Source organism: Henckelia pumila, chromosome 4 (assembly GCF_033568475.1).
Source record: "Henckelia pumila isolate YLH828 chromosome 4, ASM3356847v2, whole genome shotgun sequence".
Lineage (NCBI taxonomy): Eukaryota > Viridiplantae > Streptophyta > Magnoliopsida > Lamiales > Gesneriaceae > Henckelia > Henckelia pumila.
The window spans coordinates 231,824,470-231,896,558 of NC_133123.1; the positions used below are offsets into that span (position 1 = coordinate 231,824,470).

The following is a 72,089-nucleotide window of genomic DNA, read 5'->3' on the forward strand; positions in this document are numbered from 1 at the left end:
CTCAAACTAACGTGTAAAACTTGTAAAAGGGAAAAAAATAAAGTCTAAAATTAAAAACCAAAAGATAAAGACTAACTAAAAGATAATGTGGAGATTTGAATAAAAAATCTCCAACTATCTTTATTTATCTAAAAATCTTTTCTTCAAAAAATCTTCCATAACTTAAATATCATATTTATAATTCCTCAAATATGGTATTTTCTTTTTAAATTCTGAAATATTCTAATCCCCAGAAGACAGTAACATAGTAGTCTCACAACGCGCCCACGCTTTGTTTCAGGACCTCTTTTAGTTTGCTCAATTTCTCAAACTTTCGTTTTGGCAACTCCAAATGTGAGATAATTCAACTTTTTAGCCCAATTTTTGTCCAAGATCATCAAACTTCCTCCAACTACAAAACATGACAAAAACACACCAATTAACATATGCAAAAGATAAAAGCTCAAGAAATATGATACTAAAAATATAAATTATTAACCTATCAACAACCGACGGACAATTATTCGAAAATCCCATGTCTGACATGCAGATAAAATAAATCCTCCTTGCTAATCGCAGGATCAGTTTTTCTCAAACATGATCTAACACGTCTCATGACTAATAATAAACCTTGACACCTTTCAGGCGATGAGAACGTCACTGGCTGTGTGGTCATTGAAATCCTAAATCGTTTGACCAACTTCGCATGATCATCTGAACTCTTATCGGATCATACGGGAGTTTACCTCAAACTCAATGTTCAACTAAATTATGTGATTTCAATCGTTTTCTATGTCATAATAGCTGCTACCTGGCTATTAACACAATCCCTTTGATATCTAATCTGATTCTCACGAGTTTCCTGTAGTATTCTGACTACTAAATCTAACTGATACAACAATGTTGTCTGTGAATGTTAGCGATGACGCATCTTGTTAAGGCCTAATTCTTCCACTATCATCCATCTGCATCAAACTAGAAGGCAAGATAAATATATATATTGTATCTCTAACTTTCCTGACAGTGACATCGCATCCCCAATGTTACCACAAGGCGTTAACCAATTGTCCACAATTCTAGTCTCAGTGTCAAATTCTAGAGACCCTTATCAGAATACACACCCGAGCTATTTCTTCTTACTGAGTACAAAGTCCTATCTCTCAAATAGAACTGCATTTGCAAAAAGAAATGGCCAAAACCTTGCCACTTTCTTGCATAACGGCAACATGGCTGCACACCATTCTTTCTATCTAAAAATCTCATATTACATCTCTAATGGTATGATTACAAACTTGTGGAATACTCAAACTGATTATGACCTGTCCTGATCCTAATGTCGGAATCTCGCTACTGGAGATAGCATCCACCCGATTCTATTGGTCATCCTGCCCATTGCTGGATAACATCCCCGAAAATACCAACTAAGGATGGCCAACTCCTCGCCAACCAAAAACCAATTGCGACAACGTCGTTGTCCACAATCCTCTACTGTACTGGATTTCTCAGGTATTCACCTTGGAAGTACACTACCATCACGCCAAACACTTAGATGGGCTAACACCATCCTTGACTTTAACGATTTGTGCGGACTGACCTACATCTATCTTGTTACTCGAGATAATATCCAGAAAACAATGCTGGTTATCTTGCCATGGATAACAACAAATTCTTGTCCAACTTGAATCACTAATTGAGATGAACAAAACTGGTTCACCTCGATCCTATATGAAGTCCTCAATACTTGCGGCTAACCGACTAACTACTGGATCGATCCTATTGATTATAACATCTCAATAGCATAGCGCATCAGAAACACACAAGGAGATCAACAAAAACAATCCTGTAAAACCCTGAAAACCATAGGTCTCAGTTGTAAACAGCTGATGTTAATCATGCTAATGATCACCGAAATCCACATCACTAGTCGGATCCCAACTCAAAGACAAACTCCCAAGAATACTACTGGAAACCTCTGAGCACAGTACTCGGCATAGTCCCCAAAAAACTGTCGTTTACTAACAACCTAGAACAACTACTCAATCCCCTTTATGAAATTGGGTCAACCATTGCTAATACTGAGAAATTCTCAATTCAAATCTGCCTCTTCCTAACAAGGAAGTACTATATTGAACCGTTGCTAAATCCTGACGTCTGTATTTATCACTGATAACTTTAGCAATACTATCAGACTAAGCCATGACCACAAGAGTCAAACTGCAACCACTCCATGTGATCAAGAGAAACTCAAAAGTTCAGTCTCCTGCATTCTTGGAGATTCCAAAACAACTAGAGAATCCTGAGTATACCTGCATCGCCTTTCTACCTCGAGGTATCACCAAAGACCAAACTCTTAAGCATACCAGCTTATAGTATCATTTCAAGTACCTCTGATTCACTATATCCCAAATCAACACTGATTGGAGTAAACTTATCGATCACGTTGATCCGATGCGGCTCACGCTTAGCCTGACATGGTCAATCAAATTAGGCAATCACTCGCCAACTCTTGATCACTGAAAACTTACATGGCTCGATTAACAATTCTGATCTTGCTGTCATAAATCCGCTAATCCCTAACACTTGGAATCACAAGGTTCTACCGAATCCATCACTCTTATCTTTGACGGAGTCAGACGATAGGTAAGGGCAATCATTGACACCAATCTTGCACCAGTCTGGATCTACAACCAACTACCTTGTTCACCCGAAACTAACACCAAGATGAATTAAGCCCAAAACAGTTTACGATCCGATAACTTGGCTCTGATACCATAAATGTAGCGACACAACCCGGATCCACTACTAATCAAATTTTAAAGCTTAAATAAGCAAGCAATTAACAATAAACAGATAAAATCCGTGGAAACAAAATAAATTCTAGACCGGCAGAATACAACCAGCTGAATAAGTCTAATAATACAACCAAATCGAATAAATATTAATAAACATTAAGACCCAACGGCAACCCTTGATGTCTCTCTCTGGTCACCGACTACTCCAAGTCCCTGGGTGCAATATATGCACCTGCACTTGCAACTGCCCCGTCAAATGGGGTGTCCAGACAACACAGAAAATACTGGATATGAGCGTTAAAGCTCAGCACTCTAGTACGGATAAACATACAAACATGATGCATGAAACATGAATATGTCTGCGTATCCGTATCTAGGATATACTGTATCATCATGCTCAGACTGGCGCCTATGATATGAGCTATAGCCTCGGGGAATCAAACCGCCGGACCCAACCACTCACTCCTAACTAGACGTGGATCTAGGATGTCCCCCGGAACACTAGAGCATGCATGACCCGTTGGTCAAAGTTACTCTCAGTGCCCCAAACCGTCCAACAGGACCGAGCGACCCTACTCAATTGTCTCATCTCAAAAGATGTACATGCACAATATGATATGCAAATGCCGCATAATAAATCCATGCAATAACATGCAATCATGGCACATAAATTCAACATATAAACATGCATACCCGCTGGCAATCTCAATCAGTACTATGTACCTCAACACAATCCTAGATGTCTCCGCATCTATAGTCCAGCACTACAATGTAAAATACTCATGCATCATCTATAATACTCTAAAAGGCTAAACTAAGCTATTACATACTTTCTAATATTTTTAGGAATTCGAAGGTATACCTTCGTCCGTCGTCAGCCCGCAACTTGGGCATAGCTCCACTATGACCCTGGGACGCCTCCCTATCGCCCGACCTTCGGGTACTGTGGCTAAAAGCCCCTAAAAACACTTAAGAACGAGAGAGAAATAAATCGAAATGAGCACCAAATGAGAACCCTCGACTCCATATTTATAGAGCACGATCGGAAGCTCTGTTCCTCTGTTCGGAAGCTCAGAACACCCTGATCGGAAGCTCCGATCTTGCATGAGTGTCACATATCATGTATTTCGACATATGTCCCTGCCAGTAGATCGGAAGCTCCGATCGCACGCACGCACCCCCCCACCCCCCCACCCAACGTCATCTTGCTGACCTCATCTCCGAACAACTGGCCTGAGGAGTTCGGAAGATCCGAACATAGATCGGAAGTTCCAAACTTCCCTAGTTCCAAACAGTAACTATGCTTCTGAACATGCGCACACTTCAGAGGCTCCGATCCCAATTTGGAGGTTCCGATCCTCTCGAAGATTCGGGACCTTCCTAGCTATTTTTGAGCATTTCGAATCCATTTTTGAATTCCTTGGACCCATCTGAAAATTCTTAAATCATGTTTTACCCATTCTAAACATGATTACTTGATTAATTATCGCTTAATCCTTAATTCTGGATATGGGTGACTAAACTACTTTTGATATTACTATGTGAAAATCCAGATAACCTTTCAAATAATGAAAGAAGAGAAAATTAATAAATTATACTGAAATTTCACTCATTTTTTCACTTTATTTATCGAGGCAATTTTCAACCCATTCTTTTAACAACCATTTTCTTCAATCCACTTTTTTTGATGGTAGGGGTAAACTTTTGTGTTCAATTTAATTTAATTTTTTAGTTTTAGAAATGTAACAAATATTATATTCGAAAATATGGGAAAGATGTTGATATTCCAAAAGCTAACTAATTATACTGTAATTTCATGACATTACTATATAATATTAATTTATCATCTTGCACACATGTACATTGTGTGTGCATGTTACCTAGTAACTATTAAAATAATAATGATTTACTTAAAAAAATTCAACAAATAGTTTTTTTAAAAATAGATGATAGAAATATTTTTTATATCTATAATTTTCTTTTCATGTTTTCTTTAGATTGACTTTAGTAATATGATGAAAATAAATTAAAATATTGTAATATTAAATGAGTCAAAAAATAAATACACAAATTAAATGATTTATAAAAAAAATAAATGGTAGAAATATTTTATATCTATAATTTTATTCTCATGTTTTCTTTAGATAACTTTAGGAATATGATGAAAATAAATTATAATTTTGCATTCGATAAGTAAAAATATAAATGTAAAAATTATGATTTATATAAATAAAAATAGATGATAGAAATATTTTGTATCTATAAATTTTTCTCATGTTTTTTTTAAAAAAATGATTTTAGGAATATGATGAATATCGGTTAAAATATTGTATTCAATGATTCAAAAAATAAATGCACTAATTTAATGAATAAGCAACACATTAATTCTCCACAAATTGAATATTCTAATTTGACACTAATTTTTACACCATTTTTCACACAATTCTCATGCAATTAATACATATAATTCATAGTTTTTTGGCAATGTAATAAATATACAATGCAAAATTTTTGTCCACCATTAATATTTTTATAGTAAAAATAGATATGTTATCAAATTTAAGTATTGATCTGCTATCTTTTTATTTTTATAATTATAATTTTAGTCATTTTTCTGAAGTGACGCTAATGCAACGCCTAATCGGTCCTAACATGACTCCGACTTAACGTTGATGTATAAATGTCATATGAACACTTCCGATAAAAAAAAAAAAAAACAAAAAACAAAAAGGTTGTTGGTGGTGGGAGAGTAAAATTGCCAATAACTAAAATATATACAAGACTAAAACTAACTTGGACAAGACAAAGGAACAAAATTGGAAAACAACAAATGAATATAAAGCCAATTACCGATTTTTTTTTTTCTAAACTTTTAGATAGAACTTTGTGTCGTGGCTCCAAATAAGCGACAAGGAAAACCAATCTTGCTATGCATACTAATCTAAAAACAAAGACATGCACGTCAAACTTTGAACAATACTCCAAATCATAACACTCTAATAAAAAGCTGGAAATAGAATGTGGTTATATTTGAATCAAGGACACCTATATATATCACTTCTTCTAATTTCTACATTTTGCAATAATAGGATTCAAAATATTCTCCAGCTCCTTTCTTTTACTCGCAAACAATTCTGCTTCAGCAACTTCATGTTCCTCCAACCAATGGATAGCAGATTTGAGCTCGTCTTCTATTTTTCTGGCGTCCATGGCTGGTAACTTAGAAGCAAGTTTTTTGGTTTTGACAGTTGCTCTGGTGCGGTACAGGTAGTCTTCTAGAGAATTCTTCGCTTTGAATATCATTTTATACTCATCATCTTCAGATTTAAATCTCTCAGCTTCCTTCAACATTCTCTCGATTTCTCCTTTGGACAACATGCCTTTAACATTGCTGATTGTGATGCTATTTTTCTTACCAGTTGTTTTATCTTCGGCTGACACATTCAAGATACCATCAGCATCAATATGAAAGCTCACAAAAACTTTAGGGACACCCCTCGGAGCAGGAGGAATGCCAGACAAGACAAAGGTACCCAACAAAAGGTTGTCACTCGTTCTAGGCCTTTCACCCTCGTACACTTTGATCTTTACACTAGTCTGGTCATCATCATGAGTGCTAAACTCGTTTTCCTTCGTAGTAGGAATAGTGGTATTCCTGGGTACTATTACACTCATTTCATCATCATTAACACATATACCAAGAGATAGGGGAGTGACATCCCATAACACCAGGTCTTGAATCTCATGATTACCTCGGCCAGTCAAAATTGCCGCTTGAACTGCTGCACCGTAAGCTACGGCCTCATCCGGGTGAATGCTTTTGCACAACTCCTTGCCATTAAAGAAATCTTGAAGTAATTGTTGCACCTTTGGAATTCTAGTGGATCCACCAACAATCACCACATCGTCGATACAGTTCTTGTCCATCTTGGCATCATTCAAGCACTTCTCCACATGGCCAATGCATTCCTCAAACAAGTCCATGTTGAGCTCCTCAAATTTGGCACGTGTTATTTTAGAGTTGAAATCAATTCCATCATACAAACTATCAATTCCAATAGTTGTATGTGCCATAAAAGACAAAATCCTCTTTGCCCTCTCACAAGCTATTCTCAACCTTCTCAGTGCTCGGGGATTGTCGCTTATGTCCCTTTTGTGCTTCCTCTTGATTTCTTCAACAAAATGGTTCACCATTCTGTCGTCAAAATCCTCTCCTCCAAGGTGGGTGTCGCCGGCAGTGGATTTAACCTTAAAGATGCTCTTCACCATCGTCAGAAGAGATACATCAAAAGTGCCCCCACCAAGGTCGAAAATAAGCACATTCTTTTCAGTGAACCAACTAGACATTTTGTCAAGACCATAGGCAATGGCCGCAGCAGTTGGTTCAACAATTATACACAAGACATCGAGCCCACAAATGGTTCCAGCATCCCTGGTTGCCCGCCTCTGGGAATCATTGAAGTAGGCTGGGACAGTAATAACAACATTTTTAACTTCAGAACAGAGAAAAGCTTCGGCAATATCCTTCATCTTGCTGAGGACCATTGAAGAAATCTGTTCAGCAGTAAATTGTTTCTCTTCACCTTTATAGGTAAGAACAATCATGGGCTTATCATCATGAGAAACGAGCTTGAATGGCCAAAGCATCATATCTTTCTGGACCAAAGGGTCGCCAAATCTTCTACCAATCAATCTCTTTGCATCTGCGAAGTAAATTATGTTGTAAAATCATTATATATTTGTGAGACCGTGTGAAATAAGACTCTCATTGAAATATATCAAATAGCAACAGTTTTTCTTTCAATAAGAAATACTACAGTCTGCATATCTTATAGAATCATTAACATACACATGAATCTCATTAATAGAAGCATATGATCTAAACCTATGTTTCTGTCAAAATTATCCAACTGGAAACAAAGGATTCCAAGCAGCCGCATCTTTAAAACATTGACTTAGTACATGACAAATCCTTCAAATTGAATACTAGACTCTAATTTCAATTCATCTTTCTTCCCATTTAATACAAAAAACTGTTACAGTGTCATAAGTTAATTCGTTCCAAAAGCATTTCAAGAATTGAGAAACTCTTCACAAACAAAGGGGGCCCACAACTGAGTTTGATTTGAAACACCAATTTTAATGCACAAACAATACTTCAATGCGGAGCCAATAAACACAAGAATAAACTTGAATATTCCTACTTCAAAAAAATGAAAACCAACCAGGAACGAAACAACTGGGAATAATATATAGCATATCTTACCAAAAACAGTGTTGGTGGGGTTGACGGCTGCAAGATTCTTGGCGGCATCGCCGATGAGATGTTCGGTTTCAGTAAAAGATACGTAAGAAGGCGTAATGCGGTTACCCTGATCATTGGGTATGACCTCAACGCGATCATGGCGCCACACAGCTACGCATGAATAAGCCCAAATCAATTCCCACAGCCGAGCAATATTTGCTTTCTCCCGACATGGTAGTAATCTACTGCACTGCTATATTATGTGAATAATATATAGCTCAAGCTTTAGTGCATTTGAAATGAACGAATGCATTCAAATATACATAATATATGGGAAAGAGCAAGAGTCGTTCTTGGTTTTCTCACTTGAAACAACGTCAAGAGTTGAGCAACCGAAAAGTCACTGCTCTTCATTTTTTTCATTTAATTAATTAATTATAATTATTTAATTTTCTGATATGCGTGATGTGTCTCTGCGGAAATTAAAGTGCCAGGCTTCCTTTCGGCTTTTTTTTATTTTTACTGTAAATTAAAAAATAAATTTCAAAAATACCATGAATTAAAAAAAATTTCAAAAATACCGTAAAACTCCAAATCTGACAGCGAATGCGCAGGTGTACGTGGCAGAGTCCGGTAACACTTGGAGCGGATGCTGCGTCGTGGCGTGTGCCATTGGCAGCGTCCGCTCCTAATGGCAGCGGATGCCCCGGATGCCATTAATTTTGTTGCGCCCCACCCACCTCTGTGAATTCAATAATTCATGTTTTTTGTTGCGCCCCACCCACCTCTGTGAATTCAATAATTCATGTTTCTTCTTCCATTGTCTCTACGGCATTTCTTCTCTTCTCAATTTTAGTTTCTTTGACCGTAGATTTCTCCGTCATCGTTCGTCCAATTGCAAATCCGAGAGTATTTTCGGAATCCTTGCAACAAGATTTTTTTTTTACACTAATTTTTCGAGTTTTCTTCGCCCTTTCGGAAACATTGTCCGACCAACCGTGTTTTTTTTCATCGTCGTTCATCGCCGCCGATTGTTGTTCAAGCTAGAAAGAAGATATTTAGGTTGGTTGGAGCTCTATTTCAAAATTTGAAGGTAAATTCGAGAGTAGGGTTTTGAAATTTGGGTGTTTTTGTTTAATTGAGTTACTATAATTGAAATATTTTTAATTGTTGCTTGTAGGTACTAAAAAAAAAAAGTCATTCGAAGGTATGGATTATTTTTCAGAATTTTTTTAAGCATTATTTTGAATTTTAAGTTTATTTTAATAATATGTTTTAGTATATATTTCAAATTTTTTCTTTTTTATAATTAAATATATTATATTAATATAATAAAAATTAAATGTATTAATAATAAAGAATAGTTATGTTACGTGTTGTTATTATTTTAATCTTATAATATATATAAATATAGAATTATATATATATATATATATATATATATATATATATAAAACGTTATTGTTATTATATTAGATATATATGAATATATATTATCTTATTATTGATATACTATATAAATATAGAATAATATATATATATTTCAATATAATAATATATATTCTATATTTATATAGTATATCAATAATAAGGTAATATATATGCAGATATATCTAATATAATAACAATAACGTTTATATATATATATATATATATATATATATATATATATATATATATATGTATATATACTTTATTGTTATCGTTATTATATTAAATATGTGTCATATATAGACATATATTGTTATATGCATAGATTAAAATTTATTTTATTTTATTTTATTTTTATGTTTTGTTATTTTGTAATTTTATAATATGTATTTATTGGTTTGCATTATATAATTGTTAGTATATTTGTCAGGATGACAACAAATCGAGGGTCAATAGATTCCAGTGTGCTATATTTACAAGCAACACATATGTCGTCAGAAGTTTACACAAAAACAATTGATGACATAGTTCGAGTCAAACGATCCGATAATTTGATTTGGCAGTTATTTAATGATCATGGTCTGCACAGTCGTGTGATTGCATATTTAAATAACATGGGGTTTTATGGTGTTTTGCTGTGTGGATCTCGACAATATGATAATCATTTAATTACTGCTTTGGTTGAACGATGGCGACGTGAAACACATACCTTTCATTTTAGATGTGGTGAAGCAACCATCACTTTACAGGATATTTTCATTATTTGGGGTCTGCCTATTGATGGTGAGCCTGTAATTGGTATAGATGTTTCACACAGAGTTGAAGACTGGCAGCATATATGTTTGAATTTATTGGGATTTACGCCACTGACGTCGCATTTCAAAGGTGGCCACTTATCGATGACCGCTTTATATGAGCATTGCATGGTTGCACATATTGATGATAATAGTCCAGAAATAGATGTCGTAAAATATACCCGTTGTGTAGCATTAATGATTATTGAAGGAATCAGGGTTCCAAATTATCAAGGAGGATCTGTTAGATTGATTTTTTTGCAACTACTTCGGGATATTGAACGCATCAGATCTTATAGTTGGGGAAGTGCAGTTCTGGCATTCCTATATCATGAGTTATGCAATGCAACACGGATAAGAAAAGCTATAATATCAGGGCCTCTATTTATCTTACAGGTATAAATTTTTAAGTTCATTTAATATCACATTATAATAATTTCTAATTTAATTTATTACTGATGACAGGTATGGGCATGGAGCAGGATTACATTTGTTAATCCTGATATGAATGGATTATCTCTTACTGTGCGCCAAAATGAATTGGAGAAAAATATTTCATATGCTCCTTATGGTGCACGGTAATATTTGAAAAATATTAGCATTGTATAAATTACAAATTCATTTTATAATAATTTTAATAATCTTTTTTTATTGTAGGTGGTCAAATGTGTTTAGTTTTAGTTACACTCATTCACCAACACATGTTGTTAGAATTATAAGGGATTGCTTCGATCGTATGACTAATGTCGAGGTGTGTTATTGGATTATTGAAACTTTACAACAATTATATTCATTTATATTTATTAATTAAAATTGATTTTATTATTATTATGCAGTTTAACTGGATAGTTTACAACAAAAAAGATTATGATGTTAAAGCGATCATTAGTACATACGATAATAGAATCTGACGATGTGTTTGTCCTCTGATTTGTTTTGATATTGTGGAGATGCATCGTCCTGACCGGGTCTTGAGGCAGTTCAAAATGCGACAATCTATTCCTAGGCCTGCAGTTGACAACGATAACCTACACAATGTTAATAGAACAGGTCATCGCAACACAGATTGGAAAGAGTATCATAAAGATGCAATTATTCTTTGAAATGGAAAATTGAGTAATGTTGCCCGAGGCGAACGCCACGGAAGATCTAGGCAAGTCGATGATGATTACTTTCCATGGTTTGATCGCATTACTGTACGATTTATATCTCCTGCAGTAACTGGGCTTGGTTTTAGGTCATATCAATCGAATTTAGATATTGGCGGACACAATAATATTCCACAAAATTTTGGTGTGCCATCCCCTGATTCGCATCAGTCATCATCAGGGTTTATTCCTCCTCGGCCATCTGGTGAGTTTTACAATGCGGGTCCATCTGGTGGGTTCTACAACGTGGGTCCATCTGGTGGGTTCTACAACGCAGGGCCATCTAGTGGGTTGTACAATACCGGACCATTCGGTGGATTTTACAGTGCAGGACCATCTGGTTCATATGTTGATGCCGGTTATCATACTCCATTTTGTGAAAATATCCAAAGTTTTACAGATCTTCTTAATGCTGGTCAACACAATACTCTGGCTCCTGAAAGAAACGTTCCGTCACCTGTAATATTCCCTAGTTATTCAGATGAGTAACAAGAGAGGAGTGAAGAAATTGTTGATGCTCCTGTTGTGCGTAGAGGACAACGTAGACGTAGACCACCTGCTTGTGGTATCTGTGGTCATTTGTATAACTGCAATTGTCATGAACAATCATGATATATATTTTTTGTTTTATAGTAATTGATAATTAGTTATGCATGTGATTTTTGTTTTTTTTCTTTTCGTATGAGTTTTGTTTAATTACACCATAATTATTTTAAATACTTTATTAAGTTGATTCAAACCAATATGAAGAAAAATGCTAGTAGTGCAATAGATAAATGCATTTAAACCAATATCAAATATGCTACAATTTTTCTTCACGCAATCTATTGTCCGCGTTCATCTGATGCTCCTGAAATACAAAAAATAGACATATACAATTTAAAATATATTACTCAATATATTTTTAGCAACAAATTAGATTTCCAAAGATTATACCTGTTCGTTCTTCGTTGTTGTCTCTCTCTCGCTACCGGCCTGTCCATCTCGTTTCTTAGTCGAGTCGTTGTATCCCTACCTGCTCTTCTTTTTTCACGTCTAACTGGGTTGTGTTGCAATTCAAAGGTAGGACGATCCCAATATCTTTCATCTGCAAGAGGTTCAAATCTTCCTTCATACGTTGCGAGGTACTCCGATATATTGTACCATGGTTGCACAAGTGTCGTAGGATCTAACGAGTGCCATTTAGCGGTGCAAATAGCATGAGAACACGGGATGCCGAAAATTGTCCATTTACCACATGAACAATCTGTTGTTGATATTCTCACCACTTGCATGTGTTGGCCGCGACTTGGCCTTCCTCCGGTCGCAACCTGAGCAGTTTGTGATCGTACATCATATTTAACAACACGATGTTCACTAGATTTCTTCGCCCATTCCTCATACTTTTGCCGTGCATAATCCGACCACAGTTGATTTTCTTGAACCATACATTGACCTTTCGTCACACGTTCAATGAAGTATTGAACACATCTCAGAAGGGTCAAGTGTACTATTGCAGATATAGGCAGTCTACGAGCTCCCTTCAACACACTGTTTAAGCACTCGGACATGTTGGTCGTCATCACTCCATGACGCCAACATCTGTCATGGGCCATACTCCATTTTTCCTTTGATATTCCATCCAAATATCTGTGTGCCAAAATATTTTTGTTCTTAATTGCCTCCATTGTTGCATCAAATTTACAAATTTGATGTTGGCTCCCTGCTTCCCAGCATAAATCTTTCAAATGCACATCTTTGAACCTGGAATTAAAATTTGAGCACACGTGCCGCAAACAAAAACGATGCACACCTTGTGGAGGTTTGAAATAGGATATATCTTCAACGGCTCGCACGATTCCCTTATGCCTATCAGATATTAGACACACACCATTTTCGCCACGTACAACATGCCGACCAACATTTTCCAAAAACCATTTCCAGGAATCAGACGTTTCTTCATCCACAATTGCAAAAGCCAATGGTAGCACTTGATTGTTAGCATCCAGAGTGACAGCGATCAACATTTTGTGTTTGTACTTTGTGTACAAATGTGTACCGTCGACACTAATGATTTTTCGACAGTGTCGAAATCCATTAGTACACGGCTTGAACGCCCAAAAACAATAGTTCAATGTTTTTATTTCTTCATTGTTTCTGAGATGCTTTCAGTCGACAATTGTTCCCAGATTGTATTTGCAAAGAGCACGCATATATTTCGGTAGTAATTGAGCAGAGCTCTCCCAAGTTCCATAAACAATTTCCACTGCATGTTTCAGACTCCGCCACGCTTTCGTATACGAGATTTGATATCCATATTTATCTTTCACACTCTCTATTATATATTTAATCTCATACGAAGGATCACATCGTACAATGCCCAATAGTGTATGTGCAACCATATCGCTATTCAAGTTATGATGATCTATGCCGATGTTGGTTGATATACATGTATGAGGCCCACCATATCTGGTTATTTTCCAATAACCTGTTTTCTCCTTGAAAGATGCGCAAAGACCCCAACGACATCTGACAGTGGAAGAATCATTTTTGCATTGAATTTTCCACAAAATGCGTGTGCTCTCAACGACAAGATATTCACGCCTAGAAACTCTGACCGAATAATCCTTCACAGATGCAATCAGATCTTTTTTATCCTTGAAAACCATGTTTACACATAGTTCTCCTCTCTCCTAATTATAGTATCTGGTCCGCATGTCATGAGGTACGCCAATAGAATCAGGAATCTCTTCTCCAAAATATGTATTGAAGAAAGATGGCATATCAGAAGTGGTAGAAAAGAATGGAACATCTTGCCTCTGTAATTTCTGACGAGGTGGTGGACGAGATGATGTTCCCTCATCAGTATTTGCATGGATATTCACATGTACATCATCATTCACATCTTCAACATCGTCATCATCTTCTTCCTCAGACTCCCCGTATGACATCTCTGGCTCTGTATCGCTTCTCTGGACATCTTCGTTTTCTCTCCTAGGATCATCAACACGTGGTACAAAATTTTGAATTTCTAAATTCCAATTTGCTTCACCAGAATTTTGTTCCCAAACACGTGTACTTTGCGGCCAACTTGCAGGATCAGGTTCTCATGTGTCGGCGATATATTGATCCCACGATCCACTTTCAGGATAAAGATACATGTTGTCCATTCCTTCGGTGACGTGTAAAATATCTGATTCTTGGTCGACATGACCAACGTGATGGTCAATTTCGTTTGCCTCCACGTACAAATGTAATATACGTATATTGGGAGATTGCATCATAAACTCTAAAGCGTTGTCATCGACAAGATTGACTTGAATTTCATGTCAAGATTAATTTTCCATGAAAGAATATTTCGTTGACAATTTGAGAGTAAAAGTAGTTGGATCAATCCTCAATATTTGATGCACAGCTTCAACCAACTCGGACAAAGTAATGGAACGTATAACTCGCATTGGTCTAGTATAAGGAATACTATACACAATCGATCCATTATCCACAATAATATGACCACCAAAATATAAAAATCTATCGATGTTTTCCATTCTCGACATGATTTGTTAAAATAAAAATGAAAAACAAATAAATGAAACGAGAGAATTTTAAAGAGATTGATATTTTTATGAGTGATATTCGAATAACATTTGTGAACATATATATAGTAATACAATAACGCGTAGAATTAATTGTTTACGCGTTAGACGATATATTTAATTTTATTTAATTGTTTACGCGTTAAATTATTTTACGTGCAAATACTATCCGTCAACACGTTTTTTTTAATTATTTACGGATTAAATAATTTAAAATAATATATTGGGCAGCGCCTCGTGGGAAAGAACGCTGCCAACTCGGCAGCGTCCTCCGCCACGAGGAGCGGACGCTGCCCTACTGTGGCGGAGGACGTTGCTTACGTGTAAAACATCCGCTTGTCAGATTTGGAGTTTTACAGTATTTTTGAAATTTTTTTGATTTTACGATATTTTTTAAATTTATTTTTTAATTTACATTAAAAATAAAAAAAAACCCCTTTCTGAAAGTAATTTTATGTTTCTTCAATATTAAAAACTGAGAATAAAAGACACCCCTATTATCTATAATAACTTTTTGTCTATAAGTTCACATTAAATATATGTTTCAAAATTGCAATATAATTACTGTTTTAGTATGTGCGTTGTTATATTACTTTACTATTCTATTCGATTAAGCAAGAGCTACTTATACTAATTTGGTCCGTTTCTTAATTTGGTCTCAAATGTTTTGTCGATCCCAGTTTAGTCAATCAAAATGGTCCTTTCGTCAATTTAATGTCTGAATCTAACAGTATATGCGACGAGAATGGTCCAATTCAGTTCCAGATATTTGACACCTTTCCTTTTTTGGTTTCAAATATTTTGGCATTCCGAAGTAAGTCCCAAACTTTTACAAATATTGAGCGAGTTAGCTTTATCGTCAATTTAATTGTTAAAACTAACTCTAGAACTTTAGATGCAGGGTTTTTTCTTCCTCTCATATTCCAAAATTTCTATAGAATTTTAGATTTAGTTTTAAATATATATATATATATTATATATCGATTTTTTGTAGGAAATTATTTTTTTGGTCAATTAACTTGTACAATTTTTAGTTTTAGTCCATTAATTTTTCAAAGTTTGGTTTTGATACAATAACTTTTAGTTTCGGTTATTTTGGTCAAACTGCTGATGTAGTACAGAAAAATGATGACGTGACATCGGAAAATGTTGTTATATCAAGATGACATGTTAGCAATTGAACTAAAATAACTAAAAAAATAAGAGTAACAATCCTGTGAGACGGTCTCATCCGTGAGACGGGTCAACCCTACCCATATTTATAATAATAAGTAATACTTTTGGCATAAATTGTAATACTTTTTAATGGATAACTCATCCAAGAGACTCGTCTCATAAAAATGACCCTTGAGACCGTCTCATAGGAGTTTTTGCCAAAAAATAAAAGTTAATATACTTATAAAACCAAACTTTAAAAAGTCAACGGACCAAATTAATGTACTAAAAAAAATCATTTTTCCTTTTTATGTGTTGTTTTTGGTTGGATTTTTGTTGTTTTTCATTTTGTGATTTTTTTTCATCTTGCTATTTAGATAATTTTAGAACTAGGAATTGGATGTTGTCGTTTAGGGGTTTTTAATTTTGATTTTTATGGAAAATTGAACAGTAAATTAAAGAAAAAAAATTTGGCAACTAACTTTGATTAAAATTTTCCATTATTTTTTCTTTTTGGTTTTAAGTGGAATGGAATTTTTGATTTCATATTATGGTGAGCATTATTTATTTGAGCAGTGAATTAACCACATAATTATGTTCAAATGATTATTAAATGTTTCATTTTATAGTCTATCATAGCGATAAACATATGTTGTTTGATAAAAACTCCTATGAGACGGTCTCAAATGTCATTTTTTGAGACGAGTCTCTTATATGGGTTATTCATTAAAAAGTGTTACATTTTATGTCAAAAATATTACTTATTATTATAAATATGGGTAAGGTTGATCCGTCTCACAGATGAGACCGTCTCACGAAAATATTACTCATGTTGTTTTGTTGGGCATTATTTATAAGTGTCGAAACGAAACACATACTCAAGTGAACAAATTAAGTAGCGCTAGCCATAGTCCTATTCAGATCAAGGAGGAGAAATAAAAGATTTCAACTTGTATATAGATAAACCACCACCGACAGCTATTTCCTCTACCTCAAATGCAATTCGTGTTAAGTGGTATTTTGAATTTATGATAGGATCATAATATTTATTATTTTAGTATCATATTCCCCGAGTTTTCAGCTTTTCAATATGCTTAATTGATAGATTTTTATGTTATTTGTAGTTGGAGGAGATTTGATGATCTTGACCAAAATTTGAGCTAAAAAGTTGATTTCTATCACATTTGGAGTTGTCAAGATGAAAGATGAAGTTTTGGAAAAAAAAACAAAATCAGAAGAGGTCTTGAAGCAAGGTGTGGGCACGCCCTGTGACTAACTTCGCTGCTGCCTTAGACTGCATGTAGAGCTCGAAAATTTGAAATAAAATACAATATTTTAGGAGTTCTAAATTATGGTATTTAATATATGGAATACTTTTTGGAGATGAAATTTTTTGGATAAAGAGAATTTGTAGAGATTTTTATTTCATAAAAATCTTTAGTTTACCTTGTAGATAATTTTATCTTTTTCCTAGAATTTTTAATTTTCCCTTCTCTTAGGTTTTACATGTTAGTTTTAGAGAATTCAGAAAAGGGGAGATTTCTGCATCTTATTCTGTACGCTCTACACGGCCAGAGATAAGATTTTTTCTTCTCTTTTATACTTCATAATTTCTAGATTGGATCTTTTCTATTTTTTAGGAAATTATGAAGCCAAATATTCTTGGCTAAGTTTTTAGTTCTGATTCAAGGGATATTTTTTTGTATTTCAATTTATCACTGTGAGGTTTTGAGATTAAATTGGCGTTCTTGTTGGTTTCTGGTATTTGTTGATTTATGATTTATTTCATGAAAGTTGTGGGTCAATTAATTTGACAAATTAATTCGTTTTAAGTCTTTCTAATGCTATCCATGAATTCAATGATTCGTAATTGTCATGAATGATTAATACTGATTAGCGATAGATTAGGCGTGGTGTCCTATCATGGCATGTTTAATCTAAATAAATCAACGAAACTAGATTTCACAATTGCAGCTATCTCGATTGTTAGATTTTAGAATTAACTGTTTTCACAAATCGAAAAGCTATTTTTAATCAATATGGAACGCTATCGTGTCCAGTTGGTTATTGATAAGTTTTGACTGAATGTTGGGTTTGGTCAATTAAAGTAGAAAAACATAAAAATCTTAGTGGCTATCCCTACGATTTTAAGATTAATTGCTAAAAACTGCATGAATAAATTATGTGTTAGCCAATGACCAGTGATATAATTGAAATACGGAAACCCCTTGAATCAGAGTTTGGTAAAATATTGAATTTATCATTTAATTAATCTTAGTTATTTAAATTATGTTTATTTTTATTTTCGTTGCAACAAACAAAAAATCCCCTTTTTATTTGTTATTTGTTGGAAAAGATAAATTTCCGTTCTCTGTGGATTCGACCCTACTCTCCATTAAACTCGTTTTGTTACGGAGTAGGAATTTAAGTTTGGTGGCTCGACGACAGACCTATTAAATTTTGGTGTCATTGCCAGGGAACGGTGTTTTTATTTATTTCTTTCAAGTTTTGTTATTTAATTATTTTTATTCTTTTTATGTCTCATTCTTCTCGTACAAGTGAACTAGAATATATTCTAAAAATCAAGGAGACAACTAGGAGGTTGAGAAAAAAGACGCGGCTACGACGTATCCAAGCATCAATTTCATCTTCTGGTTTGAACGTGGCATTGAACTCGAGCGATTCTGAAAGGGAATCTGATCCTGAGTTTGAAACTGAAGAATGTGAGTACGAAGAAACAATGGCAGAGCCAGCACAGAGAACTCTCAGGGAGTTAGCTAATCCTAATGTTACTCAACTGCCATTATGCATTCAATTCCCTACTACTCAAGCAAATTTTGAATTAAAATCTGGTTTGATTCACTTGTTGCCAACTTTCCATGGTCTTGAAGGTGAAGACCCGCAAAAACTTTTGACGGAGCTAGTTTCACATTGTTTGCACAGCTATGAAACCTCAAGGAATTACAGATGAACAAATTTCACTGCGAGCTTTCCCATTCTCTCTGGCAGACAAGGCTAAGGATTGGCTCTATTATTTACCCTCTGGAACTATAACAACTTGGAATGACATGAAGCAGCAATTTCTGGAAAAGTTCTTCCCAGCTTCGAGAGCAGCAAACATTAGGAAAGACATTTGTGAGATCCGACAGTTACAGGGAGACACTTTGTATGAATACTGGAAGAAATTCAAGAAAATGTGTTCGAGTTGTCCGCAACATCAAATTTTTGAGCAACTTTTAGTTAAATATTTCTATGAGGGTCTCTCAGTTTTTATAGGAACATGATAGATGCTGCAAGTGGAGATGCATTGGTAAACAAAACACCTTAAGAGGCAAGAGATCTTATTGCCAACATGGCTGCCAATGCACAACAGTTTGGAACTAGAGAAAACAACGCTCCACGACAAATTAATGAGTTAAGTGCTAATCCTATTGATCAAAAATTAGATTCATTGACTTTTTTTTTTTGGAAAAGTTGGTTATAGGACAAATACAACAGATCAAAGCTTGTGTTATATGCTCGGGTATTGGACATCTGATAGATATATGTCCAACACTACAAGAAGATCCAACGCAGCAATCCAATGCAATTGGTGGCTTTCCTCGACAACCACAACATCGGTATGATCCATATTCCAATGCCTACAATCCAGGATGGGGAGATCACCCGAATTTCAGCTACAAGAACCAAAGAGGCCAACAAGGATTTCTACAACAAAATTACAACAAACAACCAGAACCTGCACAATCCTCTAACTCAGGTATATCTCTAAATGAAATTGTTAAGGCCCTTGCCACTAATACTTTGCAATTTCAACATGAAACAAAGGCCAAGATTTAGAATTTGAACGCTCAAGTGGGTCAGTTGTCAATTGCAATCAATAAGTTGGAAGCACAAAATTCAAGTGGTCAAAATTCTCATACCGTGGTGAATCCAAGGGATAATGTTAGTGCAATCACTTTAAAAAATGGTAAAGAATTGGAGGATCAAGATGATGTAGTACTAGCACCAACTAATAAAAACAAAAAAAATGAGATAAAAGTAGAGAAAAAAGGAGCCAATCAAGATATTGTACCGAAAGATAAGTTTTGGCCTCTTTTTGATTATAAACCAATCCCCCATTCCAAATTACATTGAATAGGAATTGTGAAAGCATTACAGAATTGAATGAAAATTTTCGTAGATGCGGGGTAAATATTCCTATATTAGATGATACTAAACCAGTACCTCGTTCAACACAAAATATAAAAGAATTGTGTAATAGTAAAATGAGACAAAATTTGAAAGAGAGTCAAAGGGTAAAGGTAGGAGAAAATGTGTCTGCTGTTCTGCAAAGAAATATTCCTATCAAATGCAGTGATTCAGATATGTTTACTATTCCTTGTATAATTGGAAATACTAAACTTAAAGCTATGTTGGATTTGGGTGCTTCTATCAATGTCATGTCTTATTCTGTTTATAATCATTTGAAACTGGGACCTCTGAATAAAACTGCAATTGTTATTCAGATGGCCGATAGGTCCACTATTTATCCTAGGGATGTAATTGAGGATGTTCTTGTGAAGGTTGATAATTTGGTTTTTTCTGCTGATTTTTATGTGATTGACATGAAAAATGGTGATTTAAATAGTCCAATTTTGCTAGGAAGATCATTTCTAAAAACTTCAAGATCTATCATAGATGTTAATAATGGTACTCTTACTATGAAATTTGATGGTAAGATCGTTAAGTTTAATATTTATGATACCGTGAAATATCTTAGTTGTGGAAGAACTATTAATGCTCTTAATATCACTTATCACTTGTCACAAGAAAATACAAATTTTGTGGATGAGAATAATTTAGAGGAGATTGTTGCAAGACCTGCTGAAAATTCTAATACTATATTTTTTATCTGTGATTTGCAGGAATATAAAATTGAACGAAAACTTCCTCCAGATCAACCTAAAAAAATACCCATGGAAAAAAGAGAAAATTATCAAGAGATGATGATTTCCACGAAATTCAAGCAGAACAAGCATAGACTGAAATTTGCTATGAAATACTCAAATGGGTGAAGGTGGAAAAAGTAACCATTTGTAAACCACCATGAGAAACAAGGAAACATGAAGTCGAGCCAATGACAATAAAAAGAGGCGGTTTTGGTAGGCAACCCAATTTTTTTTTAAATAGTTATTGTGTTTGGTTAGATATTTTTGAAAAAAAAAATTTCAGAAGAAGATTTTCAACAGGGCGTGCCCACGCCCTATAGAAAATCCTCTACTGTGCAAAAAGTTAGAAATTTTTATGGTTTTTCTTAAAAATTTTCAGAAGAAGTTTTTGAATAATGCCCATGCCCTATGGAAACACATCTTTTACCAGATTTTTTTTTAAAAAAATTCAAAATTAAACAAAACTGTCTGGGATACCCTTTCTTTTCTCAACCTTAATTGTTTCTCACTTTTTCTTCCTTCTTTTTCATCTTCACAGACCGCGCCTCCCATTTCTTCTTTGCAACACAAATGTCACACCATTGCACCACCTTCACATCGCCACTGCAAAGAATCGCCGACCAGCAGCCCGGGCCGCTTGTCTCTCTTACCTCTCAAATAACAGAAGCGCCGCTGCTGCCCATATTCTCCTGCCGCCTGCATCCACCACCTCTCTTGGCATGCGATCACCACATCATCAACTTCTGCAACACCTTCCGGTTCCCGACCATTTACAAGGCGTTTCACTGAGGAACTTTCCAATCTTCGGTAGCAGTTGACAAGAATGGAGCATAATCAGCTGGCTTTTTATCGGCACATGGGGTTTGATCCACCGTTTCCCCCACCTCAGTAATGGATGGCACTTTCGTCGATGCTCAAAATTTTCAGGGAAGTTCTCTATCTGTCCTTACGCTTTTATTGTTTTATTTGAGCATATATTTATGTCATTGCGGACAATGTATGATTTAGGTTTGGGAGGTTTTAAGGGTTTGTGTTATTCCATTTTGTGAGCTTCTGTTCAAGAGATATTTAGTTCATGATTATTGTTTCTCTCTTCTGAATCCTGGATACTTGGACATTGATCCCTTCGGAAAAAAAAATTCTTTTTTATTATCTTTGCTGCATTTTGGGTAGTTACTTTTGATAATTGGCTGAAATGACAAAAGTATGGGTCTAACACACATAACCATCTTATTTGGTGAGATTTGGACCAATGAGCAGTCACTATATCATGCTCTGTTTTCTTGAATATGTGTTTGTCATGCATTATTGATTTTTCTAGAACTTGCATTGTTATACATGTCCTCATTAACCCCTTGTGGTGGATTGAATGCATTGTTCAAAAATAAGGGTCCTAGGTTAAATCCATTTCTCATATGCCCCTTCTTTGAGCCTACCTTTATTCATATATCTTTAGTGAGCCAATTTTGAGCCCGAACCTTTTCTTTGGAGAATAACCACACTACAAGCCATAAAAATCCTTTCTTTATTGGTTATCCCACTTGCACCTTGAATTGAAAAATCATGTAAAATTTTCACATAGAGCACTACTTGAATCTAGGAAAGTGAGAATTTTGGATATTTAGTTACGCATTCTTCGAGTCTTGTAATTCTCTTCTCTACATTTCAAATTCCCAAAAAAAGTGAAAAAAAAGAGAAAAAATGAATGAAAAAAAGGAAAAAAATTTGGGAAACAAAAAAAATCAAAAGAAAAGAGAATTGAATGAAAAAAAAATAAGAGAAATGAACAATTTTATTGGATGACAAGATTTTAATGGATTGTAGATGAATAACTGGATGAATTTGTGTTTGTGGAAGGTTTTATATGATGACTTCAATTCTATGAGCCATTTTTTCCTTTTTCATCCTACCTTACCCTTAGCCTCATTACAACCAATTTTACGTTATTTGATCATGCATTTTAATTCATTCATTCGGTGGGAAAGACGTGATATATTAGCAAGCTTATGGTAAAAATCGTCTATGTTTCTCTACATGAGCATTTTCTTCGATATATATACACCAAAAATACTTTTGTTGAGTGCAATGAGTGAATCCCGTGAGAATTTGTTGGACTCTATGTATTTTAATTTCAATACAATTGATTGAGTTGATTGCCTATGATGTTGGTATGTGAAAATTTTCACTTTTGGCTTGTTTTTTATGCATGACATGCATGAAAATATGTTTGGGATTGGTTGAGGAAGAGAAAAGAGGATGATAAGTTGGAATGATGGATTGAACTATTATATGCTTAAGGACAAGCATGATTTAGGTGTGAGAGATTTTTATAGGATCATAATATTTATAATTTTAGTATCATATTCCTCGAGTTTTCATCTTTTCAATATGCTTAATTGATAGATTTTTATGTTATTTGTAGTTGGAGGAGATTTGATGATCTAGGACAAAATTTGGGCTAAAAAATTGATTTCTATCACTTTTGGAGTTGGCAAGATGAAGTTTTGGAAGAAGGACAAAACCAAAAGAGGTCTTGAAGCAAGGCATGGGCACGCCCTGTGACTACTTCGATGTTGCCTTAGACTGCATGTAGAGCTCGAAAATTTGGAAGAAAATACCATATTTTAGGAGTTCTAAATTATGGTATTTAATATATGGAAGACTTTTTGGAGATGAGATTTTTTTGGATAAAGAGATTCTGTAGAGATTTTTATTTCATAAAAATATTTAGTTTACCTTGTAAATAATCTTATCTTTTTCTTAGAATTTTTAATTTTCCCTTTTCCTAGGTATTACACGTTAGTTTTAGAGAATTTATAAAAGGGGAGATTTCAACATCTTATTCTGCACGGCTAGAGAGAAGACTTTTTCTTCTCTTTTATTCTTCATAATTTCTAGGTTGGATCTTTTCTATTTTTTAGGAAATTATGAAGCCAAATATGCTTGGCTAAGTTTTTAGTTCTGATTCAAGGGATATTTTCTTATATTTCAATTTATCACTGTGGGGTTTTGAGATTAAATTGACGTCTTGTTGCTTTATGTTATTTGTTGATTTATGATTTATTTCATAAAATTTGTAGGTCAATTAATCTGACAAATTAATTTGTTTTACGTCTTTCAAATACTATCCATGAATTCAGTGAAAATTGCCATGAATGATTGGTACTGAGTAGCGATAAATTAGGTTTGTTGTGATATCATGACATATTTAATCTAAATAAATCAACAAAATAAGATTTCAAAATAGCAGCTATCTCGATTGTTAGATTTTAGAATTAACTGTTTTCACAAATCAAAAAGTTATTTTTAATCAATATGAAACGTTATCGTGCTCAGTTGGTTATTGATAAGTTTTAACTGAATGCTGAGTTTGGTCAATTAAAGTAGGAAAACACAAAAATCTTAGTGGTCATCCCTACGATTTTAAGGTTAATTGCTATAAATTGCATGAATAAATTATGTGTTAGTCAAAAACCAGTGATATAATTGAAATACGGAAACCCCTTGAATCAGATTTTGGTAAAATATTGAATTTCTCATTTATCTTAGTTATTTAAATTCTGTTTATTTTCATTTTCGTTTCAATAAACCAAAAATCCCCACTTTTTGTTTGTTATTTTTTGGAACAGATAAATTTTTGTTCCCTATGGATTCGACATTACTCGCCATTAAACTCATTTTGTTACGGAGTAGGAATTTAAGTTTGGTGGCTCGACGACACGCCTATCAATTTCCATCCGAAAAAATGATGAATTTTTTGAAGGAAAATGATATGTGTACACAGAAAATTATACGTTGGATTACACGCTATCATTAATTATAAATGTTAGAAATTTGGATTGTGTACCCATTTAAAATCGATAAAATATTTGCGATAAAATTATTTTTCGATTACCAATCATGGTGAATGAGAAATTAATAAAGTGTTCACAAATAATTGTTCAGATTATATCGAGTGAAAAATATTTAATAGAAAAATATTATATATTATATAATATATAATTAAATGAAAAAAAAAAAAAAGAAATAAGTGCTAATTTACGTTTCAATTCAAATTCAAATTTTGAATTGAGAATTGGTTGTGTGAGGTGGCACCTCTCCATTGGAAGATACATCAAATCATTCAGATATAACTTATGACCGAAGGGTCTCGTGTATGAAGAGAAATGATGTGTATCAATTATTGCACTATTTCATGGAAAAATGTGTTTTTTCATTCAAGCCTTTTCACATATTATATGTAGAGCCCCTACATTATGCAGAATGGTTGTTGCTGGTTACACACATTAAAACTAAAAAAATACACTGATTTTTGTCTATACATATTGCTGCATATCAAATTTGTTCATCATTTTCAGAAAGTTCAAAAAGCATATTCAAAGTTTGCCAGGTTTTATAATTTGGAGTGCTCCTATTACAAAACAAAGTAGATGTATCTTGGTAGACGATTGTCATATTCCATAAGCACCATGTGTGGGGCAAATTTGTCTTGATATCGTATTCCAGGACGTGTTGCAACATCTATCAAGGCACAAGACGAACAGTTTCAGTTTTGCACAGGATTCAAACCCAACATAAAATTATCCCAAAACTATTTTTCACATTTTCTTTTCACCTCCAGTTTTTTATTTTCTTTTATTTTGCTTACACAAGATCCGGCTACCCTTCACGTCACGTGAATGACAGAACCAAGAATTAGGATGAAGCCCACAGGGGCATAGGCGAGTTGGTAAGACCTGAGGTGACGTGGGAAGAGATTCCTCAGCGTTGCGGGTTTGATCCTTGTGTGGAGCATATTCCCTGAAGAAAAATTGTGGGGGTATGATATGGGGGTTCTCCATGCTGCTCCCTCCTTCAGGTCTCTACCGCTTGTGCACATCCCTCGATTTAACCTCCTCATGAGCCAATGGGCCTCTGACTCATGAGAAATGGGGTCCTCTTCCGGGTCAATCCTTTTAAAGAATTAGAATGAAAATGTGCATATGTAATTGAATAAATGAGATGCAAAAATGAATGAACTCGAGTAAAGCTTGAAAAAAAGACTTCTTTCGATAGGGATTTTTTAAAAAATAAATTAAAATAAAAAACAAATACCAACTCTAATATTCGATACTATTTTAAAATTTTCATTTTCACTTCCAATTGTTTATTTTACTTAAACGTAGAGTCTTAACTATGTGTGAGATATTTTTTAATACTTTTCGAAATAAATATAACCACCATAACACATAAAATTGGGTGCAAAAATATGAATTTCACATTCGTTTCAAATTCATAATGTTTTAACATATAAAAAAAATCTAAATCAATTTTAATTCTAGTACATTTAATTGCATATCCAATTAACTTGCTTCATAATCGATTACACCCTTAGATCCAATCACTTCATCCTCATTCGATCAGCGTCTTGACGAGCATAGTGTTGTCGATGTCTGATCAACACCGTACTTGGATACAAAATGTACTCCGTAATCAATATTCCAAGGATGGTAATGAAAACCCTATAAATATTATGCAAATGTAAGAAACATACATATATATATATATAATTAGAAACATAAAACACGGACATATATCATACCATTAATTGTTGTGGGAAAGAGAGTTAAGTCATCGTAGAATTTTGATCAGGTGTTTGAATAAATACGTACATTACTGTGTTCAAAATTTTTCATCACAATTCAAATAAGTTTTCAGTACACGACTCATGCAATCATCAGGTAAATATGGCTCCTACAATTTATTGGAAATTTCATCTACACAATTTTAGAAAGCAGCATAAACGCAAAAGTGTCATTCGAATTAAGGCTTCCAAGGTTGTTCTTAAGATCATCAAAATTGCACCAAAAATTTTTCATTCAACCAAACAAGAAACCGTGTGTTGTGTCCACACATATATATCTTTGCTAGAAAAATTTCCCTTTTCTGTGTACTTGTTTGAATTAATATTGTAACGTCCCACCGTATCCAGATGAGTCTTTTCAAAGTGCTTATGTCCTCACTCACACGCACCTTGGAAAACTTCCCAGGGGGGTCACCCATCCTAAAATTGTCCCAAGTCAAACACGTTTAACTTTGGAGTTCTTATGTGATGAGCTTCCAAAAAGAAGATGCTGAGTAGTACATATGAAATTTTTTAAGCCTTCCTCAACTATGTAGTCCCATACCTACACGGTCTCACACTCTCTCCTACCAGCACGGGATCGGTTCATTCATGTCTCCCTCCGCATAGAAGCTTGTTGTAGCCGCTCATTATCCGTACAACTCTTGACACCGGCAATCACTCACCGCCCTCCTCAGCCCCAGGTGTCACAAATATAGAACAATAACATATATTCATAACCATCGACTCTAGTCATTCATCTTCCGTCCCTACAAATAACTAGATTTATCATCGATATTACATCATACATACATGTCTGTAAAAATTCATGAAGTTGCTTGAAACTTTCATGATAAGATTGTGACATAAAAGTTGAAAATCGACATAGGTACGTGTAAGGACCAATCTTGATCATTAAAAAAAATAATAAAGCAAGGCGTTTGTGTATTCTTTCAAAAATTGTATTCTTTCAAAAATTGTTGCACACACATAAATCTATTGAATCTACTACTAACTTTAATTTAAGCTGATAAAGATGTCCAACAAAGAGACAAACAATATGCGGGTGTCTCGATTGGCAACATAATACTTCTCTGATCTGGATCAACTTAGAAGGGTTTGGAGAGAAGAACACGTGAAGGCCTACCGAGTGATTAAGTATTAATAATTATTTATTTAACTCTCAAAAAAAATTATTTAGTTAAATATTTAATAATAGCGTGTAACCTACGTGTAACGCTCTATGTACACATAGCATCACTCTTTTTTGAATGATTTCGTGTAAGAAGGAGAAGAAGAAGAAGATGATGATGATGATGATGATGATGATGATAATGATGATGATGATGAATCACAAACATGCATCAAAGGTTATGAGGCTAACCATGGAGATAAAGCAACAAGTGGAATAGATAAAATAACATGTGGAGTGGTTTGGGGATTTTAGGGATGTAACTGGTACGATAATCTTTGGTTTCATTCTATATTTTACAAATCATGAAATTTCTAAATGATAACAAATTTCATGATTTTATTTCATTATGTACTTTCCATGTAGTAGCCCGGTTCCATTTTATAGGATAAAGTTGCTAATCATGTTAGATTTAATAAAACATGATTAAGGAATTTGTTTATGATCAACCGGACCAAGAAATTGATTCCAGAATGCTCGGAAATGCTTAAATAGGCTTATTGGGCTCAGGACATTCGGAGGGTCCGAACCAGGACAGTTTTGAGGCACGTTTGGAGTTTGGAGAATGGTGAGATCGGACGTTCCGATCTTGGGATCGGACGGTCCGAACTCTCTCAGACCAGATGGCAAGAAAAACTTTACAAGTGTCTCGGACATGTGAGATCGGACGATCCGATGAGGGATCGGACCGTACGAACTTGGCCTGCATGCAACGTGGACATCATGCAAGGATCGGACCGTCCGAAGAGGGGTTCGGACGATCCAAACTATGCCTATAAATAGGGGTCCGAGGGCTCACTTTTGAATTGCCAAATTCCTCTCCTCTCCCGATAATTGCTCTATTTTTAGGGCTTCGAGACTTTCTTTAAGAGTTGATAGAAAATAGTGGGCTGACGACGAACGAATGTATGGCTTTGGTTCCCTATAGTAGATAGGGAGTAGGTTATGGTTTAATTAAGGCTTTTAGAGCCTAGTGGGTAATGTTTGGCATGCTAGGTAATGCATGATTATTTATGTTGTAGTGCTGCATGATAGGCTTGGACCTAGATGGGGAGCTTCTATGATCTGCCTTAGAATGGTACGAAAGTATTATTCGAGATATCCAGATTGAGTATGCATATATTATGTGTTGCATGGATTATGTGATTGCATGTTTTATATGACTTTATATACAGCATGTCACGACTGTATGTTGCATACATGAGTATATTGAGCCTATATCCTTGTGATATCATGTATTAGGGTTTTACCCTATCCTGTCAATAGATGGTTGGACACATAGATTCGTGTTAGGTCACCAATATCAGTTGGACACATGAGCTCGTGTCAGGTCACTAATGATTGGTTGGGCACGTGTACTTGTGTTAGGTCATCATCATGGAATCTGGGTATGTCGGTCACCTCCTGTAGCGACGGCTCAGCGTGACACATATCAGGGCCCAAGTTTGTTCTTGATTAGATATTCTTGACCTCGTGTCTTGGTACCCAGTTTACTTGCATTTATGTGCATATAATAATGTATACTCATACTCTCATATTGATCATGTTAGGCTCATTTCCGGTTGTTTTCTGTTGGCTGGATGCCCTATTCCATGGGGCAGTTGCAGATAGTTCCTGGATAGCAGGGTTGACCACTAGGTTTTGCTTACCTGGTATTTGACTTACTTTAATTTCGTAGTTACTCTGATTAAGATTATTTTATTGATTAATTGCATGCCTAAGTTTTAATTAGTAGGTAATCACGGTGCGGGTCACTACATTCCAAATCCTTTATATGTCATTTATCTTCCTTCTTCGGTCTTCCTGTCACATTTATCAATCACCAGCCATAATACTCCCTCCGTCCCGATTATATTGTTCTGTTTTGTTTTTCACACAAATTAATAAAAATTGATTGAGAAATTTTTTTTATATAAACTTCCTATTTTATTCCTATTTAATATATTAAAAAATAATTGCACAATTTTCAATGTGTAGTTAATAGGGGTATATTAGTAAAAAAATGTAATAAAATATTACTACATATAACATATGACTATATATTTGGGACAAACAAAAAAGATAACGTGGATATTATAACTGGGATGGGGAAATAGTTAAATATGTTCCTAGTATCCATCATCACAATCACCAACGGGTAAAATTGAGCATATTCAATATTCATCACCTCCATTTCCATCAAAACAACAATAATTTTATACATTTCAATTTTAATATAAATGAATTTCAATGTCATAGGAATAATCTCAATTCATTTTCATTGTCTAAATTAACAAATCCTATTATGTATTATAAACAATATTAAAATTTTCTCATAGCATGTCATATTAAATACCTAAACATATTGAAATAAACAGTTTAAACCTGTAATGATAAGCATAACAACCTAATTAACTATTAGGTTGCGCTTGGATATAAGTATTTCAAATCCATGGATATATCGATTATTATTTTAATGTTAACAATGAAACATAGAGAAATCTTAAATTCATAACTAGCTTAATTATTTACACATTATTTAGATGGATCAAAATGGATTCCAAATCACCACTTTATTGGATAAACTTAAAATCCATTCTAACTATCATGAATAATAATACAAACATAAAGGAAGTAGATTTGATGTTTATGATGTTCCTTCTCTAAATAACAAAATCACATTTGAAATCAATGGATTTGAAGTACTTCAATCCAAGCGAAACCTTCAATCATTTGTAGGGATGACCAGACATTACATTATATTTAAAATTTAAAATTTTATTTTGGTTTATATGTATATGTATGATTATAATTTGGATTTTAAACTTTGTTAAAAATAATATTTTAATAGTATTTGAGGTTATTTTGATTGATTTTTGTTTTAAATATATATATATATATATATATAATTATATATGATATTTTTATTATATATTATTGGCTAGATTTTTAAACTTTGGTAGATATATATTTTTATTATATAAAAGAATATTATATTTAACATCTTTAAAATTTAAAATATATTAATTTCTATATTATATTATTATTTTTCATAATAAAACAGTATTCCGGTTTCATCGTCAGTTGAACCCATCAGATCGGTTGAACCATTTTTTAAAAGTTTATCAATTTGATTATTGGTCAGGTTATATAAACATTGTACGTAATGGTTACAATTGATTTCTATAACAAATTGTATTAATCATTTTCGTAAAAGGATCGATGGCGAGTACGAAGTAGCTGCTATTGAGGTCCACTATGCAGTTGCGCTTAAGCGGGTTTGGGCTCGGAACATGATAGAATGGTGGTCAGCAGCAAAGGCATCTGGTGACAACATCGAGATTAAGTTATATGCAGGGCTTGAAACTACGACCGAAGTGTTACATCTCAAGAGCCACCTCTTGAACATATTGGAGCTACATCGAGAATCTAGTGGATTGAGGGTTAGGCTGTGACAATCTTGAAGATGTAGGAGTTACATCTAGATTCTCGGTGTTGGTAGATCGAAAATCATATTGCGACGAGAACATCGCATTTTAAAGGAGGGGTTGGTGATTGTGACACTCTTGTTCCACATAAAAAAAAAATTAAATTTTAAAATGATTTTGTAATAGATTGCAATCTATTTCTATAGTAAATTGGATTAATCATTTTTATAAAATGAAAATAATATGAAATAATTGCTATAGAGGTCGTTGTGATCACGTTTGTGCGAGTCTGAGCACGGATGACATTATACCTTCTATATTATAGTAATAAAGTGGAACCCAAACTTGTAATTGGTACATATACATATTTAATTTGCGTAAATTTGAAAATAATATTCCGATCCAAAAATTTGATCTTACTGCAATTTTTTTCTGGATGACTTTTCAGATTTTGTGATGCACAAATATTTTCCTACGCACCCCACGTATGTCACGACCCATTTGTAAATAAATAATGAATGTCATCACCAAAAGTACGTTTCCTATTTTTTACTCCTCTAATAGTGGTTAAGTAGAGTAATTATTAAATCTTCCCAAAATGTAATTACACTTTGTATTTTATAATAAATTGAATTGAATATGTATGCATGATGCATGAATGATCACCAAATACTTATTGTGTAAACTTGTTAGGATTATAAAATGCTCAGTTCAACTGTTCAACAAAAGAACTTATTTTTTGGCTTCCTACGACTTAGCTCTCCATGTACATGTAATATTATCCTTATCAAAGTGAACTGATCAATAATTTTAAACTTCATTCATTAAATTTCACATAAACATAACATGATTAAAACAGAATCTTGGGACAAACCATGAAATCTTTGTTGTTCGCATAATAGAATACATTTAATAAGAACCTTAATTAATCAACTTCTTCAATCTTAGGACCATGAGTTCCACTGAAATGCATCTTTGCAATGATGGGGTCGCAGATGCTCTCTAGTTCTTTCATTTTATCCTTGAACTCGTCTTCTCCGGCCAGTTGGTTGCCGTCCAGCCACTCCTTTGCATGCTCAATGGCAACCTCCATCTTCCTCTGGTCTGAAATTGTCAATGTCAATGCAAAATTCTTGTCATTTTTAATTTTACTTCTCAAGCTGTAGATGTAATTTTCTAGAGCATTCATGGCCTCCACTGTCTTTCTATGTTGCTCATCTTCGGCCTTGAAAAACTCGGCTTCTTGCAGCATTCTCACAATTTCGTCGGTAGACAACCTGCCTTTGTCATTGATGATTGTCATGTCTTTTTTATTCCCAGTTGTTTGATCTTCGGCAGAAACATTTAAGATTCCATCAGCGTCGATATCAAAGCAGATTGATATTTTTGTTGCACCCCTCGGAGCAGGTGGAATGCCAGTGAGCTCGAATTTACCCAACAAATTGTTGTCCGTCGTTTTCGCCCTTTCACCCTCGAACACTTGGATCAGCACAGTGCTTTGGTTGTCATAACATGTCATGAACTGTTTCTCCTGCTTGGAAGGAAGAGCAGTGTTTCTTGGTATTACCACACTCATAGCATCTCCTCGGACATGCACGCCTAGGGACAAAGGCGTGACGTCACATAACAATATATCTTGAACCTCTGCATTGCCCTGTCCAGTTAATACTGCTGCCTGAATCGCTGCACCGGAAGCCACGGCCTCATCAGGATGAATGCTCTTGCACAACGCCTTACCATTAAAGAAATCTCGTAGCATTTGTTGCACCTTTGGAATTCTAGTAGATCCGCCAACAAGCACCACGTCGTGGATACTTTCCTTGTCCATCTTAGCATCATCCAAGCATTCCTCAACTGCTTTAATGCATCTCTGAAATAAATCCATGTTGAGTTCCTCAAATTTTGCACGAGTTATTTTATAGTCAAAATCGATTCCATCATACAAACAATCGACTCCTACAGTCGTCTCCGCTACAGAAGATAGATTCCTCTTCGCCCTCTCACAAGATGTCCTTAGCCTCCTCAGAGCTCGGGGGTTGCTGCTTATATTCTTTTTGTGCTTTCTTTTGAACTCTTCAACACAATGCTCGACCATTCTGTTGTCAAAATCCTCCCCTCCAAGATGGGTGTCACCGGCTATGGCTCTCACCTTAAACACATTATTCTCCACAGTGAGAAGAGAAGCATCAAATGTGCCACCCCCGAGGTCGAAAATAAGCACATTATTCTTCTCATCAGAGCTGCCAAACTTTTTGTCAAGACCATATGCTATGGCAGCTGCAGTTGGTTCAACAACCATACGCAAGACGTTGAGTCCAGAAATGCTTCCAGCGTCCTTGGTCGCTTGCCTCTGGGAATCATTGAAGTAGGCAGGTACCGTAATGACTGCATTTTCGACTGGCACCCCAAGAAAAGCTTCGGCAGTTTCTTTCATCTTGGAGAGGACCATGGAAGAAATCTCTTCGGCTACAAATTTTTTCTGCTCACCTTTGTAGTTAACTACAATCGTGGGTCTATCACCAGCGCCGGAAATGACTTTGAAAGGCCAGAGGTTCACATCACTCTGAACCAAAGGATCGCTGAATCTTCGACCAATCAACCTCTTAGCATCTGCACAATGGATTATATATGCAACGAAAACAGTCAAACCAAATTAGGAGGACAAAACATTTTCCTTCTGTTCTCTAGCGAGAGAGTTATACATATAATCAGGTGGTTTTGACTTTTGATCGACCAAAAGAAGCACACATATCAGTTATGATTGTGTGGAAAAAACATTAACTTAATCACAAACATGAGCACCAGACAACAGACACCGAAGAACATCACATTCATATCAAAGATGAAACAAGAAACGACATTATAAGTATCTCACCAAAAACAGTGTTGGTTGGGTTCATGGCGACGAGATTTTTGGCGGCACCGCCGATGAGACGTTCAGTTTCAGTAAAAGCTACATAAGACGGCGTTGTGCGGTCCCCCTGATCATTTGGTATGATCTCCGCACGATCGTGCCGCCACACGGCTACACATGAATAAGTGGTGCCCAGATCAATCCCAATCGCGGGTGATTTAGCATTCTTTCCAGCCATGTTGATCAGTATACGGAGAAATGAATAAGTAGGTAGTATATATTTGGAGTAGTGTGTGATCAGAACATTAATAATGTGGGGAAACTGAAAGAGCAAAAGCCATCGTTGGTGTAATTAATGATGGAGGGAAAGAGCTTCGATTTCTTGAAAGAAGCCGTAGAGTCATCTAATCTCATTAGTCAAACATGCATGCATGACTCCAAGTGTGGATCCAACTTGGAAAATGAACTCATTTGTAAAGAAAAATTTGTGGATTTTTGAAATAGAATAGAATAATATAAAAATTAATGAAGCTATTTTTTCTTATATTATTATAACTATAATATACTATATATATACACACCTATTTGCATTATACATTATATGAATTTTTTTATAAGTTTATAAATTATCATCATCATCATCATTATCCAAATACAATTTTGGAAGCAGTTTAATAAAAAATATTTATATATGAATCCATCAACTGTTAACTTTTCTGAAAAATGGATTTAATAACAGGATAACTTTAAAATGAAATTTACTTTGGCAGGTTCTTGAATGTTGAATAAAACTACTAACATGGTCAATTTTCAGTCAAGGACAAAACCACAATATGAATCAACAAACAGTTGGTTAAAACAAACAACAAAATGCTTGAATGCACGTCTAGTATGATAGGCTCAACACTTGTTTCAAAAATCGCCCAGCCTCTCCCATGCGTTTCAATACTTCAGTGAGTCTGTTGACCATAGTTTCCTCGTGTTGTTTTCAAAAAGAACCAAAGTGACATAAATATTGATAGTGCACAATTTCAAAAGCACAACGCGAACGCTCGATAACGTATTTAACGGAGACAGGATAATTCAATTATTCCAGTAAACCTCTCCCAACAAAAGTTTGCTCTACCATAGTTTTCTAATCACTAACTTATATGATTCATTACAGTTTTCCCATGGCTGTAAGAGGCAAGTGCCATAAACCAGTATGCCCCCACCTCTAGTAAGGTCTGTACCGTCTATTTCGACTACTATCATCATTACTACTGCCAGGTCCTCCTCGGCCACTATTACTCCTATCATCCCTCCTGGGTCTCACAGCTGATGGCATCAATACACCAGGCTGCTGGCTGCGAAAACACAGATAGATAATTACTGATTATGAGGAAGCTGTTTTGCTTACACATGAAAGTCCACACATGAGAAACTTACAGAAAATATCCGATTCGACCATCAGGTAAGACCATTGGCACCATCTGCATTCCCGCTGGCATTGGTCCCCTTCCGTAAATCATAGGCTTACGAGGCATTCAAGCATATTAAAAGCAATTCATCCAGTGTATAACAAAATAAAGCAAACAAAAGGTTCAATGACTACCTGCTGAAATCCAGAAGTGATTGGGGCATAAGGGTTCATGGTTACACCAGTATATCCTTGATGAGGAATGTAGTTAGGAACTTGTGAGGGATTATGAGGAGTGGCTGCATCCAACTTCTTGTCAGCCTGAGGCTTTGCAAGAACAACTTCCAACAGCTGGCCTGTATTTTAAATGGATCGATATAGGTTCCTAAACGATGGGGTCGAAAAGATCTTAAAACAAGTTAAATGAACTAGAGGAGTTCCAATCTGTGAAAAATATATTACATGGGCATCTCAGTGGTCTCTTCGTGTGTTAGTCTAAGGATCTCTCACTGTGTATATTATATATAAGCATCAACAATGAAATTAACGACATTTTCACGTTAAATATATATTGAAAGAAAAGAATCTATAAAAAAGTTAAATGGCTAAGGAGCAAAATTCTACATATAGAAAATAATACTGACAAGAATTAGCAATGAAAGTCCAATCACACAGAAGATATTCATTTTAAGTTCAAGCTCATATCTCCACCATCAAGGGATTAGAAATATATCATGGGCATCAAAACTCTAAAATTACAACCTTGTAATAAGGTCAATTGGCTGATAAGATGTTCATTTATGTACGTCAAACCAGAGATGCTCATGATGAGTTCATTCATAAATAATTCAACCCCATCTTATGCTTACAAAGCGATCAAGCCAAATTTTAGTTAATTCAAGAGCATGCTAGTGCACATGCAAACTTCATAATTTATGATCATATAATTCCAATAAAAAAATTTATTACTTTCATCCAACTGCTGACTGCTCAGGTAAGAATTAATTCATAGACAACAATCGACTTTTCTCATTCGTAGTGAATTTCAAAGCCAATATCTGGTTAGATAAGAAGTATGTTAGAACAAACCATTAATTTCATGCTTCTCCGAGTCTTTGATAGCTTTCAAAGCACTCGACCTTTCCGCATAGTGAACAAATCCAAAGTCTCTTTTCCCACCACTTTTGGCTGGTGGCATAACAACCTTAATGACCTCCCCATGGCGCTCAAAGAGTTCCTTCAATTGTTCAGTTGGTGTATTTTCAGGTATATTCTTAACATAGAGAGCCTTGACCTGAAAAACAATCAAGGACATTGAAATAAAACAACAGGAGTTAAACCATCAAAGTTCAGATTTTTCCCAACAAAACTACAGAGAAATATGGAAATAATTTAAACATAAAAGAGCAGAATCAGTTTATTAACTATCTTCTAACATTGTTTAATCAATCACCTCGAAATCTTCAATACTCAAAACATCAATTACATCAATATCCCATTAATCCACAAAATGTACCCTGAGACAACAAAAATACATGTTTGGCACAGTGATACAGCAGACAATTAGTATACTGTCCCTAATCGGCTTATCAATGGCATTCAATAATGGGACTATTTCACATCATCATATTCTGCCTTGCAAAAAATGAACAGTGAAATCTTGATAAAATTATTTCAATGAAAGTTGTTTTATATGTACAATCATTGAGCTATTTTCAAAAGAGATAATAAAAAGTAGAACTTTATAGCGTATAGAAAAGCATGTAGTAATACCATAATAAACTTCAAGAGCAGCAGTAAAGCTATAAAACCATTAAGTTATGAGAAAGAGAAGATAAAAACTTTGCTTTAGCGTCAAGACGAAAAGTGGACAGGAGAAACTTGGAGGGTAAACTTGAGATCAAGATATGGCGTTGAGTTGAAAACACTTTGGCAAGAGAATCAAGCCACATGCTTTTCCCCATCAATCAAAATCAGCAACAGATTTACCCAAAAGAAAGAGACACGAGCCACTAAATATACAATACTAAGAAAGCATGTTGGGAGAAGAACACGTCATAGCATAACATGCATAATGCTTCATCGGATTTAGCTGACAATATACATTGATAGTTTAACAATGGAGTCCACTGCACTTCAAATCTAAAATGAATATAACTGTATCAACGGGCAACCACAACATAGTTCCCATTTGCTCATAATAAATCCATGTATGCATTGTGAGTATACTTTGATCAAAACTAGTTTCACCATAAGCTAAACCAACTTTTTGTGTCCCACCCGATTTAGTTTCAAGCCTCGTCGGACATTGGTTCGAGATGGAGCTAGTCTGTCATTACTCATTACACAAGAAATAGTTTCACCATAAGCTACACAACTTTTTGTGTACCACTCCCGTGAGTCCCGCCCGACTTATTTACATGCCTCATCGAGTGTTAGTTCAACATGGAGCTTATTCTGTAACTACAGAATAACTAAATGCACCATCTTTGATTAGTCTCTGAAATATAAAGGTCATATAAAGGTCAATCGTTACAATAAATGACAGAATTAGAATACACCACAGCCTAAAAAACAACAATTTTCAATATTTAGAGTTCGGGCATCAAAAACACACAAAATCCTTTACATCACTATAAGTCCAAAGAGCTCCAAATTTCCATAATTTAAACAATAACACATGGTGCGTTGTCAGACATTTGAGGTGATACCTGAGCTGCAGCAGCAGAAGAATGATCTGGAGTAATCTTTGGATCCGCCCATGTGACAGTCGGTGTATTTCCTTCCAGTTTAAAACTCACGGCAGACAATTTTTGCCTAGAATAATCAGCACAAGCATTGTTGTAATATTCCACAAAGGCAAAACCTCGATTACGAGTTGGGTTTTGAGGATCCTGTAAATAAGCACAGCTCATGAGAAATAAATGCGCCTTCACAAATTGATATGTTGACAATTTAATCATTAAAAAACCCATATTAGACCTTAATGAGTTCTATTGTTTCTGCACCAGGACCGGTGACTTCAATGATTTTTCTGAACTCATCATCCGTCCAACCTTTAGGTACATTACCAATAAACAATCTGTATTTAGTTTCAGACAGCGAACAACGTAATGTTCTTCCCTGCAGTAAGACAAATGACCGTTAAGAAAGAAGAACTAACCAAAAACTAGAACTGGTAGGGCAAATTTACATTACAAAAACAAATCCAAAAGATTAAAGATAAAAGAGTCAAATTCTACCTTTAACTCTTTGTTACATAATTTTTCAATAGCCTTCTGTGCTTCATCTTTTCTTTTGAAGGAGACAAAGGCAAAGCCCTTGCTTTCACCAGTATCTCTATTTTTCATTACTCTAATCTGCCATTTTATGAAGTAATAAGAAAAAGTAAGAACACGAAGAAAAGAAAATAGCATAATTATCAACCCACAAAAGTTTTGGTTGCAAAATTACTGACCTCGGAAACATCACCAAATGGTTCGCAAAGTTCCATCAAGTCATCTTCAGAAACATCACGAGCAAGTCCTCCTATGAAAATTTCAGAACCATGAGGAGGAAGAGAAAGGAGTTGAGCATGCTTCGATTTCTCATGATCTTGATCAGAGTTTTCTACATCTTCCACAGGCTTGATGCTATTATCATTTAGATCATTCCCCGGTGAATGGAAGGGAGAATGATCCTTCCTACCATCATCACTTGTAGTGTCCTGGAGCTCTTCACCATTTTCTTCACCACCGTCTCCAGTCCCTTCATCTTCCATGGGTTCTTCATCCTCTTCAGAATAATTGTCATCATCAAGATCAACCTGGTCCTCAATTTCAGTGTTCTCTGTCATGATTGTGTTACGTCCAAGGTCTTGTCACACAATAAACAGAATTTGAGACCAGGGTCGTACCTGAGATTAATCTCATAGCCTGAGTCAAACCTCAAACGTTGGGTCCTTAAAGAAGGTATGGTTCAATTTTTTCATCAATAAGATTTTTCAAAATAAAAGAATATCCAACTTCTTGTTTTGGGGTACTATTTTAAGTAGAAAATCAAGGTTCTACTCAGATACTTTCCCATGAAATACAAAACTTCCAAAAATATCATCTTTACATGGGTATTAAATATTTTGGGCAAGATTTGGAAAAAACCTTTCTTTGAGAAATCCTGTTTTTGACAAGCAGATGTATAGAAGCACAAAGCAAAACCAGAACACAGATCTCTCCCGAGACTTTAATTTAAGCTGATCCACCAAGGCCAAAACCAATTATCGATCAAGGGGGGAAAAAATACCAAATGCCCACCAAGTCATTCCCAACATCAAAATCCGAGAAACAACACAATAAAACTTTTGCAATTGGCACGTAAATGACAATATGTGACATCCGAAGCAGAAACAAAGATGAATGGAAATCAGTTCGTTGAAATTGCAAACCTAAAAACATGAAAAACATGACAAGAACGCCTCTGGCCTCCGAAGTCTAGAAAAGAACCTGTAGCACATAATAATTGTTTGCTATTTTCGAGCTACCCGTAGCACAAAATTTGATTGCAAGGCCACTCACTAGCTCGCTCATTCACAGGCTGAGAGGATATTTCGATCGCTAAAGCCATTATAGCTGAAGATTTGGGGTTCATGATAGTTCCAGCTAAAATCGAAGATAAAAAATGGAAAAAAAGAGAGAACCTGTCTCCTTTGTTGTGTTGTCGAATCACTCGTCGGAGTTGTCCACCAAAAAGCTAGGGCAAGAGATGCATCACACACATTTAAAGCCACAGAAGATCGATTTCTCATCTTGGGCCTCTCACAAAGCCCAAAGCCCACAATATTATGGCCCTACACAGATATTTTATTTTAATTTTAATTTTTAAAAAATCGGTTACATTTTTTTGTTATGACAATAACCGAAATCCAACCGATTTGGGTAGTGTTTACAACTTTTATAAATAAGTGATTATGAATTTTTTTGTTAACAAATTTTCTAAGGAAAAATCTATAATCACTTATTTTTAGAGGTTGCAAACACTACCTTAATTAAATTTTTTTAAAATAAAAACATAATTCTGAATTAAAATGGAAATAATTGATAGGGTGAGTAAAATATCGGTTCAATTGAAATAATTGATTGAACCGAATTATTTCGATTATGTCAAAAATTACATTTTTTCCTCTTTAAAAGTTCTATTAAATAAGTTAAATTCGATTTAGGTAATATATATTACAAAATTCTAATTAAATTTTATTAGACAATAAACATAGACATAAATTTATATGTTTCCAATAAAAAAATGAATTGATCTAATCAATTTATATATTAAAATTTTATTATTGAACTTTATTTTTTAAAATTTTCTTTAAAATTTCGATTAATTTGGTTCCTAACTTGAATCACCGATTTTTATTGGTCCTGTTTACTCAGTTTTATTAGTAAAATTCGTTCAGTTCAGTATGTAAAAAAAACATTTCGGCTAGTTCGATTTTAAGAACTTCGGTGCTATGTTTTAAGGGGATACTTACCCCTATTAATTAAGAACTTCAATCAACCATTAGAATATGCATGTTTACATCTAGGGGTGAAAAAAATATCGAATTTTTGGTATATCGAGGTTATCGAACCGAAAAATATCGAATTTATCGAATTTTTGGTATACCGAAGATTTCGATACGGTAACGGTATGAAATTTAAAAATTTTGGTATATACCGATATATCGATATACCAAAATATTATATAAAAAATTAAAAATATATAACATTTTTAAACAATAAATTTGTAAATTTTCAAAAATATAAGGTTTTTTTCAGTATAAGACTGCATATATCGATACCGTACCAAAATCTCGGTATACCATAAAATTTCTGTATAATCGGTATGCTAGTTATAGATACCGAAATTTTTGGTATATCGAAAATCGGTATACCGAAATTTTCGGTACAGTATCGGTATAAAAAAATTTTATATCGTAATTATTGATACGATGTACGGTATACGATATACGATTTTCGGTACGATACGGTATGCCACCCCTATTTACATCAATATGCAAACTGTTTTGGTGTGACAAAATATATATTCCCACTTGTGCCCTTAAACTATTTGTTAGTAAATTCAGCTCATGGTTTTTGTGGTAAAATTGGTTATAATATTTTAACATCTCCCACCATTTCTAAAATTTGCAAGATAATATTGTGTGTGTAGTATTGATGCAGCTAGATTTATTCGGGTTCTCCATCATGGGTAACAACAAACTTTTTTATATATAATTTTTGTCCTTCCATCCAATTTTTGAATTTGATTTTTAATGTACCCCATTGCATTTCAACATTAGAATCTACAAAATCTATTAACTTAAAAAAAAAGTTTAAAAAATACAAAAACTCGTTTGAGACGGTCTCGCGAATCATTTTAGTGAGACGGGTATTCTTTTCGACCTAACACATGAACAATATAAATTTTTATGTCAAAGTATTTTTTATTGTAGATATAAGTTAGATTGACCTGTATCACGTGTATAAATTTGTGAAACCTTCTCAAAAAAATCTACTTATTTAAAATCGTAAACACGCACGTCAAGTCCTCCTTATCAAATTCCTCAAGAAAGAAACCACGAATTGAATTGGTATCAATAGCCATGAGAAAAATAGATGATTTTTAGTAGTCATTGTTACGGTATTTTTGAACTTTTAAGAAAGAATTCTTCCAGTTTTTCTCTCCACTTTTACCATCAAAATTCTTCTTCTCCCTCCATCGATTCTTTCGGCCGGCTCTTCACTTTTGCGGCGGTGTACTGTTGACCGGCTAAATCGGTTTGATAAAAATCTACTGGCAAGCGCACCAGGTCAAGTAATAGTAAAGTGGACTGAGAGTCTAAGTATCGATCCCACAGGGACTGCAGTCAATTCTCAAGAATTAATTATTTTACTTAATCTAGACAAAATAATAGAAGGATTTTGAATTAAATAAAATAAGAATATAAAATAAAAACTGATTAAGAAATAAGAATAAAAATAACTGAAGATAAAAATAATTAAGACAAAGACAACCAAGACACACGTAGGTACCGAACAAATTTTGTAACATGTAGTCGATTCAGGACTCAGATTTAATCTTAATTCACGGGAATTCTCCTAATTTGTTCAAAGGTCTATTTCTAGAACAATCAAACCTATTCAAATATTGATGAACTAATCTTTCGTAATTCTAATCAAATTTGAATGCATTAAATATTTGTGAAAATTCAGTTTACACCTAAACCGCACACTGAAACCGAATTCTATTTCTAGTCGGTTTTACAATATGTTAATTATCAGAGTGATCAAAATCAAAACCTCCTCTGTCGATTTGGAATTGATTAACATGCAAGCAAACAGTTGATCAGACTATTCACAAGACAAATATAAATCTGACAATCAATAAAATAAAATCAACTCTAAAAAATCCCAAACAAACATCCAAGTTTTCTACATGAATTTGTTCGGCCCAATCACGCCGTCTTGGTTGAAAATAAACTACTCAATAATTAAAAACAATAATTCAAAAATAAAAATAAAAAGAAGAAAAGAAAGAAAAAATCTTCTCTCCCAAGCCTTGTAGCCGCCTCCTCTTGCGTTGTCTGCGCTCTGGAGCTTCCGAAACCCTCAAAAATATGTTATATCTTCTATATATATGGTCCGGAACGCCTACCAGTTAATTTCCTCTCAAAATAAGGATTTTTCGGAATACATATGACCCCCGAACACGCGCGCGCGCGCGGCATAGGCCTCGCGCGCGCGCAGTACAAGTTTTCTGCACCGAGCGACGATTTTCAAAAATTCATATCTCAAGATCTAGCCGTCCGATTGAGCTGAAATTTGGACAGCAGCTTCAAAACATCGTTAACTTTAATCTGACTGGTGGAGATCGGATTTGGAGCTCTCTAAAATTAAATTTGATTTTTTGAACAAAGCTGGTCCGCAATTCACTCTTCAACAATATATTTTCTTACAAAATTAACCCAAGGAGTGAAATACACACACATGCACTAAAACACATAAAAACACATAAAAATAATATGAATGCACACAAAATAGACATAAAAATAACATGAAATAATGCATACAAAATGCACTTATCAACACCCCCATACTTTACTCTTGCTCGCCCTCGAGCAAGACATGCAAAAACAGAATGCAAACAAAAACATAAGTAAGGACGATTCATAAATGTGCAAAGCCTCTGAGAAGTTTAATCACAAAACAAAAAACACAGACATGCTCTCAACTTTTCATAATACACCTTCGGTTTAACGTGAACGTGTGTGTGTGAAATGTATTCCAGTTTCATACAACTTAGACCGAATTCATCTCAAAACTGCTTAGCGACCTATGACAAATTAGTGCAAGTTTCACTCTTCAAGTGCTCATTCCTTTCAACGACCTCTAGACTAAACCCACCTCCCTTGAGATAATGAATTACACACCTCCGGATTTTGCACCCGGTATTGCATTAGCCCCAATAATTACCCGCTGACTTAGCTACAACTGGATAGGATATGAAAAATCATTCTATTTTTTCTTTCTAATCCCCTCATCTATAGCCCGGATGGAGCATCAATCCCATTTAATCCGCATACTTAGCCTTAAATTTAATTTTTATTATAGGATTTTAATCCTTTCAAGGCCCGGATGGAATTGTATAAAACTCTTTTTTTCTCTAGGTGCGCCCAAGATCATAAGTGTAAACTAGAGCCTCATCAAAATTCATAGAACACAATCAAGATCCACAAACCACCTATTGCCGTGCAATGGTCAAACAGATAGAAACTTCATCAAATCTTTCGCTACAATTCACTGGTCTAACATTAGTGCTTAAAAATATTCACGGTTCAACCTACAGTTTCTCATGTCCAGTCAAGAGCATAAAAAATTTCAAAAATCAATTTTTTCAAATAAACTTCATCATCATTGGCTATCATGACTCATCCTACCCATGCAGGACAACACAAACAACAACAAAAACACACTATATGCAAACAGACATGAAACGAACTTTATGCAACACAAACACAAAACATAATGAAACAAACTAGTCTACCCCCCCATACTTATCCAAAGCATTGCCCTCAATGCTTCAGACAATGAACAGAATTCAAAACGAACAAAAACACAATGAAAACAAAAATAACACTCCCCTGGTTTTTGTTTCATTCTCTTCCTTCTTGACGGCATCAGCTGGGACAGTAGCATCAGTCTAGATATATCGGCAGGCATGACCAACTGGCATGGGAAAGAAAACAAAATCAAATAAAAACAAAATATAAAAAAAACAAAATAAAAACAAAAGCAAAAACACTGGGTTGCCTCCCAGTCAGCGCTAAAATTATAGTCTATAGCCCGACTATGCAGAAGCCACCATCAAAGAGCGGCTGCCGCCCATAGTAAGAATCATACGATTCTACGTATGGGTTTTGAATTTCTTCGCCCTCAAGCTTGGCGTGATATTTGCAGTTTAAGCTTGTCGGTCCAACAGTACTCGGCATGAAATTTTTCCTTTGGAAAGAGACTCTGATTCTAGGCTGAAGCTCAAAGAGGATGTAATACTGTGGAGGTGACATCAATGGCAAAAAAGTATCTTCTAACGGTGTACATAAAACAACCACTGACGAGGTAAAATCTCTCTCCTTGTATAGTTCTTCCTCCTCCACTATTACGTTTGGCTCTTCTTCACAAGAAGATTCCTCAAAAATGATTTCTTCATGCTCTGGCTCAGTTACTTCACTCAATTGGCAGATATCCAAAATTGGTTCTCTAATAAGCGCAATCTGTTTATCCAAAAGACTTATGCGGCTTTCTAAAAATTGATTTGACTCTGTCTGCTGTCGCACAAGATTTTCCAACTGAGCCACATAATCTTCGGAACGCCCTATGCACTCTTCTTGATGCTCCGGTGGCTGGTTCGCAGAATTTTTAGAGTTGATATCTGGAGGATATTGGTGACTCCAACCCTGCAGTGAAGGATCACAATGCCAATGGTAGTCAAAATCTGCCATATCATTTAACAAGTGCATCGCACTGTCTTCATCTCTTCTAAACAATTGACTGCCAGTGGCCAACGCTCCATAATCCACCCAACTTCTTGTAATCTCATCCAAACCACCATAAAAAAATTGAGTGAGGGTGTAGCTCGAAAATTTATGGCATCGAAATCTGTTCGCCAAATCATTGAATCTCCCTCAAACAACATAGAATGGCTCCAAGTATTGTTGGCCAAATCTTGTGAACACCTGATGATGATCCATCTCCAAGTACCTCACAAGCAAAAGAAAAAAAAAATCAAAATTAAAATAAAAAAAAAAACGAAAAGAACGAAAAGATAGAAATAAAAAAAAATGTCTAGCCTCAAGCAAATAATCTATCCTAATATCAACTAAACAGTCCCCGGCAACGGCGCCAAAAACTTGACCGGCTAAATCGGTTTGATAAAAATCTACTGGCAAGCGCACCAGGTCAAGTAATAGTAAAGTGGACTGAGAGTCTAAGTATCGATCCCACAGGGACTGCAGTCAATTCTCAAGAATTAATTATTTTACTTAATCTAGACAAAATAATAGAAGGATTTTGAATTAAATAAAATAAGAATATAAAATAAAAACTGATTAAGAAATAAGAATAAAAATAACTGAAGATAAAAATAATTAAGACAAAGACAACCAAGACACACGTAGGTACCGAACAAATTTTGTAACATGTAGTCGATTCAGGACTCAGATTTAATCTTAATTCACGGGAATTCTCCTAATTTGTTCAAAGGTCTATTTCTAGAACAATCAAACCTATTCAAATATTGATGAACTAATCTTTCGTAATTCTAATCAAATTTGAATGCATTAAATATTTGTGAAAATTCAGTTTACACCTAAACCGCACACTGAAACCGAATTCTATTTCTAGTCGGTTTTACAATATGTTAATTATCAGAGTGATCAAAATCAAAACCTCCTCTGTCGATTTGGAATTGATTAACATGCAAGCAAACAGTTGATCAGACTATTCACAAGACAAATATAAATCTGACAATCAATAAAATAAAATCAACTCTAAAAAATCCCAAACAAACATCCAAGTTTTCTACATGAATTTGTTCGGCCCAATCACGCCGTCTTGGTTGAAAATAAACTACTCAATAATTAAAAACAATAATTCAAAAATAAAAATAAAAAGAAGAAAAGAAAGAAAAAATCTTCTCTCCCAAGCCTTGTAGCCGCCTCCTCTTGCGTTGTCTGCGCTCTGGAGCTTCCGAAACCCTCAAAAATATGTTATATCTTCTATATATATGGTCCGGAACGCCTACCAGTTAATTTCCTCTCAAAATAAGGATTTTTCGGAATACATATGACCCCCGAACACGCGCGCGCGCGCGGCATAGGCCTCGCGCGCGCGCAGCAGTTAAAAACAGAGATCTGATCACGAAACTCGCGCGCGCGGGAGCTTGATTCTCGCGCGCGCGCAGTACAAGTTTTCTGCACCGAGCGACGATTTTCAAAAATTCATATCTCAAGATCTAGCCGTCTGATTGAGCTGAAATTTGGACAGCAGCTTCAAAACATCGTGAAATTTAATCTGACCGGTGGAGATCGGATTTGGAGCTCTCTAAAATTAAATTTGAGTTTTTGAACAAAGCTGGTCCGCAATTCACTCTTCAACAATATATTTTCCTACAAAATTAACCCAAGGAGTGAAATACACACACATGCACTAAAACACATAAAAACACATAAAAATAATATGAATGCACACAAAATAGACATAAAAATAACATGAAATAATGCATACAAAATGCACTTATCAACTGTCCTCACTGATGAGATCATTAAGAGATTTTGGAGATATCTCTCCTTTCCAACCAAGGGCTTAATCTTTATAAAGCGGCGATCCATTTCTCCTTTACAAACATGGGTTTTGTCTTCTAAATCGGCGACGCAAACTTCCGATGGAAAAACCTAGATCAGTCCCCGTACACTTTTTACTATATTTTTTGGAGATTTTGTAGGGTGTAAATTCTACAATGGGCAAGACATTAGAACTACAACTAGTCTTAATTGTACCACATGTCGCTACATTAGTACTATTCAATAATTCAACTTGTATTGAACATACGTGAAAAAATAAAGATCATGATGATACACATATATGTATACGATGTCATATTTTAATTGTATTAATACTGCAAATATTTTTAATTGTATCATAGTTTTTCATATTAATACTACGTAACAATACAGTTGCTACCGAACATACGTAAACAAACTATTGGAATATATCTTGTGCATATCTTTGTATATTTGTTTCCTTTTATCATTATCTCTTTAGGTTGTATAAATATACATTGTATCATTCATTTGTGAAATATATCAGAATATATTTTCTCATACGCTTCTACATGGTATCTAGAGCCTCTTACTCCACTAACCCTAGCTCCTAGCCGCCGCCGCCCCACCTTTACCAATTTTTTTTTTCCGACGGCCACATCTATGGCTACAAACACCATCCAGCTGCTGCCCCAAACACTCCCATCTCCTTCAATGTTGTCGATCATGCGCCCTTGCAGCTGACGTCTTCTAATTACCTCTCCTGGCGTCTCCAGTTCACGACTCTCCTCACTGGTCATGATCTGCTCGATTTCATTGATGGCTCCCACCCATGTCCTGATCGTATCATTACAGTTTCCAATGCTCAGGTTGCCACTCCTACCTATCATGCCTGGATACGACAAGACCAATTTATTCTTAATATCATTATTGGATCGTTGTCTCCATCTCTGATCCCATTTATTGGCAATGCACGCACTGCCTATGATGCATGGACCATGCTTGCTAACACCTATGGCAAACCATCATATGGTCGCATCACTCAACTGAAAACACAGCTTCGCAATCCGGTGAAAGGCTCACAATCTATCACTAAATTCATGCATTTTATCAAATCAAAGGCTCATGAACTGGCCCTCATGAACGCTTCTCTTGACATTGAGGATCTCACTATCAAGGTTCTCCATGGCCTTGATGATGACTACAAGGAACTGGACCATGCAATTCAAGCCCGGGACTCTGCCATCTCCTTTGAGGAACTACATGAAAAGCTTCTTAACCATGAGGCTCATCTACTTGCTCTAACGACATCTCGGATCGCTCTTCCGGGCACTGCTCATATCGTGCACCGCTCGGCCCCCAACAACCGTCGGCCCCAGCCTGCTTCTACCACGGGTCACTCGTCAGCCCCTTCACGTCACGGTGACGCCTGGACTTCCCGCCCCCAGCACCTGCCGTCCCCTCAGGCCCCGGGCTCGCGTCCCTCGCGCCTTATTTGGGACGCTGCCAACTTTGCAGTCGCCAGGGACACTCTGCTCGGCGCTGTCCTGATTTCCAGTGTGCGCTCACTATTACTACTTCTCCTCCTGCTGGTCAGTCTCGCAATGTCTCTGGATTCCCTGGTCCGTCGGCTGCTGCCTACACCGTTGCGTCTCCTGCTTTGTTCGATTGGATACTCGACTCTGGATCCACTCATCATGCGACGTCTGATCTTTCAAATTTATCCTTACATGCTCCGTATGTTGGCTCTTATGACATTTTTGTTGGTGATGACACTGGGCTTCCCATTACTCACACAGGTTGTCTCTTACCACCGTTCCGTTCTTCTGACCTCTTATTCCCACGTGCTCTCTGTGTTCCCTCAATTAATAAAAATCTGTTATCTGTCTCTCAACTGTGCACAACTAATGATGTCATTGTTGTTTTCTCCTCTCATGACTTTCAGGTGAAGGATCGCCGCACGGGGGCTACTCTTCATAAGGGACCACTTAAGAGTGGTGTCTACTCATGGTCTACGTCCTCTCCTACCCCACCACTGTCTCTATCTGCATCTGTAGAGTCTCTGCCTGTCTGGCATAGTCATTTGGGTCATCCATCTACTCGGGTGTTGCGTCATTTAGTTGTGTCGAATTCATTGTCATGTTCTTCTTCCATTCATAATTTTCATTGTAAGTCATGTTTATGCAATAAAAGTCACAAACTTTCTTTTCATTCCTCGTCACTTCACAATTTCCCCTTGATTTAATTTTTTCTGATGTCTGGACTTATTCAGTTATTTCCTGTGATGGCTATACATACTATGTTATATTCGTTGACCACTACAGCAAATATATCTGGTTCTATCCACTAAAACGTAAATCGGATGTCTTATCTGTGTTCCAATGCTTTAAGTTTCTTATTGAGAAACGGTTTAATTGTCCTATTCTCACCCTATATACTGACAATGGTGGGGAATTTCTTGCTCTCAGAAGTTTTCTCAGTCTGCATGGAATTTCTCACCTTACCACCCCACCTCACACCCCTGAACACAATGGATACTCTGAACGTAGTCATCATCATATTTTTTAAACCGGCCTCGCCCTCCTTCATCATGCCTCTGTTCCCACTCGCTTCTGTCCCTTTGCATTTGCCACCACTACTTATCTGATTAATCGCCTACCCAAACGCAATCTCTCATCTAAATCTTCCTTCGAGTCCCTATTCCATAAGGCGCCAAATCTCTCAAAACTTTGTATTTTGGCTGGTTTTTGTTATCCTTGGCTCCGTCCCTACTCCCAGCATAAACTCACTCAGAAGTCTTCCCCATGTGTCTTCCTTGGCTACTCTCTTACGCAGAGTGTCTATCTCTGTCATGAGCCTTCCTCCGGTCGAGTTTTCATTTCTCGTCATGTTGTTTTTGTTGAGTCTACGTTTCTCTTTTCTAGTGGTGGTAATGGTACTTGACTATGCTCCGATGCTCTCTCTGGTTCCCCTGTCGAGGACCCTTGTGTTGCTGATCCGTCAACTGTTTGTTCGGCTGAACCCTGTCTCGTACCTCCCTAACACCCATCCCAAACCTGACCACCCTAGAGCCACCCCCACCCCGTTCATACCCATTACCGACCCCCTCCCATCGCTCCCCTTGCCTCGACTCACTCCACTCATCCCATGGTCACTCGCTCTAAAAATAATATTTATCGACCCAATCCCCGTTACAGTCTCATTGCTATCACTGACACTTCTCCGTCTGAACCTACCTCACATACTCTTGAACTTAAGGATCCTCGATGGCGTGCCGCCATGTCTGAGGAGTTTGATGCACTCATTCGTAATAGTACGTGAGATCTTGTTTTGTCTACTATGTCTCAGAATGTTGTTGGCTGCAAGTGGGTCTTTCAGATCAAGCGGAAGCCTGATGGCTGTGTTGATCACTACAAGGCTCGTCTGTCGCCAAGGGGTTTCATCAACACCCGAGTCTTGATTATACAGATACCTTTAGTCCTGTGGCAAAACCCACCACTGTTTGTATACTTCTGTCGTTTGCTGTCACCAATGGTTGGTCTCTTCGTCAGATGGATGTGAATAATATTTTTTTCAGGGTCAGCTGGAGGACTGCGTTTATATGGCTCAGCCACCTGGATTTGCTAACTCTAATTTTAATTCTCATGTCTGCAAGTTGAATAAAGCAATCTATGGTCTTAAGCAGGCACCCGGGGCTTGGTACACGACCCTCCATCGAATCTTACTCAGTGTTGGTTTCTCGGCCTCCCTCGCTGATACGTATTTATTTATTTATCTCTCTAGTGATGTCATTATGTATCTGATTGTATATATGTGGATGATTTAATCCTTACAAGAAAAGATACTCATGCACCTCAGGACTTCATTGACCAATTGGGTGCTTGCTTCTCTATCAAAGATCTGGGTTCCTTATCTTATTTTTTGGGTGTTGAGGTTGTTTCTTATTCAGGGGGCCTTTGTCTGTCTCAGTGGAAGTATCTTCTTGATATTCTCACCAAGACCAACATGGCTGACTCTAAACCTGTCTCCACTCCACTTGCCTCATCGGCCACATTGCAGCTCTTGGACGGTTCGCCACCTGCCGATGCTTCTTTATATCGTCAGACAATTGGAAGTTTGCAGTATTTATCCTTTACTCACCTTGATATTGCTTTTGTTGTTAATAAATTGTCTCATTTCATGCATGCTCCTTCCTCTCTTCATTGGGGGGCTGTCAAGCGCCTCTTGCGCTATCTTAATGGCACTCGCTCATATAGTCTGCAGCTTCAACGTCATACTTCGTCTTATTTACATGCCTTCTGTGATGCTGACTCGGCTGGTGATGTTGATGACCGTAATTTTACTGGTGCCTATATTGTCTTTATGGGTCCTAATCCTGTATCATGGAGCTCTCGTAAGCAAGGTTCTGTTGCTCGTTCTTCTACTGAGGTCGGATATCGTGTTATTGCATCCGTCGCTGCTGAAATTCAATGGATTCGTTCTCTTCTCACAGAGCTTGGTGTTGCTAATAATATTTCCTCTCGTGTCTCCATCTACTGCGACAATGTTGGAGCCACTTATCTTTGTGCCAATCCTGTTTTTCACTCTCGCATGAAGCACATTGCTTTGGATTATTACTTTGTTCGTGAGTTTGTTCAAAGTCGCAAAATTCGAGTTTCACATGTATCCTCTGTTGATCAATTGGCTGATGCTTTGACGAAGTCGCTACCTGGACCTCGTCTTTGTCTCTTGTGTTCCAAGATTGGTGTCTCTGCAGACCCACCATCTTGAGGGGGCCTATTGGAATATATCTTGTGCATATCTTTGTATATTTATTTCATTTTATCATTATCTATTTAGGTTGTATAAATATAGGAAAAATAAGTTTTTTGGTCCATTAACTTGTCCATGTTTTGGTTTTAGTCCATTAACTTTTTCGATGTGAGTTTTGGTACACTAACTTTGCATTTCCAGTGTTTTTTGGTCCAACTGCACATGTGTTAATTTTTTATTGGTCCAAAATGATTACGTGGACCAATCAGAATCTGACACGTGTGCACGTGGACCAAAAACACTTAAAATGAAAAGTTAGTGTACCAAAACCCACGTCGAAAAATTTAATGGACCAAAAACCAAAGGGGGTAAAGTAACTGGACCAAAAAACTTATTTTCCCATAAATATATAGTGTATCATTCATTTGTGAAATATAACAGAATATATTTTCTCATACGCTTCTATACAAAACCAAGACCATGATTAGCACACACACATGATACCATATTTTAAAACTATCAGTACCGTAAATTATACTTAATTGCACCACGTACATTTTTCAACATCAGTTTACGTAACAATAGAACTGGTATTGAATATACGCAAAATAACCGAGACCCTGATATTATACATATATGTATATGATACATATTTGAACTATGACACAACTTGATACGTGTGATGTTATAAAGAGAGAGGTAGTATATTAGTGATAATAAGATAGAATATGTGGATTTATAATATAATAAGATAAGATAAATTATGTCGTGTTTGATTAGTGTGATTGTAAAAATGAGTGAAAAAATATGCAAATTTTATACCGAGATTACCCTAAGCATGTGGACAAAAATATGTACAGTACTAGTGTCGATCAATCAGCCACTTCAATGTTTCTTTTACCCATTTTGTTTTTCCCAAGCATCTAATTAAAACGAACCACCATCACATTTTTTGCTTCTTGCGGTCGTGATCTTTGATCTCTCCACCTGTGAGCCGACAGTAACACCCAAGTATATTGTTGAGTCTCTCGTTTCTATCTCATTTTGATTTGTGAAATATTTAGGGTATATCTAGATCTGTTTGTATCTGGCTTCGGATTTTTCACGAGGGTTTTTACACGTTTTATTTTTAATCCCCTACACCATTTTAAGGTTCTAAACACATTCTACCAGTTTGGAACAATTTTAACATGTAAATTCTAAAGCACATATTCTCTGCACTGTATTCACGTATCAAACAAACATTTTTTGTTTGGTGAAATTTTTGAGGGTTTGCACAAGTAACATATTTTAACAAATGCTCGTTTTTTATATCTAATATTTGTGGATTTGCCAGAAATTGGATGTCAAATAATAGAATATATATATTTGCTTGCTCACTAGTTATGTAAACTAGCAACCGTGGCATACGCATTGCATGTGTAACGAAATGCTTTGTTTTTATGTATGGTCTATGTTTGGCGCATTAAAACTTTGAAAATCAACATTAAATGTTTGGTTTATGACGTAGTTATCCTATAAAATTCATGAGTAAAACCAAAGATATCAAAATACTTATCAATAAAATATAATAAAATATACTATAACCAGAAACATATATACACAACACAATACACACCCTATAACACTGCACAAACTTATTGGCCGGTATTCAGTAACCAATCGAGGCTTCTTAGTTTTTGGAATGAGAGTTATACGTGTAGTATTCAAGGCACCAATAGATATAATTCCATTTAGAATATTCAGACAAAGCGTCGAGATTTGCTCACCAAATAAATCTCAGTTCTCCTGAAAAAACCCCGCATGAAAGACATCTGGACCCGGTGCTTTCCATGGAGCCATCCCAAATAAAGCCCTTTGAACCTCGTCTGATGTATAAGGGAGATCTAAGGTTGATTGCATATTGACCGAGATCCTAGGGGTCAAGCCATTTAGAGCATTTGAGATAGATATGTGCGAGGCCCTGGAAGATGTAAATAAATCCGTGAAATAATGCACAAATTGAGCTGTCACTGCATTAAGATCAGTAATCCATTCAAGAGTGTGTGACTGGACACCAACGATGCGATTATTATAATTTCGGACCGAAGCCTTATGATGAAAGAATTTTGTATTTCGGTCGCCTTCAGCTAAACAATCCGCCCTAGACCGCTGTTTCCAATATGATTCTTGTAGATCTAGAAGATAATTTAGTTGATTTTCCATACTATCAATCTCATTTTGCCTTCTCCAACTATCTGTCATGGAATTGAATTCGGATAATTTCTCTTGAAGATAGTTGATTTTTTGAGGTAAATGACCAAAAGTGTGTTTACTCCAGTCTAACAGATGATTCCCACACGCTGCCAATTTCCTCATAAATTCCTTTGGCTGAAGATTTGGAAATAAACCAGTAGTGTCCCAATAGTTAGCTAACACTTGCTTAAAGTTTGCATCCTTTCTCCAAAATGGCTCAAATTTGAATGATCTGAAAATATAAGTATCTGAAGTTGCAGGAGGTGGGCTTGGATTGAGGATTAAATGTATCATTCTGTGGTCCGAACCAAAATAATCCAAGTGCACCACATTAGCCTCAGAGAACATACTAAGCCAGGACCTTGTGCAGAAAAATCTATCCAGTCTTTCTTGGATATTAGAAGGATGCGACTGTTTATTTGTCCATGTATAACGAGGCCCCTCAAAGCGAATTTCCATTAGGTTGCAATGATCAATAACATTCCGGAACGCTGTCATAGAAGAGTTGCATCGATCTAGGCCACCTACTTTTTCAGAAACATGCATAATCTCGTTAAAATCTCCTCTAAGAATCCATGGTAGTGTATACATTGTCTTAAGCCTTCGAATCAGTTCCCAAGATAAATGACGAGATCCACAGTTATGATGGCCATAGAAACCTGTAAACCTCCACTTTACACCAAAATCATCAGTAATAATGGAATCAATATGCCCCTGACCAAAACTTTTCATCTCCACTGTCTATTTCGATTTCCAAAATAAGGCCAAGCCACCACTACATCCAATACAATCCACTCCAAAAACATTAGAAAACCCCAAAGTGTTACTCATACCCGAAATATGCCTACTACATAATTTAGTTTCTAAAACAAAAACCAAAAGAGGGTTAAGCTTCCGAACAGCAAGTCGGAAGCGATTGAATGCTCGGGGATCCCCCAATCCTCGCGCATTCCAGCATAAGATACTCATGGTTTCCGGTGGATTTGCAGTGCAACAACCACCAAACTAACCAAAATAAAAACTGCCAGTGCGACCGGCACCATATCGGAATGCTGCTCAGTACTCATCGGCGACAATGTGTACGCAAGCTCAGATAGAGAGTTGAACACGAAACCTTCAATTATTGAAGCAAAGACCGGACAAGCTATCAGAGGACCAAACTCTCATAGAAAATTCTAGAGAGACAAACAAACTCTCATAGAGAGAGAAATTTTAAAAAACTCTATTATCAAAAAGTCCAGTGGTCGACAGGGTCTTATGGTTGCTTTTGAGTGCTTGCACACTTTACTCAAAAAGTCCAGTGGTCGACAGGGTCTTATGGCACTTAAGCTTGATATGAACAAAGCCTTTGATCGGGTGGAATGGGGTTTTTTAAAGGCTGTTATGGAATGTTTGGGTTTTTCAACTCAATGGATTGACCGTGTCATGGACTATGTAAGTACTGTACGGTTTTCAATTCATATAAATGGTCGTCCATCCAGAATTTTTTCACCATCTCGGGGTTTAAGGCAGGGGTGCCCGCTATCTCCTTATTTGTTCCTGATCTGCACCCAAGGATTATCCTCACTCATATCAGGGTGTGAAACACGAGGAGGTTTGAGAGGTATTAGATGTCATCGAAATGCGCCATCTATAACTCACTTCGCAGATGATACTCTTTTATTTGGGAATACGGATCGAGCTACATGTGAAAACATTAGGAATGTTATCCAAACATATGAGTCAGCCTCGGGGCAAAGAATTAATTTGCACAAGTCAAGTATCACTTTTAGCCCCAATTGCTCGCAGGATATGAAAGAGATGGTCTTTTCTATATTGGGTATGCATCGGAATGTGTCTTGTGAAGCTTATCTGGGACTCCCGGCTTTTAATGGTCGAAATAAAAGAAAATTTTTTGAAAATGTGAAGGAAGCAGTCTGGAGGAAATTACAGGGATGGAAACGAAAATTGTTCTCGATAGGAGGACGTGAAGTTTTAATCAAAGCTGTTGCTCAAGCGATTCCTAGTTATACGATGAGCTTATTCCGATTGCCCACTGGTTTTTGCCAAACACTTACTTCTATGATAGTAAATTTCTGGTGGGGTGCTATTGCGAATGAGAAAAAAATTCATTGGAAAAAATGGAGTCTTTTATGTCGGCCAAAAAATCAAGGAGGAATGGGATTCAGGGACTTGATCACATTCAATCAATCATTACTGGCTAAGCAAGTGTGGCGTATTCTCATAAATCCTGAATCATTGGCGGCCCGAATCTATAAGGCTAAGTATTTCCCCTCTTCCACAATCTTAGAGGAAAAATCTGGAAATAATTCATCTTTTGTGTGGCGTAGTGTTTTATGGGGAAGATACTTATTGATCAAAGGATTACGTTGGAGAATAAATACAGGTTCTAACGTATTTGTTTTCAGGGATCCTTGATTGCTTCGTCCCAAGCACTTTAAGCCAATTACGGTGCCAAATCCTTTTCATGCTAATCTGAAGGTGTGCAAGCTACTAACACCTTCCGGGAAATGGAATTGGCCTTTTGTAAACCAATTGTTGTGGGATGTGGACAAAGATGAACTAGCTCGTATTCCGATTGGATTTGGAGAGGGTAATGATACACTTGTGTGGCACTATAGTCCAAAAGGAGAGTACACGGTCAGGTCTGGTTATTATTTAGAAAATGAAAATGTTGAATCTGATAGCAGTGGGCTTTCTTGTGGGCTTAGTCCTGGCCTCCAGAAGTTATGGAAGTTAAGCCTCCCTAGTAAGATCAAGATACATCTCTGGCGGGTATTATTCAATGTACTTCCCGTTCGCACCAATCTAGTTGCTCGAGGATTGAAAGTCCATCATCTATGTTCGAGGTGTAATGCTTATCCTAAGGACATTGCACATACTTTTTGGTACTGTTCTAACGTCCGAAAAATATGGAAGAAGTCAGAATTATGGCCTATTCTTCAAGGATTTAAGGATGGTTCCGTTTGCGATTTATTCTGTTTTATCACGACACAGGGGTCTAGTAATGATATAGCTCATTTGGTAGTGTTGTGTTGGAGTATATGGATGGATAGAAACCAGCTGGTCTTTAAGGGCAAGGCACAACTGCATGATACAGTATTGGCTCGAGCTTCCGGGGTAAGATCTGATAAGTGCATTTTGTGCACTTAAATTGTGTTGATATTATTGGATAATTGCTGGGTTTCGAGCGGAATTATGTGGAAGAAGTTGTTGTTTTTGTTTGATGACAGGAAACAATGAAGTAATGATGAATGGAACCAAAAGAGTCAAGAACATAGCGAAGCAAGCGAAGATGGTTCATATTTTGAAGAGTAGATGAAGACAGGGCAGAAGGTCATACGCGCTCGTGCCTGGTGTGGCGCGCCCGCGCGTCAATTGAACAGGGTTGTGGAATTTTTACAGAGTATCATGCGCGCCCGCGCATGATTCACACGCGCCCACGCGTGAAGTCGATGAGTGAAGTTATTGAGACAGTGTTCCATGCGCGCCCGCGCCTGGTGTGGCGCGCCCGCACGTCGTTGTCTGTGTGACGAATGTTGTGTTTAATTTTGGAAATTTTTGGGATACTTTTGGAATGTGTTTGGACGAATCTTAGGGGAGTATTTAAGGGTTTTTCAGACCTAATGGAAAGGGGAGCCGCCAAAGACACAGAAAAAATATTGAGAGAAAATTCGTGGAAGTTTCGATCAAGATTTGAAGTTGTTTGAAACAAAGACGAAGACTTTTCGACCGGACACGGAAGAAAGATGACGGCTTTGTATCTTTATTTTATTTATTTCTTTTGAGTTGAATTATGTTTGAAATTCTGAACATGATTTACGTTGCTATGAATTTTATTATGAACTAAACTCTTTAAGTCTAGAGGTCGATGTAGCCTGGTCAAGACATATTTATGAATTGTTGATTTTAATGAATTGAGTTTTCTAGTTTTGAAAGCCTTTTCAATTTACTGGCCATAAATTGATTTGTTATATTTATTCAGAATCCGGCACTCGGGAGAGGGGAAATCATGTGATAAGTTCCAGAGAACGGGAAATATTTCTAGAAGGCATGAATTACCCCTCACAAACATTTTAGAAGTGGAATTATTTGATGTGTGGGGTATTGATTTTATGGGTCCTTTTCCCCCTTCTTTTGGATACACTTATATTCTATTGGCAGTAGATTATGTGTCGAAATGGGTGGAAGCAATTGCCACCTCTACTAATGATGCTCGTGTTGTAGTCAAATTTCTGCAGAAGAGCATTTTTACACGGTTTGGAACACCACGAGCAATAATCAGTGACGAAGGTACACACTTTTGTAATAAAATTTTTAATACCTTGCTCACTAAGTATGATGTTAGGCATAAGGTGGCGTGTGCATATCATCCGCAAACCAATGGTCAAGCGGAAATTTCTAACCGAGAAATCAAGCAAGTATTGGAGAAGACGGTGAAGACGAATAAAAAAGATTGGGCAATCAAGCTGGATGACGCATTATGGGCATATCGCACTGCATTTAAAACAACGATTGGGATGTCACCATATAGGTTGGTGTTTGGTAAGGCATGTCATTTGCCTTTGGAGTTAGAGCATAAAGCATTTTGGGCGGTCAAGAAGTTGAATATGGATATCAAAGCATCGGGGGAGTTACGTAAATTACAGTTGACAGAATTGGACGAGTTTAGAAATGATGCTTATGAGAATGCCAAAATCTACAAGGAGCAAACGAAGAAGTGGCATGACAAAAACATTGTACCTCGCGAATTCGAACCAGGTCAGAAAGTATTGTTATTTAACTTCCGTCTAAAATTGTTTCCAGGAAAATTGAAGTCCAGATGGCCTGGACCATTTATGGTGGAGAAGGTATATCCGCACGGTGTGATTGAGCTGCGATGTACAGATGGAAGATTATTCAAAGTGAACGGACAAAGGGTGAAACATTATTATGGTACTGATGTACGAAGTACTGAGAGTACTCTCCTCACAGAAAACTGATGAAAGTCCGGCTGAGGACTATAAAACAAGCGCTAAATGGGAGGCAACCCATTTGTTCTTTTTGTTTTAATTTTTTTCCTTTTCGGTTTTTGCATTGAATTTTGTCATTTTCTCGGTTTTTATTTATTTTTCTTCCTTTTAATTCTTCTCAGGAACCATTTTCAGAAGGTTATGCGCGCCCACCTCACTTTTGGCGCGCCCGCGCGTGAACAATTCAATATGCGGAGTCTTTGTCTAGATAGTTATGCGCGCCCGCCTCACTTTTGGCGCGCCCGCGCCTGAAAATTATGAAAACAAGTGAAATTTTACAGAGTGCTATGCGCGGGCGCCTGTCATTGTGGCGCGCCCGCGCGTCGATTTACGAAGAAAAAATAACAGGGATCAGTGGGCTATGCGCGCCCGCCTCGTCTGCAAATATAACCCGATTCCTTTCCTTCTAATCTCATTCTCTCTTCTAATTTTACCCTCTATTTCCTTTTCTTCTCTCCATTGTTTCTCTCCATAGTGCCGATTACACTAGATCTATTCCTCTATTATTTTTTATTTTCCTTTTTCTCTCTACATTATTGTTCTTCCTTCCATCCTTTCTCCTTTCTTTCTAAATTCTTCATCCTATCTAATTGTTCTTCGTTCGAGGGCGTAACACAGAGCTCAGTCCAAATTTCTATTTTTTGGGTTGTGCGGAGTTTCATCTGGCGAAGGTGGTAAGTTTTTTTGATCACGAGTGTGCACGGTTCTGTTTATGGGGTTATTGAAATAGTGGAGATTGTAGCGTTGATTTGTCTACGAGTTGGGGTATTTTGCATTAGTTTTGTTGATGCTCGCTTCACGTTGACGAGAAAGTTGAATTGATAGTTTGGGGGTGTCAAGATTGTTGATTTGTTCTTGTTGAATTGCAAGTTAGTATTGTGCCTTCCAAGTGTTTGATTTATGGCTCCAAAGAAGAAAACAAAGTTGGGCGAATCCTCTTCTTCGGCTCCGAATTTCGATGATCATCGTTTTTGGAATAAACAGGCTGAGGAGAACTATCAAGCGTTGCTATCCAAAAATATTTTGCCTGAAAGAGGATTTGATACCACAATTGGTTTTGAGCCGAATGGCATCATACGGTGTAATGTTGGGGATGAGGTGCTACAGCGTAAGTGGCTTAAATTTATTAAGCAGCCTCAAGAAGCTGTTATTTCATTGGTGCGAGAGTTCTATGCCAATCTGAAGGTGAAACACGTTGACTTCAAAGTATTAGTGAGAGGACACATGGTGCCGTTTGATTCGGTTGCAATCAACACTCTATTTCATATCCCGCCAATAGACAATGATGAGTATGTGGCATATCGATCTGGGGATATTGATTATGATGCTATTATCCAGTCTATCTGTGTCGAGGGCGCTGTATGGAGGTTGGGAAGTGATTTGAAACCATCCAAGTTGAGGAAGATTGATTTGAAAAGGGATGCCAAGAGGTGGTATGCTCTGGTTTGCGCTAAACTAAAACCATGATCATGAGGTCACAAGAGAGAGGGCAATTCTAGTATATTGCATTGTAGAGGGCATGTCTATGGATTTAGGCCGAATTTGTCAAGAGACCATTCAGAACGTCTTCACTGGTCGTTCGAGGGGGGGGGGGGGGGGGCTTAGCTTTGCCATCTATTATTACGGATTTATGCAAAGCAGTGGGTGTAGATTGGAGCCCTACTGAAGAGTTATTGAAGCCCATGGCCCTGATACCCGGTGGGGGTTCTTCCACGCGCCATCCATCAGCTAGCGAACAGAGAGAACATGCTGCCCGATGAGCATTCAATGCTACCGCAGTGGTTAGTAGAGCTTCTGCCTCACAGACTCAAGTATCACCATCTTTGGAAGCGCGTGTGACATCTCTTGAGGAGGATCTGCGCCAACATCGTCAAGAATTCCATCACTTTCAGCAAAGACATGACGTTTTCATAGATTACATGATGGGATTCACTGGTGCATTGAGCCACCAATTTCCTCAAGCGACGAGCTCGGCTCATCCTTTTCCCCCTTATCCTCAGTGGCCACCTGCCTTTGGTACTTCAAACCCGGCACCTACTGTTGATAGTGACGATATGAGTGATGACAGCGACGACCACTGACGGTCATCGTTTGAGGTACATGTCCTATTTCTTTCTTGTTTAAATCATTGAGGACACTGATTGTACCAAGTTTGGGGGGATTTTTCTTTGTGATTCAAAATTGCTGAAATTGTTCCTGAGTTCTTTTTATTCCTTTTTGTGTTTTGTTTTTGTTTATTGTGTTTAGTCTTCTGTGTTGTGTGATGTTGGGATGAATTTGTGAGATTGGAATAGTTTGTGAGGTTGTGAAAGGGTAAATTGTTGAGTGAATGTGAGTAAATTCAAGAAACCATGAAAGAAATGAAAAGACATTGGCCAATGATGCGAAAGATTGTTTTTAGCTAAACTCCATGATTGAACTAAAAGAAGTTTTATGAGTGAACTAATGAGATGAATGAATCCCTACATATTCTGTGATTGTGCTTAAATCTGAGTTGAAACATACAAACATAAAAATGAATGAGGCAATTTTTTGGATCTTTGGGCCTGATCTTTATTGACATTATTTTATCCTTAGTTGCCCTTCGAGCCTTCACAAGATATACACGAGTATTTTAGGTACATGATCTGAGTCGTGTTTGAAATCATCGTTCCCTGTTGATGATTGATTCTTTTCTGCACTGGTTAAAATTTGTATGATTTACTTGTGAATTGAGATTGTCTAGGACTAGTTCGGACACCCTTTGAGGCGCAATACGGGCAATACTGAGATTAGGGATGATTTAGGCATTTTTTCTGAATTTGTTTGAGCCTTTCAAGCTACCTTGTAATGCATGTTATCCCTAGTACCTTATTTGAGCTTTATTGAAAATCGAATGGCATGCGTGTAAACGTGTGATAAACCCCCATTCGACATTATTTCAAGGTCCTACATTAACTACCTGAATAGCCTAAACACTATTTTCTACCCTTAAGGAAGTAATTTGAATGCTAAAATGTTATATGCTCCTAGTTGATATTTTTGAAAAAATGGAATGGTGTGATGGTGAATTGAAAAGAAAAAATGAAAAGAGGTAGTACAAAGAAGAAAAAAAAAATTTGTCGTTGAAAAAGTTGTGAAAAAAAAAAGAAGATGAAAGTTGAAAGAATGAAGTGAAGAAATAAGTATGAAAGTGTGGATGAAAAAGGAGTTGAAATTAGAGTTTGAGCATAATTATGAATTATTCCTTATTTTGAATTCTTATCCTTCATTTGTAGCCATGAGCCAGGCCTTATATTATAAGATAATTAAGTCCTATTGACCGAGTCTCAGTTGCCCAATATACTAGTGGAGAAGGGTTGCGAGAATCTAGCCTATGGATGATTGATTGCCACTCTTAATGAATATGAAATTTTGACCGAAACATGCACACACGTTTTTTTTGTGAAATAACCTGATTTTTGTGTGTTTTTCAAAGGTATCTAACATGTTGTTTGATCCATTTACCTTTGAGAGTCCTCATGATCTATGAATGTATGAATTGATTTGGATAAGAGTATTTTGAATGTGAGTTGCGGGATTTGTATGTTTTGGAGGTTCACTAGCATGTGTTTGTTGAAAATTAAAAATGATAGTTTGATATGAATGGATGAAATTTTCTGAATATTTTGCTAAGGCCATTGTTTCATAGTAATTCTTGGTTGATCTTGATTTGTTGAGTAGAATAGTTAGTGTTTTGTGCTTGAGTTTTGATTGGTTTTGCTCGGGACTAGCAAACATTTAAGTCTGGGGGAATTTGATAAGTGCATTTTGTGCACTTAAATTATGTTGATATTATTAGATAATTGATGGGTTTCAAGCGGAATTATGTGGAAAAAGTTGTTGTTTTTGTTAGATGATAGGAAACAATGAAGTAATGATGAATGGAACCAAAAGAGTCAAGAACAGAGCGAAGCAAGCGAAGATGGTTCATATTTTGAAGAGTAGATGAAGACAGGGCAGAAGGTCATGCGCGCCCGCGCCTGGTGTGGCGCGCCCACGCGTCAATTGAACAGGGTTGTGGAATTTTTACAGAGTGTCATGCGCGCCCGCGCATGATTCACGCGTGCCCGCGCGTGAAGTCGATGAGTGAAGTTATTGAGACAGTGTTCCATGCGCGCCCGCGCCTGGTGTGGCGCGCCCGTGCGTCGTTGTCTGTGTGACGAATGCTGTGTTTAATTTTGGAAATTTTTGGGATACTTTTGGAATGTGTTTGGACGAATCTTAGGGGAGTATTTAAGGGTTTTTCAGACCTAATGGAAAGGGGAGCCGCCAAAGACACAGAAACAATCTTGAGAGAAAATTCGTTGAAGTTTCGATCGAGATTTGAAGTTGTTTGAAACAAAGACGAAGACTTTTCGACCGGACACGGAAGAAAGATGACGGCTTTGTATCTTTATTTTATTTCTTTCTTTTGAGTTGAATTATGTTTGAATTTTTGAACATGATTTATGTTGCTATGAATTTTATTATGAACTAAACTCTTTAAGTCTAGAGGTCGATGTAGCCTGGTCAAGACATATTTATGAATTGTTGATTTTAATGAATTGAGTTCTTCTAAATTAATTGTGATTCTAGTTTTGAAAGCCTTTTCAATTTACTGGCCATAAATTGATTTGTTATATTTATTTAGAATCCGACACTCGGGAGAGGGGATTTAGAATAGGATCAATAGAATTTGCACTGTTAATTGTTTATATGACTCGAGAGAGCTTATAGCTTTAATAGAGCCTAAAAAGAACATTGTTTTACACATATCATTACAAGTAGATTTTTAATAGGGATATTGGAATCGATCTGTAATTGATACATGCTATTTGATACTCGGGAGAGGGAAATAGTATAATTTATGTGTTCTTGGTTATTAATTGAAAGGAGTTCATGAAAATAGATTGATTAGGATTGAATATTGTTGAGACCAGGTGAAATCAAACCTCTAGACTATTTTTCTCTGATTGTTAATCTCTTAAGGATTGTGTTTGTGCGCGCTTTTCAATCTTCTTTATTTATTTAATTTGTCATAAATCTTCTAAAGTTCGATTTTCTAGATAAAATTAAGACTATTTTAATTACAAGTATTGAATATTTTCAAATTACTACCTGTGGGATCGACACTCTCTCTTTCACTTTACTAAAACTCGACACTCGTACGCTTGCGAGTATTTTTCACAACAAAATCTCTCACTCCACTCCTATCTATTCCTCGTAGTTCTAATGGTGTCAACCCTTTGCCATCTCTCACCTGGCAACCTCCTCCGGTTGGCATACTTCAAGTTAATGTGGATGCAGCGGTGAATGAGAAGAAAAACTTCTTTAGTGTGGGGTTAGTGGGGCGGGACAACAATGGTCTTGTTTGGTTTGCCGAAGGAAAATGCTTCCAAGGTAGATTCACTCCTCATGTCGCAGAATTGATTGCAGTAAAAGAGGGAGTTTTAAGGGCAATTCAGATGGGGTGGAATAATTGGATAGTTGAATCGGATGCACTTTCGGTGATTCAAGCCTTAAAGACTCCCTCACCCTTTTCCTTAGATGCTCCCATTTCCGAGGAAGTGCGCAGATTATGTTCCAACAATCATGATAAGGTTATTGGCTTTAGTCCGAGAAAGACTAACATGGTGGCATATGTTTTAGCAAAGCACTGTTTTCATGCTGAGTCTAGTTTTTTGTGGATGGATGTCATCCCTTGGTTTTTGAAATCTGTTGTAACAAATGACTTGGTGATCATCTAATGAATGGGGTTCTTTTTCAAAAAAAAAAAACACACAATACACACCCTTAAAGGGGCCTAAAACCAATTGAAGATGCAAAATACATCTCCCACGATATATATGCAACTAAAAGTATGTTATAATTAACTTATAAAATTCAGCAATAAAAATTTTATTTAAACACTTGAACACAAACTTCTTTCATAAAAGCATTTGTTCACATGTCTAGCATGACTTGCCCTCTCTACATGCAGTTTGAAATATATGGATAAATTAGTTCTTGTTATCTCAAGGTACTGGATGAGTCATGTTCTCCTATTGAATGTCAAAGAAGAGAACCTCATAGTTTTTTTGTTGGAATGAGACTTTGAAAGGGAGAAATATGGAGCTAGACTGCAAAGATTTATTCTTCCATTTTGCCTACGACATGGAATATGAAGGCATAGGTAGAGGCATTTGCATGAACACAGGCAACCTGGATTAAGATATTGCTTACAAAAAGTTTAAAGATGCATAATGTATGACAAGAGATAAAAAAAACAAAAAGAATAAGTGGATATATTAAAACATAAATGAATACTGTGTGGACAATTTAATACGATTTAAAATAAAACTATATTTTTAAATCTCTAAAGGTGATTCTTACCCATACATTCTGTTGGTGAACCAAATAAGTTCATATTATCATTGTATTTTCAATAATAATAAGCCAATTAGCTTCGCAAAATGTTCAACTTGAACAAAGCAACTACACAGCTGGAATGAAGTATCTTGTTGTATTATATTTATCCAAATAGTTGGCATAAACTCATAATGTAAGAGTTTGTTGACATTTTGGATGTATAGATGCAAGTTTTTTTGAAACCCAAATGTCATTCCACACCTATTTTGATCAAGAATATTGAATACATAATTAGTTGGATTTATTAATGATCGAACACAAAATATTTTCTACGTTATTCAAAACTATGATAAGGTTTATAAATTTCGAAAAGTAACCGAGTAAAAAGATATACAGCAAACTGGAAAGATATAAATCCTCAACTGTGTAAAATTATGGAAAAAACAGATTAAAAATTTATCATGACAAACTCACTCTATATTAGAAACATGCAATACTAACCAAATAACAACTTGTATTTAAGTATATCATTTTTTTTCCAGTGAAATCATAGCATTTAAGAAAGTTGAAGAATATATGGAAGTGAATTTCAGCAAAGGAAGATTTTTCACTCATATGATGTATGCATGTACCATCATTTAGAACAACTATCCTCTTAAACACATATCAATATTGAAAAGATATGCGTTCTGTGCGTGGGAGTTGTTTTGGTTATCTTTCAATATTGTTTTGATTGTGATGAGAAGTAGATCGAGGCATTATCGTTTGATACATCAAAATAAATAATGTAGTTAGTAATTAATGGGACAAAATTTAAAAGATATGCGTTGAAAATTTGTATTGAAAGAATACCATATTCTGAAAGTAGATGAGGAACACCAATATTTAGTAGGACATTTGTTAAAATACTATTTGATAATTTGTAAAAGTGAAAGTTTAAATGATTAAATAGTTTTGTTCAGTGAGCATGAAGCATGAAGCATGTGAAAAGTAATTTTAGATGGTACAATTCCATTACTCTTCTCAAGTATTTCCTATACACAGAACGCAGAATCCAAATAAAGAAGAAAAGAAACAATAAAAGTTACCTTCCCTATGCACAAAACGCAGAATCCAAATAAAGAAGAAAAGAAACAAAAAAAACCGTAACTTTTAGCTATTCAGGTTTTTAATTTCTGTGAATTGATATATCAAATCAGAAGCATGGTAAAACAAAATACTGAGCATATATACATATATATGCCGCCAACAGAGATTCTCTAGTAAAAACCTTGTTTTTTTTTTTTTGACGTTGTAAAAACCTTGTTAAAAACGAAATAAGTCAGTATATATAAAACACCAGCATTGTAGCTAGACGTATCAAAATCGAAATAATCAAAATTACACAAAACGATATCCAGAGTTTATCAACAAACAATTACACCTATCAAACCCGAAACAAAAATTACAGTTGAAACTCTGGGTATCAAAAAGAGTTTCTCAGCAAACAAATATTACGGTTCAAAATCAAACAATCAACCGATTGAAACAACACCAACTGGGCGACAAAAAAAACATGAAAATCGTTACATACACACCTTGGAAGAAGATGTTTTGGAAGGGTTCCACGGAACAACGACATCGTCATTCTCAAGTCCATCAAAGAAATTCTTCGTCATACAAATCCTCTTTCTCTTCATCCTTGCTGCCACCAACAACTGAATCAATCGATTTTTTCAATATTAGTGCATAAATACACGGAGTGGCTAGTGATACTGTGATTTCCATGTAACAAAGCCATGTAATTAATTAGCAACATTGAATGACAGAACCGTGGAACATGAAATTGTAGGAGAGAAGTCGCTGAATTTTCTTAAGAAAGAAGTGGAGAATAGCAGTTTCTGAATGCTCCACGTTGAACAAAGAAAAAATAATTTTAATTAAACTTTTTAAAGAAAAATAAGAGCAATTTTTGTGAGAGAAGGTGATCATACCAAAACAAAAGAACAAAAACTTGTCACACCAACATACCAACAGTTACTATTGTAGCCTCAAGTTTAATTAAATAGAAAGAGATTAAGTTAGTTCGTGCAAATATTTTACTGAGTGGATCATGAATTTGCAACCTTTTAATTTCTTAATGAATAAAATTGTGCAAATATTATGGTCGACAATATTTTTGTATTTTCAGTTGTTTGTATTAGAGGTGTTGTGTGGGACCTCGGTTCTAAACAACCAATCTTGGATTAAACAAATAATAAAGAATACAATAATCTAAGGTCCAAGCAAGAATAATAAATAAAAAAATTCTTTTTTTAAAAGGCCAAGCGCTCGTGCGAGATGAACATCTCGCGTGCGCGCAGGCTACACTTCCAGAGCCACAACTGAAGGCTCGCGCCCACGCGAGATGGAATTCTCGCTCGCGCGTAGGCCACCATTCCAGAACCCCTGGAAATTCTCTCCGCGCTCGCGCACGGGTAGCTTGGGCAGAAAAATGCAAGGCCAACAAAAAATCTTCCGTGCTCGCTTTCAACATGCATTCAAATACATACACAAAACGGGGTGTAGAGAATACACGCAATATCAAAACATGCTTTCATAAGACATAAGATCAACAAAAATTCTAGATCGATAAAAGTTCCAAGCATGCTTTGATACTAGATTAAAATCCGAATACAAAAAAAGTTCGAATTACAATTCAACTTCTAAATACACTGAGTCTCACTTCTACTCAACTCAACCCCTAGTCTGCTGCCTTTGAGCTGATCCTGCCCCACCTGTTTCCAAGTACACATACAAAACAAAGTAACAGCCGGATAACTCCGGTGAGAATGATATTCCCACTAAAAGCAACATAAAATGCAATAACAAGTCATATATCAACAAACATGCTTTCAAGACAACAAAGTATTCAATATCAATGTAATGAAATGCATGTCTTTAAAATCGGGATATCAATTCTGATAAACAAGGGATTGCTGCTATGCTTTGGGATCCCGAGGATGAGATCACGTAACAACTCACCGACTCTCCCAATCGAGGTGGTGCCACGTATCCCACTCCCCTAGACTTTGGTGCAACTATAAGGAGTATGCTGACATTAGGTGAACTTCTACACCCAGGCCACTCAAAGTATATCCCCCAAAATGTCTTAAACAAAAAGGGTGGTTCTGCCCGTTGAAATCAAAGGTTTGGCTCAAGATGAATGCATAAGAAAACATAAACATTAAGTCATATAACAAAAGCTAAAACAACACAAAATACAAGTTCCACATGCTAGAACAAGTATTGATGGAAGCATGTGATTTTAAGGAAAACTCGAGAACCAACTGTCCCGAGTATGCTATCCTACTAATGATGACTGCTTGTACCTTTTAATGAAAGTAGCTCCAACTCTGGATAAGCTAGAATAAAAGGTTATATCCAAAACTATACAATCTAACAACAACAACTGCTCAAGGTAATCTCTTTATCGTTCTTTGTCCAACTCTTCGACGATTGAATGCTGCTAACACAGGGCTCGACAAACTCCAAATGAATCTGTACGGAGACAATAGATGATCAACAACGACGATTAACTCACCAGCCAAAGTTCAACAACACAAAACGGTTCAAAATCTCTAAAACTCAAACCGGCGGCATAACGGCTATAAACTGAACAAGCCGGAAACACAGACAGCAGTACAATATCGATATCAACTCATATCAATGCTAATACAACAATAAAGGCTCAAACCCAACCAATATCAAAACTAGATTTTCGAAAATAGGCTTCCAAAAATCATAACAATTCCGAACGTCGCTCTATTTCAAAACCGACAGAGAATAAACGATCAGAACTCATCCAAGAACAACATAACCAAAATTCAATCGATTCTAACAACATCCAAAAAATAGAATGCATCTGATCGGAGAAAAACTTATGATAGAACGAAGCTCTAGCTGCAGTGATCGCTAATCTGCCTTCAAAAATAAATTCTAACGGCCGGATCGAGCTCGAGAAGGAATCTGGAAGCTTGGAACTATAAGGAGGCGGCTCTAATGGAGAAGAGGCGTGCAAGGGAGAAGATGGAGGAGTCAAGAGGTCAAACCAAGATTAGATAATATATAAAACTCCAATTTTGCACTTTAGTCCCTGAAATTTCCAAAATTTGCAAAATAGACCCTGATCAAAATAAAGTCGGCTCTTGAACTCTGTAATATCCGATTAACTCAATTATGCTCAATTAAGATAAAATCGGGGCGTTACAATTCTCCCCCTCTAAGAAGAGATTTCGTCCTCGAAATCAATAAGAATCACAACTCATAAGATAGAATAAAGAACTAAAGACAGTAAGAAGAACTCACGTCATCCGAATAACTCCAGAAATCGTTGTCTCATGTCAGATTTTGTCTCCCAAGTAGCTTCCTCATCTTCGTGATGGCTCCACTGCACTTTCACCAACGGAATCAACTTGGTTCTGAGCTGTTTCTCCTCCCGATCAAGGATCTGAATCGGTCGTTCAAAGTAGCTTAGAGTCTTGTCTAACTCGGCTTCGTCAGGCTGAATAATATGAGAAGGATCTGGATGATACTTCCGTAGCATAGAGACGTGAAAAATATCGTGAATACCAGATAACGACGGAGGAAGTGCAAGTCTGTAGGTAAGATCGCCTAACTTCTCGATAATCTCATACGGTCCGATGAATCTCGGAGATAACTTCCCTCTCTTACCAAATCTGACAGTGCCTCTGAAAGGAGAAATCTTAAGGAAAACTCGGTCTCCCTGCTCGAAACTTACGTCTGACATTCACATACTTTGCCTGTCTATCCTGAGCTGACTTCATCCTCGTTTGAATGATCTTTACTTGCTCAGCCATATCTCGAAGCATATCCGGTCCCAAATCAGGTGACTCGGACAAATAATCCCAAAACAACAAAGATCGGCACTTCTTACCGTACAATGCCTCAAAAGGCACCATACCGATACTTGCTTGGAAGCTGTTGTTGTAAGAAAACTCAACAAGAGGCAAAGAATCTTGCTAACTAGTGCCAAAGTCTAGCACTACTGCTCGAAGCATATCCTCTAACGTCTGAATACTCCGCTCTGACTGTTCGTCGGTCTGAGGATGATAAACTGTACTCAGATGCAAACGAGTACCAACTGCCTCCTGAAGACTGTGCCAAAAGTGCGAAGTGAATCTAGGGTCTCGTTCTGAAACAATCGACTTCGGCACACCATGCAATCTCACAACATTGCTAACATACAACTCAGCCATCTAATCGTGACGATACGTCATCCTGTACGGAATAAAACAAGGAGACTTCATCATTCGGTCGATCATTACCCAAATAGCATCGCATCCTTGAACAGATCACGGAAGCTTTGTGACGAAATCCATAGAAATGTGATCTCATTTACATTCAGGATCAGATAGATTGTGCAACAGACCACCCGGTCGCTTCCTTTCTGATTTTACTTTCTGACAGTTCAAACATCGAGATACAAACCTCGCAACATTGCTCTTCATTCTCTTCCACCAAAACTGATTCTTCAGATCGTTATACATCTTACGGCCTCCAAGATGAACCCTAAACCAACTGCAATGAGCCTCTCGGAGAATACGCTGCCTCAAATCCGAAATATCAGGCACAACAATATGGTTATTCACAAACAAAACATCATCTCTAACTTGGAATTCAGACTGATGCTCAGATCTAAATTTCTCTACTGAAACCTGAATGCTTGGATCAGACTTCTGTGCTTCTTTGATCGCAATAAACAACTCCGGCTCGACTTGAATAGCAAATACTCTGATAGTCTCCCTATCTGTTTCAAACTCTAAACCAGAAGCGCAACAATCATCGATCAACTGAGAAACACCAATAGTAGAAAGAGATAAAGAACAAAGCTTTCGGCTCAAGGCATCTGCAACTGCATTCGATTTTTCCGGATAATACTTGATTTCACAGTCGAAATCCTTCAACAGATCTAACCATCTTCTTTGTCTCATGTTCAGCTCTGCCTGTGAAAACAAGTACTTAAGGCTCTTATGGTCAGAAAAGATCTCAAAAGACTCACCATACAGATAGTGACGCCAGATCTTCAGAGCAAATACAATCGCAGCGAGTTCAAGATCATGAACCGGATAACGAGTCTCGTGCGGCTTCAGCTGCCTCGATGCATATGATATCACATGCTTATGCTGCATAAGAACACATCCCAAGCCTCGGTTAGAAGAATCGCAATACACGGTAAAACCTCAGTACCTTTTGGAATAGAAAGAATCGGAGCCCTGGTCAGTCTCCTTTTCAGATCAACAAAGCTAGCCTCACAATCTGCAGTACAGATAAAAGGCGCATTCTTGTGTGTCAGATGGGTAATTGGCTTGGCAATAGAAGAAAATCCCTCGATAAATCGGCGATAATAACCAGCTAAACCCATAAAGC

General features: G+C 36.3%; 5 protein-coding genes across 7 annotated transcripts; 1 reads left to right on the plus strand and 4 right to left on the minus strand.

Moving 5' to 3' along the window:
* Window positions 1-5,784: 5,784 nt before the first annotated feature.
* Window positions 5,785-7,528, minus strand: LOC140867103 (heat shock cognate 70 kDa protein-like). Its single transcript, XM_073272182.1, has one exon. It carries the CDS (start codon window positions 7,419-7,421, stop codon window positions 5,835-5,837), a length of 1,587 nt encoding a protein of 528 aa, XP_073128283.1. The 5' UTR covers window positions 7,422-7,528; the 3' UTR covers window positions 5,785-5,834.
* Window positions 7,529-12,213: 4,685 nt separating this feature from the next.
* Window positions 12,214-13,395, minus strand: LOC140862896 (uncharacterized). Its single transcript, XM_073265928.1, has 2 exons — window positions 12,405-13,395; window positions 12,214-12,239 (listed from the first exon to the last, which is right to left on the minus strand). Exons 1-2 carry the CDS (start codon window positions 13,393-13,395, stop codon window positions 12,214-12,216), a joined length of 1,017 nt encoding a protein of 338 aa, XP_073122029.1.
* Window positions 13,396-32,176: 18,781 nt separating this feature from the next.
* Window positions 32,177-34,362, minus strand: LOC140862897 (heat shock 70 kDa protein 4-like). Its single transcript, XM_073265929.1, has 2 exons — window positions 34,127-34,362; window positions 32,177-33,861 (listed from the first exon to the last, which is right to left on the minus strand). Exons 1-2 carry the CDS (start codon window positions 34,341-34,343, stop codon window positions 32,177-32,179), a joined length of 1,902 nt encoding a protein of 633 aa, XP_073122030.1. The 5' UTR covers window positions 34,344-34,362.
* Window positions 34,363-35,036: 674 nt separating this feature from the next.
* LOC140861400 (heterogeneous nuclear ribonucleoprotein Q-like) lies at window positions 35,037-40,253 on the minus strand. Of its 3 annotated transcripts, none has more exons than XM_073264421.1 (9): window positions 39,925-40,141; window positions 38,962-39,399; window positions 38,747-38,863; window positions 38,487-38,627; window positions 38,216-38,398; window positions 36,594-36,798; window positions 35,700-35,860; window positions 35,534-35,619; window positions 35,037-35,451 (listed from the first exon to the last, which is right to left on the minus strand). In XM_073264421.1, exons 2-9 carry the CDS (start codon window positions 39,337-39,339, stop codon window positions 35,322-35,324), a joined length of 1,401 nt encoding a protein of 466 aa, XP_073120522.1. In that variant the 5' UTR covers window positions 39,340-39,399; window positions 39,925-40,141; the 3' UTR covers window positions 35,037-35,321. The 3 variants fall into 3 exon arrangements, with proteins under 3 accessions (XP_073120522.1, XP_073120523.1, XP_073120521.1); XM_073264422.1 differs by having other exon boundaries at window positions 39,983-40,137; XM_073264420.1 differs by lacking the exon at window positions 39,925-40,141 and adding an exon at window positions 40,177-40,253 and having other exon boundaries at window positions 35,038-35,451.
* An 18,678-nt stretch (window positions 40,254-58,931) lies between these two features.
* Window positions 58,932-59,303, plus strand: LOC140862898 (uncharacterized). The gene is made up of 2 exons (XM_073265930.1): window positions 58,932-59,082; window positions 59,128-59,303. Exons 1-2 carry the CDS (start codon window positions 58,932-58,934, stop codon window positions 59,301-59,303), a joined length of 327 nt encoding a protein of 108 aa, XP_073122031.1.
* Window positions 59,304-72,089: the final 12,786 nt, after the last annotated feature.

Coding starts and splice junctions, on each gene's coding strand:
- LOC140862897 (XM_073265929.1), bottom strand. CDS start 34,343: ATGGCTGGAAAGAATGCTAAATCACCCGCGATTGGGATTGATCTGGGC. Junction 33,862..34,126: donor CCCAACCAACACTGTTTTTG/GTGAGATACTTA, acceptor TCCATTGTGCAG/ATGCTAAGAGGTTGATTGGT.
- LOC140862898 (XM_073265930.1), top strand. CDS start 58,932: ATGGATATCAAAGCATCGGGGGAGTTACGTAAATTACAGTTGACAGAA. Junction 59,083..59,127: donor ACCTCGCGAATTCGAACCAG/GTCAGAAAGTAT, acceptor AATTGTTTCCAG/GAAAATTGAAGTCCAGATGG.
- LOC140867103 (XM_073272182.1), bottom strand. CDS start 7,421: ATGATGCTTTGGCCATTCAAGCTCGTTTCTCATGATGATAAGCCCATG.
- LOC140861400 (XM_073264421.1), bottom strand. CDS start 39,339: ATGACAGAGAACACTGAAATTGAGGACCAGGTTGATCTTGATGATGAC. Junction 38,399..38,486: donor AAACAATAGAACTCATTAAG/GTCTAATATGGG, acceptor GCTTATTTACAG/GATCCTCAAAACCCAACTCG. Junction 35,620..35,699: donor TCACTTCTGGATTTCAGCAG/GTAGTCATTGAA, acceptor ATGCCTCGTAAG/CCTATGATTTACGGAAGGGG.
- LOC140862896 (XM_073265928.1), bottom strand. CDS start 13,395: ATGTTGATCGCTGTCACTCTGGATGCTAACAATCAAGTGCTACCATTG. Junction 12,240..12,404: donor ACGTGAAAAAAGAAGAGCAG/GTAGGGATACAA, acceptor TTTGTATTTCAG/GAGCATCAGATGAACGCGGA.